Source organism: Ranitomeya imitator, chromosome 2 (genome assembly GCF_032444005.1).
Source record: "Ranitomeya imitator isolate aRanImi1 chromosome 2, aRanImi1.pri, whole genome shotgun sequence".
NCBI classification, from domain to species: Eukaryota; Metazoa; Chordata; class Amphibia; order Anura; family Dendrobatidae; genus Ranitomeya; species Ranitomeya imitator.
Genome location: NC_091283.1, coordinates 415,435,091 through 415,507,179, shown reverse-complemented (window position 1 = coordinate 415,507,179; position 72,089 = coordinate 415,435,091). Strand labels below are relative to the sequence as shown.

Below are 72,089 nucleotides of genomic sequence, written 5' to 3'. Positions count from 1 at the left end.
CTGCCAGTTCTTGGGGTCACCTCCTGACTTCCAACCATCAGACTTAAATCCCTTCTACATGTGCACCAAGACACAGGGGAGAAAATTACATATATTTTTTTAAAATCCATATCCATACCTTTGCCCATGGTGGGCAGTATTTTTAGTGATAATATAGTAAACATATCTAAATGGGAAAAAAGTACAACAAGGACATTTACATATGGGGTTCTGTTTGATGAGGTCTTTTTTTAACCTTTTCCTGTTTCTTAAAGGGTCACCATTGAAGCCTCGAACAATTCAAAAGGAAAAGTTGAGACTGGCCGGAAACTAGAAATAATTGAAACATTTTCAAGCTGCTGACAAAATCCTCCCTAGAACCAGGAATGAGAAGTTCTGGAACATTTCTTTCGTTCTGGAGTCAAGAAGATGGGCGAGAAACAGGTGTTAAGGCGGCATTTAGAGGCAGAGGCCTAAGAAAATGGAATGTCTGAAAATTCCGTTAGTATCCTTCCAAAAGGGCATGCTGAGAAGTTGGCAATTATGCTCTTTAATGGTTGAGGTGATGAGGCATCAAAAACATCTCCTCTGGAGTCTGTGCCAGCTTATGCCATCTCTTCTTAAAGGTGTGTTACCATCTGAGACAAATTCACATACTCTATTTTAGAGATGTATGTGGACTTGGAAACCTTCCAAAAAAAATTCAGAACACCACCACAATCTCCCAAAAAATCTCAAAAGTAGAGTTCCCAGAATAATTTCTTCCATTCAGGAAGCATGGTGGTGGACAAGGAAAAGGCAAGGAGTGTGGACAAGGAGTGACCTGACAAAGGGGCATGTCTTTGTAAAAAAAAACTCTTGGGAAGGGAGACATCCAAAAGTTGGCAATTATGCATTTGATTGGTTGAGGTGGAGGCATCAATATTGTCTCCGCTGAGAGCTTTGTGCCAACTTGACACCTCTCCTGTCAAAAAGAAACAGAATACTCAGGAGAGCAGCAGGACTTAAGAGTAAAAACTGGTCATTTTTGATCTGATGACAGGTCCTCTTTAAAGGGATATTCTATCTATGACACACGTAAAACGTAGGACTTTAATAAGATTCAACCTGATTCTTAGCCTGTGAAAGGGGGTTTTATTTAGGGAAAGCCAGCACTAAAAATAAGCAAGCACACTTCCCCATTCAGGAGGAGGATGTCTTACGTCTCCCTTATTTGCTTTGACAAGGATGGAGAGGTCAGTCGAGGGCTGAATAATTTATATAGGGGCGATATATTTCAGGATGTTTGTGTACCTATGCGTGGAGCTGTGGAGGGATTTGTATCGTAACAGGAAGAGATGATGTCCTGGGTATAAATCTCAGATCCTTCATGTGTTTAGTCGTCTGTTTGCCCTGTGATATTAATAGGTAGCCATAAATATTAAGGGGGCGCATGTGGGCGCAATTGCTAATTTTGGCTGAACTAGTTCACACAACTACAGCCTAGCACTTGTTCCCTACTTAAAATTTTGTAAGGCTGGAAGAGGGGAATCGAGAAATAAACAAGCAGAAAACGTTGTCTAGAGATGGCTTCAGTTTAATAAGCAGTAGCTCCAAATTCATTCATTGGAGTAGGTGTCTTGCAATAACAGGTTTCTCCTATAGTGGCCGCTGCATTTTGCTTTGCAAAAATCTGATTAATAAGGCAAAATGAGATATGGAGATGAGTCTTTTTTACCCCCATTCATTTCCCTGTCAAACTGGAGCTGCATAATATGAGTAATGTGAGACAGGCTGATTGCTGGAAATGGTCTTATCTTTTCTTCACCTAAGTTTGCCTTATTAATTCGAATTTCAGGAAATAAAATTCTTCCAAGAGGATTTGTATTTTAAGGCTAGGTTCACATTGCATTAGTGCAGTCCGTTCAACACATGCGTTAAACGGACTACGTTAACGCAAGTGCCGAAAAAGATTGCGCTATGCGATCGCGCTAGCGCAGATGCTCTATCTGCGCTAGCGGTGACGGACCTGGAAACGCTGCAGCCGGCGTCCGAGGCTCCGTCACAGAGTGACGGCACATCGCTAACGCATGCCGATTATGACATGCGTTGGCAATGCGCCCGATAATAGGAGTTAATGGCAGCATTAGCAGACTGCGCTATACCGCGTTATACTGCGGTGTAACGCTGTCCGTCTAACCGACTGCCATAAGGCAATGTGAACCCAGCCTAACAGTATCTTCATACCTCCTAACTCTTGCAGAAGAGAAAGAGGGACAAATTTTGACTTCAGCCTCAGCCACATCCATTTTTAAAAAAATTGCCGTTTTTTACATGCATTTCTACATTAGCGATGAGCGAATATACTCGTTACTCGAGATTTCTCGAGCACGCTCGAGGGTCATCCGAGTATTTTTTAGTGCTCGGAGATTTAGTTTTTAATGCCGCAGCTGAACGATTTACATCTGTTAGCCAGCATAAGTATGGGGATTCCCTAGCAACCAGGCAACCCCCACATGTACTTATTCTGGCTAACAGATGTAAATCATTCAGCTGCGGCAAGAAAAACTAAATCTCCGAGCACTAAAAAACCGAGCGTGGGTCGAGTATATTGGCTCATCACTACTCTACATAGCAGCCGCTAGAAAAAAAAAATACAAAACGCGCTGTTCAGCAGCATCTTTAGACACACGGGGCAGAGATTTCATGAAATCGCATTCGATTTGCTTAGACATTTAAACACAGCAGAAACTCTGTGCAAAAGAAAAACAGCAGGAAAAAATAACATTTACGCTACATGTAAACATGTCCAAGCAAAGTGGATATGATTTCATGAAATTTTCTGCCCTCGATGTGTCTAAAGACGCTGTTGTATTGGTTCTTCTTTTTCCTCTATGGGCTTCTTTGTGGAGCCTGAAAATAAATCATGTAAAATAGTGAAGAATCAAAGCTTTTCTGTACTATAAAAAAAAAATTAACAGTGCTGCTTTACATCTGCACCATAAAAGCATCAAATATGGAGGGAAACATATAAAAGAAAAGCAATATTCAGAAAAGATTGTTATCGTCTCGTGTGGTGCAGACACCTGAAAAAAAAAAAGCAGTAGAAAAATCACATAATTTATGCTATGTGTGAAAATGGCATCAGTGTTACATTTTTTTTTTTTATGGGTTTAAGGCAGGGGTGGGCAATTAATTTTTCCTCGGGGCCGCATGAGAAATTTGGATGGTTTCAGAGGGCCGGACTAATATAATTAACTCATTTTTACCCAATACTGTAGTATACATATGCTATCTTTTCATAAACAAACAGTATGTTAAACAATGCAGACATTTACATTTCATTTCTGCCCCCATAATGTCCAGATTTCATTTGTGCCCCCATAATGTCCAGATTTCATTTCTGCCCCCATACTGCCCTTATTTGTCACTTGTGCCCCATAGTGACAAATCAGGACAGTATGGGGGCACAAGTGACAAATCAGGACAGTATGGGGGCCATACTGTCCCGATTTGTCACTTGTGCCCCCATACTGTCATTTGTCACTTGTGCCCCCATAGTGACAAATCAGGACAGTATGGGGGCACAAGTGACAAATCAGGACAGTGTGGGGGCCATACTGTCCTGATTTGTCACTTGTGCCCCCATAGTGACAAATCAGGACAGTATGGGGGCACAAGTGACAAATCAGGACAGTATGGGGCCCATGCTGTCCTGATTTGTCACTTGTGTCCCCATACTGTCCTTATTTGTCACTTGTGCCCCCATAGTGACAAATCAGGACAGTATGGATGGGGGCACAAGTGACAAATCAGGACAGTATGGGGCCCATACTGTCCTGATTTGTCACTTATGCCCCCATCATACTGTCCTGACTCCTGATAATTGTGCCCCACACAGCCCATGGTCCGGTTTGTGCTGCCCCCATCCGCATCCCCCCCAGGGCTGGCCGCTGCTCCTTCCCCCTATCATGCATACAGGCAGGCAGCTCCATTACCTGGTCCCCGCGGCCGCGGTATGGAGCACCGGCACCGACCGACCCCACAAGTTGCAGTACACAGCCGCACAAAACACCGGCGTCCGGCGCAGCAGCCTGTGTCACGCTCAGTGACGTCACCTGCTGCTGGCGCTTCCCTGATGCGGAAGTGCCAGCGGCGGTCAGCGCCTCTCACTGTTTCAATGCAGGGCGCGCAGGCGCTGGAGTGCCTGAAGGGAAGGGGAACCTGGCGTAGCGACGCGCAGCAGCCTCACTGTCTCTGGCGGCTGGCCGAGCAGTGCCGGTGCCGTGGGCCGTTTAAAAACGTCAGGCGGGCCGGATGCGGCCCGTGGGCCGCATCTTCCCCAGGTCTGGTTTAAGGGCTTGTTTCCACTTGCGAGATATACGTCCGTGTCTCGCATGTGGAAACGAAGCTCTGGCGTCGGCACTCCAGAGCGGAGCGTGCGGCCGCATAGGAACACATGGAGCCGCATGCTCCGCTCTGGAGTGCCGGCGCCAGAGCTTCGTTTCCACTTGCGAGACACGGACGTATATCTCGCAAGTGGAAACAAGCCCTAATAGAGAAAAAAAAACAATCACGCCATTTTATTAGTGCCATTTACTGATCACCATAAATGATCTTATTGCAGTGTTGTGTGGGTCAGTATGATTGCACAGACGCCAAATATGTCCATGTTATTTGCTGATTTGCGATGTTTATCATTTTGTAAAAAGCGCATTCAAAATGACAAAATTCATTCAAAATTGTTTTTTTAATTATTTTTTAGGAAATTTTAGAGGAAGAAAAAAAATCTGACTTTCAGGGTATGTGTCCACGCTCAGGATTGCATCAGGATTTCGTCAGGATTTTATGCAGGTAAAATCCTAACCAAATCTGCACCTGAGGTCACTGGCAGGTCACCTGCGCTGTCCTTGCGTTTTTTCTGCAATGTAAGGACATGCTGCATTCTTAAAAGACGTGCCGCATGTGCGTTTTCGCGGGTATGCCGTATGCGTCTTTTAATGCATAGTGGCGACGGGATTTCATGAAATCCCCTCCACTATGCTGTAACATCTGGACGCTGCATTTTTGACGCTGCGGCTCAACGCAGCGTCAAAAATGCAGCGTTTCCTGAACGTGGAAACATACCCTCATTCTCCCTGTAGAATACAGGTACATAGAAATGCACTGCTAAGTTCAATGTATCTCTATGTACCAGTGTAATTTACCTGTGGGTTCGTAGCTTGTGGCTGTGTGCTTTAGCTGCTGTCTGCAATGGTACACGTTGTGGGTTTGATTCCTGAGATCAGATAACAAGAAAAGAAGAGAATTGTTTAATGTGAGTGTGTGCAGAGAGATGCCTGGCAGTTGCCTATTAGGCCTACCACATTGGTATCGTTGTCACAATATCTTATGTGTGACATGTAAGGACCCGTGTTTTGATAGGCCGACCTGAATTTTATGATGGTTAATATCATCATTTTGGGCACATAGAATATCATCATCATCAGCAGCACATGTCCTGTTAATTATGCAGGAAGGTGCCTGCTGAGAACGAAGCTTTTAATGCTGGCATGAAGTATTTTGCTTGTTTGTCGGATGGTTGCTGGCATGATTACACAAGCTGAATCGGTGAATGAACATTCTATAAATGCCAGTCCATGATTATAAGGGCCTATAAATCATCCTTAAAAGGGTCATCCGATACCTATCATGCCTTTTATAAATATACATCTTTAAGTACTGTAGATGTGCAGCTGCTATTCCTCGTATTGGTTTTACAAGGGCTTATTAAGTAGGAAGTTGTATCAGTGCAGTTTAGCACAAGTTAATTTAGAAGATAACCAGATAAAACAGAACAAATCCAGTGTACTTCTGTTACCAGGTGTAGTCCTGCTGTGGAAAGTTGCCTATACTATACACCTCTGCTACACAACAGCATAGCGATTTGTGATGACAACATCATCTATAAGAGAAACAATATCTCAAATACAGATATCATATTATGATACCACACAGCAGGCCCAGAAAAAGTGCCCGGAACCAAGATGAATGGTATCGTATGGAGCTCCTAAGCTATCAAAACAACAAGGAAATTGGAGCAAACAACCAAAGTATATAAAAATATATTAAATTTTATTGAATTCCATCACTAAAAATTACATATTCAAACAATATAACACACAGAGCAAAAATAAAGGGTTAATGGTGCACCTTGAGTGATGGCACCCCCTGGACAGGAACACAAAGCCACTATTCCATGTATGAGTAAAGGTACCTTCACACATAACGATATTGTTAACGATATTGTTGCTATTTGTGACGTAGCAACGATATCGTTAATGAAATCGTTATGTGTGACAGCGACCAACGATCAGGCCCCTGCTGGGAGATCGTTGGTCGCTGAATAAAGTCCAGAACTTTATTTCGTCGCTGGACTCCTCCTGACATCGCTGGATCGGCATGTGTCACACCGATCCAGCGATGTCTTCACTGGTAACCAGGGTAAACATCGGGTAACTAAGCGCAGGGCCGCGCTTAGTAACCCGATGTTTACCCTGGTTACCATGCTAAAAGTAAAAAAAAACAAACACTACATACTTACCTACCGCTGTCTGTCCTCCAGCGCTGTGCTCTGCACTCCTCCTGTACTGGCTGTGAGCCGGAAAGCAGAGCGGTGACGTCACCGCTCTGCTTTCCGGCTCACAGACAGTACAGGAGGAGAGCAGAGAAGCAGAGCGCAGCGCTGGAGGACAGACAGCGGTAGGTAAGTATGTAGTGTTTGTTTTTTTTTACTTTTAGCATGGTAACCAGGGTAAACATCGGGTTACTAAGCGCGGCCCTGCGCTTAGTAACCCGATGTTTACCCTGGTTACCTGCATCGTTGGTCGCTGGAGAGCGGTCTGTGTGACAGCTCTCCAGCGACCAAACAGCGACGCTGCAGCGATCCGGATCGTTGTCGGTATCGCTGCAGCGTCGCTTAATGTGAAGGGGCCTTAACACATTGAAACAAAAGCCATAAAATGCCCAGTGTATTCAGTAACAAAGGCTGGCTAATACAGTCTCCTAAGTCACGGGTACATAGATCCCTCCATATTAAACAGCACAGTGGCTATAAAGTAGAATATACCCGAGACCATACGTGGACCTTACCCATGCTCCCGTCCATAGGGATACACACGCGCCCCTACGCGCGTTTCACAACAGCTTCCTCAGGGGGCGAAGTGATAGTCCAAGTTCCCCACTTCCTTCCTTAAATAGCCACCTGGTGATCACCATGCGCCACCACCAGGTGGTGTGTATCCCTATGGACGGGAGCATGGGTAAGGTCCACGTATGGTCTCGGGTATATTCTACTTTATAGCCACTGTGCTGTTTAATATGGAGGGATCTATGTACCCGTGACTTAGGAGACTGTATTAGCCAGCCTTTGTTACTGAATACACTGGGCATTTTATGGCTTTTGTTTCAATGTGTTACTCATACATGGAATAGTGGCTTTGTGTTCCTGTCCAGGGGGTGCCATCACTCAAGGTGCACCATTAACCCTTTATTTTTGCTCTGTGTGTTATATTGTTTGAATATGTAATTTTTAGTGATGGAATTCAATAAAATTTAATATATTTTATATACTTTGGTTGTTTGCTCCAATTTCCTTGTTGTTTTGATCATCTATAAGAGGCAGTATTATAGTATATTCTTGTACATAGAAGAAGTATTAGTTATATTCTTATATATAGGATCAGTATTATGGTAGTTACATATTTGTACATATGAGGCAGTATTATAGTAGTTATATTCTTATATATAGGATCAGTATTATGGTAGTTACATACTTGTACATATGAGGCAGTATTATAGTAGTTATTATTGTACATAGGGGCAGTATTATAGTAGTTATATTCTTGTACATAGGAGCAGTATTATAGTAGTTATATTCTTATATTCTTGTACATAGGGGCAGTATTATAGTGGATACATTCTTGTACATAGGTGGCAGTATTATAGTAGTTATATTCTTGTACATAGGGGGCAGTATTCTAGTAGTTATATTTTTGTACATAGTGAAAGTATCATAGTAGTTATATTCTTGTACATAGGGGCTGTATTATAGTAGCATAATTTTCTCCACCAGAGAGGGAAAGCCAGTGTCTGAGGGCAGATATTAATAGCCTCGAGAGGAACCATGTTATTGCCCCCCCAGCTAAAAACATCTGCCCCCAGCCACCCCCTGTTTCGGCACTTAGCCTTTCTCTTCCCACTGCCCTGTAGCATTGGTGCAGCGCCCCAGAGATCTGGTCGTTGCAGTAACGTCGCTCTGCCACTAAGGGGAGTGATGGTACTTCTGACTGCACTAAAGGAGTTCTTTGACCAGTTATCACCAGCACACATTACACTTCACACTCCGGCCACTAGGGGGAGTAAAAGGCTTATTTATTGGGCCACTCCTCACATTGGTAAAACTAGGGGTTGGACAGGAAGTTAGGCAGAACGAAGCCTGGGAGAGCTCCAGAGAGGACCTGTCAGAACTGGGAAATCTGGCAGGTACCTAGCGAAAGGACAGATTGTTACGGAACCGCGCCTGCACTACCTTGCGGCGGTATCCTTAGAAAGAGACACAAAGCGAAGGATATTGTGGAACAGTGTGAAACAAGATCAGCACAAAGGAGATCCAGTAGGAGTCGTGCCCCGAGAACGGCAACATCTTACTGAGGCGCATAGCCGGTGGCCGGAGCACCGAAGAAGTAACAGTCTCCACGCATTACTTCAAACAGCGGCAGGACAGTTAATTACAGGTTGGCTGTCTACCATACAACACCTAAGAAGGACATAGGAGGCAATCCTGGGAGAGGGGCGACAGTAGAGTTCCAGAATAACTCCAGGCCTACCTGTCATAAAGGTGCGTCCTAGCCATAACATACCTGGGGGACGGAGAAGAGAAAGATCTAGAAAGAACGAGAACAGAAGTTGTGAGGACTATCCTGAATGCTCAGCAGGGAAGCACTACAACACACAAGCGCTAGTGGGTAGACACTGATTTCCACCTGCAAAGACAGACAGCCCTGTTGACAGTGCCCTGGATTGAGGATCCTGAAACCTTCAGTAAAAAGGTAAAAAAAACCTGAACCCTGTGTCCTCGTTATTCCTCGCACTACGCACCATCACCCTTTATTAGACGCCCCTTAGCAGGGTCACGGACCGGGTCCAGCCACCGTGACAACCTCAGAACCGAACCAGAGAGGCCCGGTACCGAGAACTCGTGGCCCTGTGTCTGGGGGGCGCTCCATTGGCATATGGGGTAATAAGGGGTTAATGTCACCTTGCTATTGTGAGGTGACATTAAGCCTGGTTAATAATGGAGAGGTGTCAATAAGACCCCTATCCATTATTAATCCAATAGTATGAAAGGGTTTAAAATACACACACACATTAAGAATAAAGTCTTTTAATGAAACACACAGGTTTAACATCTTTATTGTACTCTCAATCCAAGCGAAGCCCTTGTTCTCCTGTAAAAAATTCCAAAATATAAAAGCAACAATATCCCATACCTGTCCGCCGTACAGTCAAGTCCCCCGCAGTAAACCATATATGAGGGCATTTACATTTTGCAACCAGGAGCGCTGCTAATGCGGCCACTCCCTGCTGTAAACGACTGGGGAATGAATGAAATGCAGGGAACGGAGCTTCGGTGACTAGCAGTGCCGTCATCGAAGAGCTGCGCCCCCTCATATGATCTCTTGAGCGTGGAAAAATCAGCTGGCTGGCAAGCTATGATTTCTCTCGCATGTATACTACGGCCGAGAAAACAACGGATGATAGGAGCTGCCCCATATATTAATATTGGTCCGAGTGCTATGCAATTTTTTTTATCGCATACCAGTCATCCATATTACGGTCTAGTGTATAGACTATTATAGTAGTTATATTCTTGAACAGAGGGGGCAGTATTATAGTAGTTATATGCTTGTACATAGGAGAAGTATTATACCAGTTATATTCTTGTACATAGGAGCAGTATTATAGTCGTTATATTCTTGTACATATGGGGAAGTATTATAGTAGTTATATTTTTGTACATAGGGGCAGTATTATAGTAGTTATATTTTTGTACATAGCGAAAGTATCATAATAGTTATTTTCTTATACATAGGGGCAGTATTATAGTAGCTATATCTTGTACATGGGGGTATTATTATTGTAGCTATATTCTTGTACATAGGGACAGTATTATTGTAGTTATATTCTTGTACAAAGGGGCAGTATTATAGTAGCTATATTCTTGTACATAGGGGGCAGTAATATAGCAGTTATATTCTTGTACATAGGGGACAGTATTATAGTAGTTATTTTCTTGCACATAGGGACAGTATTATAGTAGTTATATTATTGTACATAGGGGCAGTATTATAGTAGTTATTTTCTTGTACATAGGGGACAGTATTATAGTAGTTATATTCTTGCACATAGGGGCAGTAATATAGTAGTTATATTCTTGTACATAGGGGGCAGTAATATAGCAGTTATATTCTTGTACATAGGGGCAGTATTACAGTAATTATATGCTAGTACATAGGGGGCAGTATTATAGTAGTTATATTCTTGTACATAGGGGTAGTAATATAATAGTTACATTCCTGTACAAAGGGAGAAGTACTAAAGTAGTTATATTGTATACATTAGCTCTGGGGCCTTTGGTAAATAATTAATATTAATAATCGGATGAGAAACCTTTCCTGAGATCTATTATGAATAGGACTTTGGACAAAATTTATAATGTACAAATGTCATATTACTGGAGACTGCACAGGCATGTTCAGTGTATTTCAAGGTTTATTGCTCTTTGACATATCTTCAATTGGACCTTAAAATTAAGCTCTATAATTCCAACATCAAATAACGCAGTGTTTATTACATGTTGGACTACTTGATATCAGCTAAGGCCGGTTTCACACGTCAGTGGCTCCGGTACGTGAGGTGTCAGTTTCCTCATGTACCGGAAACACTGACTCACATAGACACATTAAAATCAATGTGTCTCTGCACATGTCAGCGTGTTTTCACGGACCGTGTGTCCATTTGAAAAACACGGAGACATGTCAGTGTTCGTGGGAGCGCACGGATCACACGGACCCATTAAAGTCAATGGGTCCGTGTAAAACACGTACCGCACACGGATGCTGTCCGTGTGCAATGCAGGAGACAGCGCTACAGTAAGCGCTGTCCCCCCAGCTTGTGGTACTGAAGCCCCATTCATTTCTTCTCTCCAGCAGCGTTCGCTGGAGCGAAGGAATTAAAAATCATTTATTTATTTATTTATTTTTTTAAATAAAGTTCCCAGTAATCTCCCCCCTCCCTCCCCCTGTGCGCCCGCCCGCTGGCATTAAAATACTTGCCCAGCTCCCTCAATGCTTCCTCTCAGCGTCGCAGCTCTTCCTGTATGAGCGGTCACGTGGTGCCGCACATTACAGTGATGAATATGAGGCTCCACCTCCCATAGGGGTGGAGCCGCATATTCATCACTGTAATAAGCGGCACCACGTGACCGCTCATACAGGACAAGCAGCGACTCTGCGAGGAAGCATTGAGAGAGCTGGGTAAGTATTTTAATGCCGGCGGGCGCAGAGGGGGAGGGAGGGGGGAGATTACCGGGAACTTTATTTTAACAAATATATATTTTTTTTTTAAATTCCTTCGCTCCAGCGAACGCTGCTGGGAAGAAGGATTGAATTCTGGATTCAGAACCCAAAGCAGGGGACAGCGCTTACTGTAGCGCTGTCTCCTGCACGGTGCCGCATGTGTGCCACACTGATGTGCCACGTGAGCACACGGACATGGATAACTCCGGTACCGATTTTTCCGGTACCGGAATTATCTGGACGTGTGGGACAGGCCTAATAGAGAGTTCTGGATTCTATAGATTGGTCAGCATGATCACACCAATGTTTATGATGCTGAGTTGTTTCTTGTTCCCATGACTAGGGAACCTACTGTGATTATGCCACAGTCATGGCCAAAAGTGTTAGCACCCTTGAAATTGTTCCAGAAAATTAAGTATTATTCCCAGAAAATGATTGAAGTTGCACGTTTTGTTATACACGTTTATTTCCTTTGTGTACAATGGAATGACACAAAAAAAACAGAAAAAAAGGCAAATTGAACATAATTTCACACAATACCCCCAAAGTCGGCTGAACAAAATTGTTGGCACCCTTAACTTAATATTTGGTTGCACACCCTTAGGAATAAATAACTGCAATCAATCGCTTCCTATAACCATCAACAAGATTCTAACACCTGTCATTTGGAATTTTGGACCACTGTTCTTTTGCAAACTGCTCCAGGTGTCTCATATATGAAGAGTGCCTTCTCCCAACAGCAATTTTAAGATCTCTCCACAGGTGTTTCATTGGGATTTAGATCTGGACTCATTGCTGGCCACTTCAGAACTCTACAGTGCTTTGTTTCCATCCATTTCTGGGTGTTTCTTGAAGTATGTTTACAACCTGCAGTAACCACCGATCGACCAAACCGCTGCATGACCAGCTCTATCCTCACCTACTGTATTCTCACCCATCCCTTGTAGATTGTGAGCCTTCGCGGGCAGGGTCCTCACTCCTCCTGTACCAGTTATTGTTTAAGATTATTGTACTTGTTTTTATTATGTATACCCCTCCTCACATGTAAAGCGCCATTGAATAAATGGCGCTATAACAATAAATAATAATAGTATGTTTGGGGTCATTGTTCTGCCGGAGGACCCATGACCTAGGACGCAAACCCAGCTTTCTGACACTAGGCACTACATTGCCAACCCAAAATCCTTTGGTAATATTCAGATTTTATGATGCCTGGTACACAGTCAAGGCACCCAGTGCCAAAGGCAGCAAGACAACGCCAAAACATATTTGAACCTACACCATATTTGACTGTAGGTACTTTGTTCCTTTGTTTTTAAACCTCATTCCATTTTTGGTAAACAGTACAGTGATGTGCTTTACCAAAAAACTCTATCTTTGTCTCATTGTCCACAAGACACTTTCCTAAAAGGATTTTTGCTTACTCTCGTACATTTTTGCAAACTGCAGTCTAGCTTTTTTTATATATCTGTGTCAACAGTGGGTTCTCCTGCCATTGCATTTAATTTCATTCTAATGTCAACATATATTTCATGCTGACACTGTTGCACCCTGAGTCTGCAGGACAGCTTGAATTTATTTGGACCCTGATTGGGGCTTCTTAGCCACCATCTGGACTATCCTGCGTTGCAACCTTTCATCAAATTTCTCTGTTGTCAATGGAGATTAGCTACAGTGCCATGGGTTGAAAACTTCTTGATTATGTTGCACATCGTGGACATAGGAACATCAAGATCTCTGGAGATGGACTTGTATCCTTGTTGATATTGTTCGACAATTTTGGTTCTCAAGTTCTCAGACAGTTCTTTCTCTTCACCTCTTTCCGTTCTCCATGCATAGTGTGGCTAACACAAACATACAATGCAATTACTGAGACAACTTCTCCCTTTTTTATCTGGTTTCAAATGTGATTTTCATGTTGCCCATGACTATTACTTGCCACAAGCGAGTTGGAATAAGCAGCACATGCTTGAAACAAAGTTGTTTACCCACAATTTCGGAACGGTGCTAACGATTTTGTCTGGCCCATTTTGGGGGTTTTGTGCAAAATTATGTCCAGTTTGCCTTTTTTTCCTCCGTTTTTATGTACTGTTCCAATACATACAAAGAAATAAACATGACATTACACAAGTGTAATTGCAATACATTTCTGGGATAAATACTTCATTTTCTGGAACAGTTTCAAGGGTGCCAACACTTTCGGCCATTACTTTATCAGTGATGGCACCAGTTGCTCATTCCATTATCCCTCCTTATGTCTTACTTCACTTTCCAGACTTCTTTCGTGCTGCACCTATACTTAGGAATGCTTTCTTTCTTTGATACTTTGACACGCTTAATAACTAATCTGTTCTCTGAAGCTAATGTCCCATAATGGTATCACAGCTACACCCACAATTGTAAACACCGTATGTCAAGAAAAACTTTCACCCTCTACAAAGATTTGGTGTGGTCCTCTAACCACAAACTAAACCATAACAAGCTTTTGCGTCAATGCGCCCTGGCAGAATGCCAATTACATAGATTGGCTGATATTTTTCCTGCTTGTAAAGTTCCAGTAAACTCACGTTAACCATATGTCAGTGCCTAAATGGTGGGATTCGCACTAGTTGTGCCTATACAGCTGTTCAAGAACCATAGTGTTACCCAAAGAATAGTGTCAACAACCATTTATCTACCAGCTGTCCCAAATTTTCCAACACAGTCTCCCAATCCAGCCCATAAGTTTTCTTCATCATGAGTAGTAAACCTCAGGCGTGCATCTCTAGCCTATAAATGCCTGCCACCAAGAAATGAAATGTGCATTGTACAAGGTATATCCCTCCCATTATTGTGGGCCATGACTCCAATCTGAGACACTACATCACAAGTTGTTCAAAATTGCCCTAAAGTACACCCCAAAGAAAAGCAGACTAGACCCCATAAACACAGACCCCTAATTACAGACACATACTTTGACTCGTAAACTAATACAAACCATAGACCAGACCAGATGAGACCATTTTAACAAAAATAGACTACAGATCAGACTCCCTAAGTAGAGACGCACACCATTCCCCCTATGCAAATACAGACCCCCTAAACAAATACAGATTCCACAGCAGACTCCTAATTAAAGACTACAGACCAGACCCCTTAAATAATGCAGACACCAGACCAGTCAGCCCTTATAGCAATTATATACCAGTCTGTCAAATTACAGACCCAGACTAGACCCCCTAAAAGAGGGGTGGGGAACCATTTTTCTACCCTGCACCATTTGGATATTTATACCATCATTTGGGGGTTCTATAAAATTATCAACTTGAAAATTATTCTGCTAGTTTTGGTCAAACATTTAATTAACGTACCCCTAATGTGATTGCTTCAACTGCTTCTCTTTGGTGCGGCTGTGATGTTAGGCATATGGATGAAGTTGCTACTCGTAACTGCTTGTCCAGATTTGCATTGGTCTGGAGCACAGGCGACATTGTACTGATGAGTTTTGTAAAAAAAACTCACAGCAATAAGTCTTAAGGTACCTTCACACATAACGATATTGTTAACGATATCGTTGCATTTTGTGACGTAGCAACGATATCGTTAATGAAATCGTTATGTGTGACAGCAACCAACGATCAGGCCCCTGCTGGGAGATCGTTGGTCGCTGAACAAAGTCCAGAACTTTATTTCGTCGCTGGATCTCCATAGGGGTGGAGCCGCATATTCATTACTGTAAATGAGCGGCCCCACGTGACCGCTCATACAGTACAAGGTGCGGCCAGGACAGGACGCTGCGAGGGATCCGGAAGCTAGGTGAGTATTTTAATCACAGCGAGGGGTAGTGGGGGGGTGATGACCTGGATCTGCATTTTACACACTAATATTCATATCTTCTCTACAGCAAACGCTGCTGCAGGGAAGATATGAATGGGGCTTCAGCACGATGCCGGGGACAGCGCTAAACTTTAGCGCTGTCTCCGGCACGGTGCGTGTGGTGCCCAGTGGGCACACAGGCGGCACACGTGTGCCGCCCGTGTGCCACACTGATGTGCCACAGAAACGCACCGGCACACGGACACAGATAATTCCAGGACCGATTTTTCCAGTACCGGAATTATCTGGACGTGTGAGACTGCCCATAGGCTACTTTCACACTTGCGTCGGTACGGGTCCGTCGCTATGTGTCGGGCCAACGTACGTTGTGAAATTTGTGCACGACGTGGGCAGTGGATGCAGTTTTTCAACGCATCCGCTGCCCATTCTGAAGTCCGGGGAGGAGGGGGCGGAGTTTTGGCCGTGCATGCGCGGTAGAAAATGGTGGACGCGACGGACAAAAAAAACCTTCACTTGAACGTTTTTTCGTGCCGACGGTCCGCCAAAACACGACGGATCCGTTGCACGACGGACGCGACGTGTGGCCATCCGTCGCTAATACAAGTCTATGGGCAAACAACGCATCCTGCGGGCTTATTTGCAGGATCCGGTTTTTGCCAAAAACGACGGATTGCGACATTCAAAAAAATGCTAGTGTGAAAGTAGCTTAAGGCCTCTTTCACACTTCAGTCTTTTTCTTTCCGTCCAAATCCATCGTTTTGTGAAAGAAACGGATCCAGCAAATATTGCTGTTGGATCCGTTTTTTTCTTATAGACTTGTATTAGCGACGGATGGCCTTCCGTTTCATCTGTCGTGAATTCTGTGTCAGTCAGGCGGAGACAACGCACATACTGTAGAAACTTTTTTTGTGTACGTCGTAAAATAGTGCAGCGGCTATAGCGGCCTCCCTGGGGCAGTGCGCTTCCTCCATCGTAAACGCTGTTCGTACAACTGTAGGCTCTTAATAACCCATAAAGCTAAATTACTCACTGAAACACAACTGTTTCCTTTGAAGTGCAGCCTCATCTCTCCTGGGCAATTCCTCCTCCTTGTGTAGACACGTTTCTTCTATCATCCGGTTGCACTTACTTTAATTCTTAGGTATTTAATAAGGTGAACTCTAGTTGGGAGCCAATTAATGTATTAGGGACTTGCATCTCAAGCAATTTACCAAATGGATGTTTTATGGGTTATTATACCTCCTTCCTAGGAAGAAGTGATTCCAAACTTAACCTAAAGTTTTATAAAGAAGATTGAACTCGCCAATGATTGTACTATGGGTGCCGGCAGCAGTTCACGGGGTCAGTGGCCTGGGGTAGGTAACATTTTAGGGGATCTGATGGGGAGTATATATTTCTTTAGAGGGTTTGTGGTCTTTATCTGTTTTGGGGTCTAGTCCATACTTACCAACTCTCCCAACGCGCCCAGCCGGGAGACATCCTGGACTTCCGGAACAGTCAGACCATGCCAAACCTTCCTGAAACTTGTGATTCTTGGTGGATTTTTTCATCCAGTGAGGCAGAAAACCACACATCTATAGACTGTGAGCAAGGCTGGGTCATGTGGCTTGGAAAGTTGCACTATAGAGCCATAATAGGGCACTTGGATGGTCTGTAAGCACCCGTTGCACCATCTAGAAGCTTCATATCCTACTCACATAGGGGTATTGCTCATTACAAGAGACAGCTGATACACGGCAACGAATATTTACTGCCATCAATCAGAGATCAAAAAAATGGTCCTATAAAAACAGTAACCCCAAAATATACTAATCTGAAAAATAAAATTCACCAACATGGACTGATGACTTCATCATTCTCTAAATGACGACTGATTGCGAGCCAGTATCCCATTACATGGAGGGTTGAAAAATTTATGGCGGAGGCTAGGGAAGAACAAATAATTTGCTTCAATGAAAAAACACACAGAAGCATATTTGCAAAATGGAAAATTGCCCCATGTCGTCCCAATCTGACGTCTGAACGGAAAATTCCTCTTCTCATGTTTGTCAAACATTGTTTTTCATCAAATAAAGTAATAAATTTGACCAGGTATTTGCATCTCGGCTTTGGGAAAATGGCCGCCGCGATCTCTAATGCGCACGCGCGGCATCCCGCGGCCATTTTCCTGAAGCCCCGTGCAGCAGAGCACTCGATCTGCGCACGCGCGGCCCCAGGAAGATGGCCGCCCCCACCGATGCAAGGGATTACAGCGCAGATCGCGCGCTGTGTCTTCACCACTACGCCACCAACGTAAAGCTGAGGAAGAACCAGCGATGTCACCACGCCCTCCCGACCTGACCAGCCTGATTGACAGGCGAAAACGGCGACTTTGGTAAGTTATTTCTCAGCATACATGGGGAATCGGGGTACACTACATACACTATAGGAACACACAGCGCAGGCCCTATTTAACAGTATTTATAGCTCAATCTCAAAAAACGGGGTGACAGGTTCCCTTTAAGGCTTTTAGGAAGTCGTTGATTTCTAGTGTTGCAACCCTATTGATCATTTACCATTCCTTCTCTATAATCAATATAAGGGTGCTGTTACCCCTCTAAGCTTTGGGGCCCATGATAATGACTCACCCTATTGCTACATTACTGCTACATGTGATGTGACTAAACTCCTAGCATTGTACTCTAATGACATGTCCTGGAAGGAGATTAGGAGAATAAAAGGAATAATAGAAGTTTACAGAATAGCAAATTCTGCGGCTTATGTCTAACAATAACGGCTTATGTCTAACAATAACGTATTCCCTCTGCTGACCAATATAATGTTGCACAAGGGCTATAAACCCCCCATATTGAATAACCTTAGGTCACAATTATTACCTATTGTATTGTGCAAGTGCCATAAAGATCTAGGAGGAATGGATTTATAGAAGGTTGGAGTCCACAATGGCTATATATTATGTTGACACAAGATACTACATTGTGTCCCTTAAAGAAAACCTGTCACTTGCCATAAATACATTTTTTTACATGGTGTAAATGCCGCTGTTCTCCTGAATCCGGCATTGTTTTTTTTTCTTTTCCGGTCCTCTCCAGTCCTGGGATATGGCCCTATCTTCTCTTTATTTAAACCAAGCCTTTTAAGTCAAGTGGGTGTGTTCAACTCTTCTTTGGGAGTGTCTTGAGAGCCACACCCTCTTGTCTAACAAGAATAGATTTATTTAAAAGGTATAGAGGACCATATCTCAGGAACGGAGACGCATGGGAACAAAAGAAAAACCATCGCTGGATTCAGTAGAACAGCTGCATTTCCACGAGGTAACAGAAAAGAACATATTTATAGTAAGTGACAGTGAAATTTTTTAAAAAGCCATTTTATGTTCTTTTCTTAGAAATACCATTTTTGAAATATTAATACAGTCCCAAAGTATGAAGCTGAAAAAGTAAGATGCCCTGATGACAATCCGCCATCAATGTTCACACATATTCAAGTCATTTAGGATGTAGATATTGACAGACACTTAACTTTCAGAGATTTGCACCATGCCCCCTTAACCTACCATGTGCCTCCTATAGTACTGGCAGAGGGTAGGGCCGGTGTGACTGCTCCCAGCTCTGCACCCATTCCAACCATAATTGCAACTGTCACAGAACATTCAGAAAAAGAGGAGACCTCTCAAAGGAGATGGCATACAGTGGGGCAAAAAAGTATTTAGTCAGTCAGCAATAGTGCAAGTTCCACCACTTAAAAAGATGAGAGGCGTCTGTAATTTACATCATAGGTAGACCTCAACTATGGGAGACAAACTGAGAAAAAAAAAATCCAGAAAATCATATTGTCTGTTTTTTTAACAATTTATTTGCATAATATGGTGGAAAATAAGTATTTGGTCAGAAACAAAATTTCATCTCAATACTTTGTAATATATCCTTTGTTGGCAATGACAGAGGTCAAACGTTTTCTGTAAGTCTTCACAAGGTTGCCACACACTGTTGTTGGTATGTTGGCCCATTCCTCCATGCAGATCTCCTCTAGAGCAGTGATGTTTTTGGCTTTTCGCTTGGCAACACGGACTTTCAACTCCCTCCAAAGGTTTTCTATAGGGTTGAGATCTGGAGACTGGCTAGGCCACTCCAGGACCTTGAAATGCTTCTTACGAAGCCACTCCTTCGTTGCCCTGGCGGTGTGCTTTGGATCATTGTCATGTTGAAAGACCCAGCCACGTTTCATCTTCAATGCCCTTGCTGATGGAAGGAGGTTTGCACTCAAAATCTCACGATACATGGCCTCATTCATTCTTTCATGTACCCGGATCAGTCGTCCTGGCCCCTTTGCAGAGAAACAGCCCCAAAGCATGATGTTTCCACCACCATGCTTTACAGTAGGTATGGTGTTTGATGGATGCAACTCAGTATTCTTTTTCCTCCAAACACGACAAGTTGTGTTTCTACCAAACAGTTCCAGTTTGGTTTCATCAGACCATAGGAAATTCTCCCAAAACTCCTCTGGATCATCCAAATGCCCTCTAGCAAACTTCAGACGGGCCCGGACATGTACTGGCTTAAGCAGTGGGACACGTCTGGCACTGCAGGATCTGAGTCCATGGTGGCGTAGTGTGTTACTTATGGTAGGCCTTGTTACATTGGTCCCAGCTCTCTGAAGTTCATTCACTAGGTCCCCCCGCGTGGTTCTGGGATTTTTGCTCACCGTTCTTGTGATCATTCTGACCCCACGGGGTGGGATTTTGCGTGGAGCCCCAGATCGAGGGAGATTATCAGTGGTCTTGTATGTCTTCCATTTTCTAATTATTGCTCCCACTGTTGATTTCTTCACTCCAAGCTGGTTGGCTATTGCAGATTCAGTCTTCCCAGCCTGGTTCAGGGCTACAATTTTGTTTCTGGTGTCCTTTGACAGCTCTTTGGTCTTCACCATAATGGAGTTTGGAGCCAGACTGTTTGAGGGTGTGCACAGGTGTCTTTTTATACTGATAAGTTTAAACAGATGCCATTACTACAGGTAATGAGTGGAGGAAAGAGGAGACTCTTAAAGAAGAAGTTACAGGTCTGTGAGAGCCAGAAATCTTGATTGTTTGTTTCTGACCAAATACTTATTTTCCACCATAATATGCAAATAAATTGGTAAAAAAACAGACAATGTGATTTTCTGGATTTTTTTTTCTCAGTTTGTCTCCCATAGTTGAGGTCTACCTATGATGTAAATTACAGACGCCTCTCATCTTTTTAAGTGGTGGAACGTGCACTATTGCTGACTGACTAAATACTTTTTTGCCCCACTGTATATCCTGGGGAGTTGCAAAAATGTATTGTGCATGACATGGGGACCACTCCCAAAAGTGGGCATTGTAGGGTGGACCAGGGCATTCCTGGCAGGGGCTGATGTTCCCGGAATGGGGATTGCGACAGGACTTAAAATATCCCCAGAAATGTTGGCAAATTTGCATTCAGCGAGCAGGAAAAAGGCATAGATACGTAAGGCCTACATAAAGGGGCCTGACTATTGGATAGCCTCCTCCAGGTTGGCTATTGTATGGCCTCCTCCTGGTAGACCATCACTCAAAGTTGGCGAACGTGCTCATCACAACACCTCTGGATCATTTTTACTAACATTTACAACCCAACATCTAGGACATTTAAGACTGGTGCCAAGGACCATCTGGAAACCACACAACATATGCCCACTTTGGGTGTGGTTTTGTTAAACCCCAAACCCCTTTTAGGGGACGATCCCAACAAAATAGGGACCATTAGAAGTATGTAGGTATACCCCCACCAACATGACGATACCACATCTGACAAACCACAAGGGCTCGTTTTCAGAATCTCAGTGGTGCAGTCTTAGGCTTTAGGCCAGTAACATCAGAAAAGAAAAAAAACAGTATTAAAAACATAGTTTTCATTGTACAATAAACGGTATAATGAAACCCCCAAGATAAACATCTAAAAAAAAAAAAAAATTCAACCACAAAATATTTTTATTTAAATTTATTCACAAATAATTACAATATAACAAAAATTAATTTAAATATTCACTTTTTTATTTTTTAATTAATCGGAAACATAACCTCAGCTATGAAGCCAAGAGAAGTCAGAGTTTTTTTTCTTGGGTGATTTTAGTATAATATTATTGAAGGAAATGCGGTGACTGAAGATCACGTGATTGCCCCCATAGCGAAAACACTCACACCAACATCCATTCACTTATCACTTTCATACGCAAAAAAAAGTGTAAAAATAACACTCTATACAGAACGTAAGGCAAGTAAAATATACATAAAAAGATTTTTTTAAAACTTTTTTCCCGTATCTACTCCAGAAATACGCAGTGAAATAAACGGACTTTCAGTTGTTTTCAAGGCACCGGTATATATTCAGTAGCAGTACGGCAGCAGACATTATTGCCACAGGGCTGAGAAGAGTACTAGGCCTCATGAACCAAAAGAACCGATGAGGTAAAAAGTCTTCTTGTTGTCCATAGCAACCAATCAATGACCGCCATTTTCCAGTGCAGTTAAGAAAATGAAAGTTAACTTTGGTTGCTATGAGCAACAAGACCTCTAGCAGTCCTGATATATGGGGCCTGTTGAAATGGTGGTCTCCAACCTAGGCCCTATAGCTGTTGCGAGGCTACAACTCTCAGCATCTCAGCAGAAGCTTAACAATGGGGTCTCCAGCGCAGGTTTCTATCTACTGGGTCCTCTTAGTCTCTGGGCGGCACCACACAAACGGTACCGAAGCCGACCAGCGGCAGCCAGACTTGAAGACCACCTGGGAGTCAGAAGCGGTAAGGGTGTGTGGACATTGTGGGGACAACATACTGTGTGAGGGGCTGTGGGGGCATCATACTGTGTGATGCCCCCACAGCCTCACATACTGTATGCAGGGGCATCATACTGTGTGTGGGGCAGTAGGGGCATCATACTGTGTGTGGGGCAGTGTGGGGGCAGCATACTGTATGTGGGGGCAGCATACTGTGTATGGAGGTCTGTGAGGGCATCATACTATTCTGGGACAGCATGCCATATGGGAGTCACTGTGGGGGTTCATGAAAGAGGTACCATACTGTGGGGGAACAATAATGGACCTTGATAGGAGAATATTTCTGTGTGGCCATACATAAAGGAATGGGTGTGTATAGTATGTGTCCTTAGTTAATAACTTTCAAATTTGGGAAGTAAGGAACACCTAATATGTGTATGTTTTTCGCTACCACTATGTAATAAAATGTATTTTATATAAATGAAACATATTTTATGGGTGGATTTTCTTACTATGTTTTGCAGATGTTTTACACATGTTTATTTTTTTACAGAACTGGTCTCCAAATAGACCATAAAAGATCTCTGGGGAACATATTTCTTTTATTGTTGATGGTTTCCCACTGTAACTGGGGCATCCATAGGAGCCCCAGTTACAGGGGTAAACTGCCCTCTGCTATGTCAGGTGTCACTGGTAGCGCGGATCTGGGTCTGCTAGGATCATGGACCTCCAGGTCCTAGAGATGCATCAGAAATGTCAATGCTTCTGTTCGCTACATAGCGCTTGCTGGGAGAAATGTAACTGGGGACAGAACGTGCTCCCGCTAGATTGCAGGAGCTAAAACCCTGCAACATAAATCACTATAAATTTACAGCACTTGGTTGTTATGTAGTTAATTTCGAGGCCTGGGTTCTGGATTCCTTTGAGGGCATTGTCTGCACATTGTATTCCTAGAAGCATTAGTGACCTCACTGTTAATCTCTAGGGGCACGTGTGGCTGCAGCCTATCTCTCTGTGGGCACGTGTGGCTGCAGCCTATCTCTCTGTGGGCACGTGTGGCTGCAGTCTATATCTCTGGGCACACGTGTGGCAGTACCCTATATCTCTGTGGGCACATGTGGCTGCAGCCTATATGAATGTGGGCACATGTGGTAGTAGCCTATATCTATATGGGCACAGTGGTGGCACCCTATATCTCTGTGGGCACATGTGGTAGTAGCCTATATCTATATGGGTACAGTGGTGGCACCCTATATCTCTGGGTGCACATGTGGAGGCACCCTATAATCTCTGGGTGCACATGGAGCGGCATCCTATATCTCTGGGTACACATGTGGCATCACCCTATATCTCTGTGGGCACATTTGGTGGCAAGGCATGTCTCTTGGGCACAGAAGTCTGATGATGCTCAATCGGCAGACCATGCTGGGAATTGTAGTTTTACAACAACTGGAGAGCCACAAGATGGAGAGCACTGCATTATACTATCCACTTAGAGTACCTGTAGAAGCAGCCATTTTGCCAGCATGAGCACTGAGTCTATCAATACACTAGGAGACTAGTGACATCATTGTGACCTGAGCACAAAATGGCCGCCTCCATGATGAACCTTCCGTAGGACTGTGCAAACAAAGCATTGAACTGCACGTGGTTACCTTATGTAACACCACGTTCACCTGTAATTGATGAGTTTGACCTTTCAATGAACTTTAGCCCCCTTTCCCATACATTAATTTCCAAAATGATGCTTTCCACCCACGATAGTGTCAGTGGTGTGACAAGTCTCCTCTTTAGTCACTATACTGGATGGTACATGAAGGCGGGGATGGGATTCCAGCTCGGGAGGCTGCAGAAATTGCACTTCACCACTGACTGTAGGGGGAAGAATTTGCCTAAAATAGAAGTTAAAAAAAATTACAATCAGTCTTAAGTGAGAATCGCAAGACATTTTAAACTCCACCCCCTTCTACTTGAGAATGCCCCTCCTCCAAACATTCTAGAGACACCCCTATGGTGCAAAGTTCACACAGTGACCCCACCAGCAGAATAGTGAGTGCAGCTCTGGAGTAAAATACAGGATGTAACTCGGGATAATTAATGTAATGTATGTACACAGTGACTGCACCAGCAGAATAGTGAGTGCACCTCTGGAGTATAATACAGGAGGTAACTCAGGATCAGTACTGTAATGTATGTACACAGTGACTGCACAAGCAGAATAGTGAGTGCAGCTCTGGAGTATAATACAGGATGTAACTCGGGATAAGTAATGTAATGTATGTACACAGTGACTGCACCAGCAGAATAGTGAGTGCAGCTCTGAAGTATAATAGAGGATGCAACTCAGGATCAGTAATGTAATGTATGTACACAGTGACTGCACCAGCAGAATAGTGAGTGCAGCTCTGGAGTATAATAAGGATGTAACTCAGGATCAGTACAGGATAAGTAATGTATGTACACAGTGACTGCACCAGCAGAATAGTGAGTGCAGCTCTGGAGTAAAATACAGGATGTAACTCGGGATAATTAATGTAATGTATGTACACAGTGACTGCACCAGCAGAATAGTGAGTGCAGCTCTGGAGTATAATACAGGAGGTAACTCAGGATCAGTACAGGATCAGTAATGTAATGTATGTACACAGTGACTGCACAAGCAGAATAGTGAGTGCAGCTCTGGAGTATAATACAGGATGTAACTCGGGATAAGTAATGTAATGTATGTACACAGTGACTGCACCAGCAGAATAGTGAGTGCAGCTCTGAAGTATAATAGAGGATGCAACTCAGGATCAGTAATGTAATGTATGTACACAGTGACTGCACCAGCAGAATAGTGAGTGCAGCTCTGGAGTATAATAAGGATGTAACTCAGGATCAGTACAGGATAAGTAATGTATGTACACAGTGACTGCACCAGCAGAATAGTGAGTGCAGCTCTGGGGTATAATACAGGATGTAACTCAGGATCAGTACAGGATAAGTAATGTATGTACACAGTGACTGCACCAGCAGAATAGTGAGTGCAGCTCTGGAGTATAATACAGGATGTAACTCAGGATCAGTACAGGATCAGTAATGTAATGTATGTACACAGTGACTGCACAAGCAGAATAGTGAGTGCAGCTCTGGAGTATAATACAGGATGTAACTCAGGATCAGTAATGTAATGTATGTACACAGTGACTGCGCCAGCAGAATAGTCAGTGCAGCTCTGGAGTATAATACAGGATGTAACTCAGGATCAGTACAGGATAAGTAATGTAATGTATGTACACAGTGACTGCCCCAGCAGAATAGTGAGTGCAGCTCTGGAGTATAATACAGGATGTAACTCAGGATCAGTACAGGATAAGTAATGTAATGTATGTACACAGTGACTACACCAACAGAATAGTGAGTGCAGCTCTGGAGTATAATACAGGATGTAACTCAGGATCAGTAATGTAATATATGTACACAGTGACTGTGCCAGCAGAATAGTCAGTGCAGCTCTGGAGTATAATAAGGATGTAACCCAGGATCAGTGCAGGATCAGTAATGTAATGTATGTACACAGTGACTGCACCAGCAGAATAGTGAGTGCAGCTCTGGAGTATAATACAGGAGGTAACTCAGGATCAGTACAGGATAAGTAATGTAATGTATGAACACAGTGACTGCACCAGCAGAAGAGTGAGTGTAGCTCTGGAGTATAATACAGGATGTAACTCAGGATCAGTACAGGATAAGTAATGTAATGTATGTACACAGTGACTGCACCAGCAGAATAGTGAGTGCAGCTCTGGAGTATAATACAGGATGTAACTCAGGATCAGTACAGGATAAGTAATGTAATGTATGTACACAGTGACTGCACCAGCAGAATAGTGAGTGCAGCTCTGGAGTATAATACAGGATGTAACTCAGGATCAGTAATGTAATGTATGTACACAGTGACTGCGCCAGCAGAATAGTCAGTGCAGCTCTGGAGTATAATACAGGATGTAACTCAGGATCAGTACAGGATAAGTAATGTAATGTATGTACACAGTGACTTCCCCAGCAGAATAGTGAGTGCAGCTCTGGAGTATAATACAGGATGTAACTCAGGATCAGTAATGTAATATATGTACACAGTGACTGTGCCAGCAGAATAGTCAGTGCAGCTCTGGAGTATAATAAGGATGTAACCCAGGATCAGTGCAGGATCAGTAATGTAATGTATGTACACAGTGACTGCACCAGCAGAATAGTGAGTGCAGCTCTGGAGTATAATACAGGATGTAACTCAGGATCAGTACAGGATAAGTAATGCAATGTATGTACACAGTGACTGCACCAGCAGAATAGTGAGTGCAGCTCTGGAGTATAATACAGGAGGTAACTCAGGATCAGTACAGGATAAGTAATGCAATGTATGTACACAGTGACTCCACCAGCAGAATAGTGAGTGCAGCTCTGGAGTGTAATACAGGATGTAATTTAGGATTGTTAGGACATATGTAAGGTATGTAGAAAGTCACTGGAATGGGTAGTTACCTGTCCATTATTTGCAGTGTGCCGGTTCTGTGCAGCGTATGCATCTTCGGCCCTCAGTGTGGAGTTTCCGCTGGCAGCAGGATGAGTGTTGGCAGTAGCTCTGGGAATGATTACATCATATGGAAGTTCTGTCTGTGGCAGAAAGAAAGAAGTAAAGCATGAGTCGTGTGATGGAGGCTTATCAGTTAATTACCTGAAAAATGGAAATTAAATGGCGCCATAAGATAGGGCCAGGAGGTGCACTGGCTCTCTATTATCCTACTTGGCTTGCAATATTTGCGAGATACAGATACATTTGAGTTGAATATTCATATTCTAACATGAACTTTGGGAAATACTTTCAGCTGTAAAAAAGAGGGAGCTATTGCAAGAATTTCTTACTATGCTACTCTTTTTTTTTTTTTTTAAAAGGTGGTAATTTCCCCCTTTACTTGAGGCATATAAACAAAGCAATACATGCTTGGAGAGGTCTGCAGTGGGCAGGGTATACTTGATGAAGGCAGCGCACACAACCCCTGCTTATGTACCACTTTCTTGGAAACCAGCCAACGAGAAGTCCAGAACGACTCGGGTTACAGCCCCTTTAATTGCGTAGTATGACTTTAAGAATCGGTGTCTGTTTTGGATGAGTACCCGGGATACTATGAATAGCTCCAGTGTAGCTGCTATCTGGGTGAAGGAGCTCCTGGGCAGCCGCAGGCTCACACTTGGCACTTACCGGATTTTTATTCATTAGTGCCATCTCCGTGGGCTGGTATACGCTGCTCCTGATCTGTCCATTGTACCCGCTGTATGGAGACACGGGCCGCTTGGCTGGCAACAGAAAAACACAGATAGGAGTTCAGCCTTGGTAAAAAAGCATATTCCAGTTAAATACTAGGACTTATAAGGAAAAAATATACGATTTTCTAGATTTGCTACTCTACTTGTGGCCCTATGACAACACTTCCTGTTTCTGTACTGTTGTAGTTCTACATTTTCATGACAGTAGTGAAGATTACATCCCGATTCAGCCTTCTTTTTTTTTTTTAGTACTGGTGAACTATAGGAAAAAAATGGTGTCCCTCTGGCAACCATGAGAGGCCAGGATGCTAGGGAAATCAAATGTAGTTTTATACAGATTTTAGTAATGTATTGTTTTACTAGTGCTCTAAAATGTGGAATTCTTATTCCTGGTCCAAGTTATGAGAAAAGCTTCTGTCTTTGTATCCCAACTACATCAGTTCTTGTTCGCTGTTCAGTGTTGTGATAGGGACAGTATACAGGTTAAAAAAATGGATTAAGGAATCTGACTGGTAGGTAAGATGGGCAGGATAATAAATATATTACTAATATTGCCCTAGATTACAGGCAGTTTTGTATTGTAAGTGTTGTCATTGGGACGCAAGCATAAACGTTTATCAAAAATACAATTTTTGACATAGCTTCCGTTAAAGACAGGTGCCAGATGTATAGCACAGCCGTCACCCACCATGTATGGAATGGTCTCAGCTCACTCCATATATAAGCACCCGATGTTTCCGTCACATGTCAGGAGGGGTTTGTCCTAACTTTATACAGGATAGGTGGTAACTTGAGGATCCTACAACTGAGACTCCCCCCCCCCCCCCCCCCAGAGATATCTGAGGGTCCTACAACGGAGGCCCCCGGTGATCCTAAGAACAGGACTCAGAAGTGCCCTCTCTGAATGGAGAGATGACCACTCAAGTGAGCCACCGCTCCATTCATTGTATATGTGACTGCAGGAGATAGATAATCGTTAGCTAGCTAATCATTGTACTTGGTTATCTCCAGAAGTCTCAGACTATTAATGGAGGCCATAGCTCTTTTAAAACAGGCCCTTGAGTGTCCCCTTGTTGGAGTAGATGGGGGTTCCAGTAGTACTTTTACACATACAGGATGACTGGACACACTGGTCCCCACAGTGGTGGAGGCTCCTTAGGTCCACAAGGTGGTAGAAGAATTTTAGGACCACAAAAGTCGTGGAGGCCCTTTAGATCCAACACGGTGGTGGAGGCACTTAAAAAGGGTTGTCGGGTGGAAATAAGGTAACACATGGCTGGAAGATACATGATAACTTACTGATTGGCGGGGGGGGGGGGTTTGACCACTGGGACCCATACGAACCTATGCTCCATTCAATCGCAGCATTTGGTAGCCCCATAGGGAATAGAGTGGAGTCGTACATACGCACTGCCACTCCATTCTAATGGGGATAAAAGTTGCCCGCTCTGCAGATCATTATGGGTCCCAGCAGTCTGGCCCCCACTTTCAACATGTTATCACCTATCCTGTGGATAGATGATAACTTGTTTTCACCAGACAACACCTTTAAGGTCCATGAGGTGAAGAGGATCCTTTACATCTACAAAGTGGTAAAGGTCCTTTAAGTCCACAAAATGGTGTAGGCCTTTTACAACCATAGGGTGGTAGAAGTACTTAAGTTTCACGAGTTGAGGAATCGGGTAAAGGTCCTTTAGGCCCACAAGATAGTGGAGACTTTCTAGGTCCACATGTTGAAGTAGGTCATTTAGGTTCACCACAGGGTAGAGGCTGGTTCCCTACTATTCTCTCTGGGTGCCCAGTAAAAAATGTTATGGAATGCAAATGGAGCATATGAGAAGATATGGAGAACCATTTAGCTCCCTCACAGACCTAGGAGGAGTGGTGTAACTAATCCTCTCGACCTCACATGACCTCTGAGGTGTAGATGAAATGTATACTATGGGAAATCAACCATTGGTGCTTACCGGACTGTGGTTCATCCATAGAGAATGCTTTATTTTCCACATACATGCTCTGGGAAGTTTGCTCCTTAAGGATAGTTTCGTAACCAACCCCTCTTGACGGGTAAACGTCTTCTTCAAAGGTCTGCTCTAAACTTGGCTTGGTCAACTGCGAGATCTCAGGGATGATATAGAGGAACAGAAAGGCCCATGCGTTTGATACCAGAGCAATGGCCAAGGTTGGATCATCCCAATAGATCGGGTTTCCGACGATAGCATTTCCGTAGACGTACATAACAATCCACACAATCCAAATGCAAGCAGATAGGAAAAGCGTGAGTATAATGAAGACCGCGTGCTTCTTCCAGTGACCATATCGTCCACACAAGGCTGGCCAGGCGGTTGCAAATCCAGCAACAATGAGGAACATGACATATATCAATGCCATGACAAAGTCCTGGTTTTCAATGGCGCATGGTTGTCCCACAGTACTGCTGGTCCGTACGATGGTGATAATCAGCCACTCCGTGTTGATAATCACCTCTACTAGTGATAGGGCAACAGCTATGCCAAAAATCCACCAACCATTTGGCCCAGTGTTTTTCCTGACTAAGTAGTTGAGATTCCCTGCATGAACCCACAAGCAGGAGAAGCAGATAGCAAAGAAGAGACCAAAGAGGAACCTTCGAGATGCACAAGTTGAAAAGTCTTTCTTGACCACCATGTCGAACACAAGACAAAAAAGTCCAATTGTGCCAAGAAGGAAAAACACTTGAGTTCCCACCATGCTCTTCTTCCTCTTGTCCTGAATGAATGGGGTGCTAGCTACTAAGACAACGGAAAGGATGAAGGAAGACACAATGCCCGCACTTGTTATGGCTTGTAGAACAATACCCCATGCTACTGACAGGTCACATAAGTTATAGTAGAGCGAGTTCAATCCTTCTCCACAGCCCGTAGGTACGGTTGTTTGAGCCTTGGCCGTATTAAAGAAGAAGGACAAAAGCCATGTAGATGCCAAGATGGTCCGGAAACTGAAGAGGAAGGCCATTTTCTAAAAAGAAACAAAAAGTGAAAAGAAGAAATAAATCTCAAAATACATACATATTTTGTTAGAAAATGTTCCAAAAACAGTGCCACACCTGACTATAGGTTGTGACTGGTATTGCAGTTTACCACTATTTATTTCTATGTAGATGAAGTGCAATACTAGATAGAACCTGTAGTCAGATGTGGCGCTGTTTTGGAAATAAAGTAGTCATATCTTTTCAATTATTGACAACCCATTTGATTATTTAGACTGGAGTTTCACCTTCAAAGACTATTTCTAGAAAATGTCGAAAATAGCGATTCTGTAAAACGATGGTGTACTCAGGACCACTCCCTCTATCTAATGGGAACCTGACAGTATATGGGTCATGCCCTGGTTGTGGGGACACAATAACAAAAGCTACTGCTGGCAGCTATAAAATTTTATGGGGTGACTTATTGCATCACTAACACCTGTAAACCCTAGTGCATCTTAGAACAGAATGCTGAGCATAGTAGTCCCCCATGAGACAGCAATCACAAAATTCAGTGGAGCTGACGGTAACAGATGACTTATGTTTCCATCAAGATAACAAACTGTTCACACTACATCCACCATATCACAAGCCGATGATTGCCAACATATTGTTCTCCATCTGGCAGTCACGCTTCGCTCATGTAAAAAAAGTAACCCTTTAAGAGCTTTTCAATGGTTGTCTTCAGGGTACGACAAGACATATCTGTGGCCGAGGCAGCCTGCAACACATGACTGCACATTACTGAGGTTGGTCAACAAAGCTGTAACTAAGAACATACACAGTAACCAGCAAGTTAGTAAAGAAGTACACAAAGCGTGGATATCAATGGGTTCAATTGAGCCAACAGCTCCTGCAGAATGGAGACCAGGTGCTTTGCCTGATAAGGAGAGCCTGATAAGGAAATTTTTAAAAGATTTGTTTAAGGTGGACAATTCCTTTAAGTCATGCTAGTAATATAGGTGGGGCAGTAACACCATTTGGATAGTTTGATTTGTTATTTGAATTTTCCACCCTTTAGATTAAAACTACCCAAAGCCCGTGGTACATAAATAAGCACCCAATACTCACTTAGAGATGTGAAACCCACTTATTAAGGAGGGTGATGTTTTGCACGTTCACTATCATAATGGTTTCTCAGGGTGTCCTCTGGGGGTCTATGGGTCTCCATTAAGTTCCTTGCACTCCTGCAACATGTCAAAATCTGTAAGCCTGAGTGCTGAAGGATTCTTTGGCATCAGGCTATAGGGTTTTCTGCCTCAAAGGGTTGGAGAAATAGTTATCCTGAAGGTCATCAAAGGTCTTACAAAATTTCAAACATTATCATTGCAAGTTTATGCCCCACATAGGACCGACCAGGAAATGTCCACTTTATTTTGGGACTTGTTTATAGAAACTATACCCTCTTTCGAGCTTTGGACTGGTCAACCCAAAATTCGGCAAGTGCCAGCCACTTGTTTCTGACTCGCCGATGCTCCTTCCTCTTCTTCCCTGGTATTGAACTCCATCTACATTTGAGTATTTTCTTAGTAGAGCTTCCCTTTTAGACTCCTATACAATCGCCAAAACAATAATTATGGGAATTTTGTGGAGAGAGTTGCTGAGTGTTTTCCTGCGTATTTCAGGAAGCAGCAATAGGGGTCATGTAATGCAAGAGGTCGTCTGCGGAATGTGCAAGGAAGCACCACTCCGGAGAAAGGGAAAAGAGAAGACGTAACAGCTTCCCGGAATAAAGGAGCATGGGAAATTCAAGGCATTGTCACCTCCAACAAATTCTGTGCGAGGAACTGTGAGCCATACACAGACTTTATTCTGTGCCAGCTATAAACACACAGCCACGATGACATCACACACCACCCACAATTATGTCATATGGGTGGTCACTATTGTGTTTGGGCATCTGCATATCTAGCTTTGCGCTTACAGGCCCCATTTATCACAGAATTCAATTCGTTTGCTACTACTTTCTGGCTAAATTTTTTTTGTGGCATTCCCCTTTAAGCCCCGCCCCAATTTGACATATTTTTATTATTTATGCTATTTACAAACACCTAATCATTTTGTTATACAATCTTGTTACATTACAAGTAGAATGAAAGCACAAAAATAAAAATATTAGCATAAATCAAGCAGATGCCTCCTGGAAGAGTATGACATCAGGGCAAAATTTAAAGGAAAAGTGGCTCCTGAGAACCCATTATGTATCAGACGTTCAGGTAGCGGCAGCTAGGCAAACGTCTAACGATCAGGCATTTGTCAAAGTCGTGGTTACTGCAACCTATTACCCAGGAGGCAGATTTTAACACAGGTGATACTTTTAGATGATCACAACTCCACCCATCTTCTATTTGCACCTGCCTCAATTGTCTAATGCCCCATAGAACTGCGCCGCCGGTGGCATAGCTGCCATTCTGGCCTTGCCCTGTGCTCTAACCATATGTGCAAAGATTCAGAATGAGACAAAACAGTACGCAATAAGGTTTTATTTCCTTTTTAAGTCTACATACAGTGTATTGTTTGATATGACCTGTCACTTTTCATAAAAATGTTAATTTTGTATGCGGTGTAAATGTCTCTGTTCTCCTGAATCCGGCGATGTTTTTCTTTTGTTCCTACTCCTCTCAGTTCCTGAGATATGAACTCCTCTAATCTAGTGGGGTTTTATTTTCATAGCCAAGTGGGTATGGTGATCAACTGTTTATGGGCGTCATCTTGAGGACCACACCTAGTTGGCTTCAATCTCTACCTAGATTTACATAAAAGGAAGAAAGGGTCATATCTCAGGAATGCAGAGGAGCAGGAACAAACCAAAAACATCACCGGATTCAGTAGATCAAGGGCATTTATGACTGGTTAAAAAAACATATTTATGGCAAGTGACAGGTTCTCCTTAAAGGGGAAATGCAGCTTTAAAAAAAGGGAAGGGCAACTTTACAGCCTTGGCCATAGAGTAATTTTTCATACATATATTCCAAACTATGCCCCAGTGTTTGTGAACACTTCTCCACCAACATCCAAACAGTACGGTTCATCAGATTAATTTTTTTTTATGAAGAGACTGTGAATTAAACCTTTGTGATCATTGAATTTGTTCTGATGGGGTATGAGACTGACATTGGCAAATGGAAAGTACATTAGAAGCTGATGTCCTGTGGACACCGTGATTGAGCTCTAGCGCTTGTACCCAGTAGATACCAGCTGCCATCTCACCAGTCACATCAAAAACTGGCTTTAGCTAGCACTTAGTGGTCGCCCATTGCTTACTGCTAGTCTTGACCCAGAGACTACATGTATGTAACCAGGTTCTGAGATTACTGGGAGGCTGCACTACTGAGAGATGTTGCCTTCTGGCTTCACACATTTCCAGTGTGGTTATAGAGACTGGATGGATCCAAATCCACATCTACATGCATGTTCACCCATATTTGATAACAATTCTAACACCCAGCTTTTGTAAATGTCAATCGATTAAAACCAGGTTAGATGTAGATATTGATGTATATGGTGACTCCATGAAGAAGTCGGAGTCACCATATACACCAATATCTACATCTAATCTTTATGTTTGGTGCACTGTTCACAAAAGATGTAGATATTGATGTGGTTGGTGACCCAATGAGTCTAGAAAACTGGGATAACACCTTCTAAATAAGTTTTAATGGACGCTAATATGGTGGTCACCAAGGCTTTCTTGGAAACATATCAATCCTCATACATGTCAGTTGCACTATTCAAGACACGTTAGATATTGAGAGAGATGGGGACTATGAGAAATCTAGAAAACTGGGGTAACAACCCTTGGCAAGAGTTATAATTCTAATAGTGGCCACCCAAGCTTTTCAAGAGTATAAATGTTTGTGGCTTCATTGAAGTCTGGCAGGATGTAACTATTGGTGGAGTTGGTGAATACTTGAGAAGTGTAGAATTTCCTGGTGACAACGACTACATGAGTTTTATTGACAGCTGTACTTATTGTCTTCCCTAGAAATAGATCAATATTCCCACATATACTCAAATGTGGCAATATTCAAGCCAGGTAGGATGTAGATATTGACGGTAATGGTGAATCTTTAAAGGGACACTGTCACCTGAATTTGGAGGGAACAATCTTCAGCCATGGAGGCGGGGTTTTTGGGTTTTTGATTCACCCTTTCCTTACCCGCTGGCTGCATGCTGGCTGCAATATTGGATTGAAGTTCATTCTCTGTCCTCCGTAGTACACGCCTGCACAGTCTGCAATCTTGCCTTGTGCAGGCGTGTACTACGGAGGACAGAGAATGAACTTCAATCCAATATTGCAGCCAGCATGCAGCCAGCGGGTAAGGAAAGGGTGAATCAAAAACCCCGCCTCCATGGCTGAAGATTGTTCCCTCCAAATTCAGGTGACAGTGTCCCTTTAAGAAGTCAAAGAAAAAAATGAATTAACAACCTTCATAAAAGTTGTAATGGCTGCTACACTGATTGACACCAACTTTACCATCAATGTTCATGTGTATACGACTATATTTAAGACAGGGAGAATGTACCGGTAGATATTGACGTAGATGGTGAATCCTTGAGAAGTCTGGATAATTGGGGGAACAACCACTACAAGTGTTGTAATATCAGCTTTACTAATTTGCAGATTTCACAGAAATAGAGCAATGTTTTATAAATAAATAAATGTATATAGGACTATGAAAGACCGGGATGATGTAGATGGTGAATCATTGAGTCTAGATAAATGGGGGAACAACCACAAAAGTTGTAATAGTAATTTTACCAATTTGCATCCAGATTTTACGGAAACAGATCAATGTTTTACATATAAAAAAAATGTATATAGTACTGTTGATACCGTATGGAGTTGTTTGTTTTCATGTAACTAAACAATTCTATGTCAGGAGTTACTATGCCGTATGGTGTGTTCGTTTGAACCTGTTGATATGTTTGTTTTAATTGTGTATTGTATTATAAAACAATACAAATTTTGAATAAGAAAAAAAAATGTATATAGGACTATGAAAGACAGGGAAGATGTAGATATTCATGGAGATGGCGATTCCTGCATAAATACCACTACAAGTGGCTGCTATGCAGAAAGGTACCAAACTTTCCTAAAATTCAAGTCAGATAGAATGTAAACAGTGACCTTTAAAAGGAAGCCATAAAAGATCAGCTGGAACCAGTCATAACTGAGGTGCTTCCATTAAGTGGGAAAAACAAACAGGTTTAACTTGCTGACAACCAGTAATTAGTATTGGTGCAAACCATAGAAACCAGGAAGGATGTGACAGTAAAGTAAAGTCCCTGTGCGCCATCGTTTATCTAATTAGTGCACAAAGGAAGATTTACATACAATTGTGAGGATGATACTGCTCTGATCATCACCTTTTATCCATATTAAATCCCCCAGGGGTCCAATTTACACCAATCATTCTATTCCACATCCCCTGCAATGGAGAGAAGAGCCCCCAGATACATCAGATCATCTAAAGATCCAACAACATCAATCAATGGCTTCCACCATCTAAGGGCCTTCACCACCCTCCTCAAGATGTGTCGCAGCAGCTACAAGTGTCTGATACGGAAAAACAAAGAGAGAATACAGATTCACAGGTATCAGACTACACAGGTTTTGTTTTTGTAGTCTGTAACCATGGAAACACAAATCTACACAGGAGTTGCAACACAAAAATGGCAGTTGATTTTTTAAGTGCTTTTTTTGTTTGGGAATCATTGGAACAATAATAATAATAATAATAATAATAATAATTTTTATTTATATAGCGCCAACATATTCTGCAGCACTTTACAATTAGCGGTGACATGTACAGACAATAAATTTAGTACAAGTTAAGACAATTAAACAGTGACATTAGGGGTGAGGTCCCTGCTCGCAAGCTTACAATCTACAAGGAAATGGGGGGGACACAATAGGTTAAAAGTGCTTGTTATTCAGGTCTGGCAATTATAATAAATAGGGATTTTCATATAAAGCTGCATGATCCGGTCATCAGCCCGTGTGTTTAAGTGCAATAGTCAAGTATCAAGTGCAGTTATCGTGTGCATGGAGGGTGTGGAGTCAGATGAATAGTAGGGTGCAGATTCAGAGTAATATTTGGAAGGAGGGAACAGGACAAAGTTAGTTTACTGAGTAGTTGATGTGGTAGGCTTGTTTGAAGAGATGGGTTTTTAAAGCGCGCTTGAATAGGTCGGGGCTAGGTATCAGTCTGATCGTCTGGGGAAGTGCATTCCAGAGAGCTGGCGCAGCACGAGAGAAGTCTTGGAGATGGAGATGCGAGGTTCGGATTACGGGGGATGTTAGTCTTAGGTCATTTGTAGAACGGAGGGCACGTGTAGGGCGATAGACGGAGATGAATGAGGAGATATAAGGCGGTGCAGAACTGTGGAGAGCTTTGTGGGTGAGAGAGATGAGTTTATACTAGACCCTGTAGCGAATCGGTAGCCAGTGTAATGACTGGAACAATAAAAATAACATTGGCACAGATGGAAAAATAATGTTTTTTTAATCTGCCATCTGATAACATTTTATGTTTAGGATCGAATAAACTTTGTAAAGGCGATCTGATAATCCAGAATGTTTGATAGACTGGCAAGGTCTCACAACGCTGGCTAACACCCACGTATGAAGTCACTCAAGCACAAACCAACTTGCATACGTACAGCTGGTGCCCGGGGCCATGTTCAGACTAGTAGGACGCGCACAGGTCGATGGGGTGGGGACTGTTGACTATAAACAACATAACCAAAAACATAACCAAGGATCAAGTGAATTTAGAGGTTGCTGGGGGTTTTTTTAACCTAGAAAGTCAAATATGGATTAAAAAAAAATTCTTTTTTTTTTTTTTTGCGGAACGTAAATATAATCTGAAAAGAAAAAAAAATGACCACATTTGGTATCGCTGCGTGCACCACTGTCCAAACTAACGAAATATCATTGGATTTATTCCATACAGTGGGTGTCAACACCGAATAAAGGACATTACATGGCAGAATCACTGGTTTTTGGTCAGTTCACCTCCCAAAAAAAGAGATCAGTTTGGACTCTGTAATAATGATGATAAAAACTGCAGCAAAAAAAAAACACGCATAAAAAAATGAAAAAAAAAAAGTTATAGGTCTTGGAAGACGAGGAGGAAAAATCAAAAGCATAGTGGGACTTTTTCATCCCAGGGTCCGTATAGACCAGGAGTCGCCCTGTTTGTAATACACATGTATCAGTGGGACTAGAGGGGCTCCTCCGCCCGCCCGCCCTCCTCCTAGGTGTAGGTCCTGCCTTATTCTTGCTCCACATTCGGGCTAAATACGTATTCCACCTCTGTGGAAAATTCTCCACTGGTAGCGGACCTCGCGTGCTTGTATAGGGGTCTGCTGGGAATATGGGATGTGCACCAAACACTATAGCTCTGTGCTTCCCAAAACATTACAGTTACATACCAAACCTACCTACTTAACCCCTTCCCAGCCACACAGCCAACTATACTGCCCTCTTATCCCATTTATTAATACGGTATATTACCGGCTTAACCCCTTCCCCTCCACACATCCGATTATGTTGCCTGCTTACCCCCCATGAGTATACTGCCTGCTTAACCCTTTCCCTGCCACACATCCGACTACATTGCCTGTTTATCCCCACATATGAATATACTGCCTGCTTAACCCCTTCCCCTCCACACATCCGACTATATTACCTGCTTATCCCCGTATACGAATATACGGCCTGCTTAACTCCTTCCCCGCCACACAATACTGCCTGCCCAAATGATTCCCTCTAAGTGCACCTCTGCCGCCTGCTTTACCCTCTTTTCTACAAATCCCTTTTATTCATTACTGAAAATAATTTTTATTTTTTTTTATCCGTCACCCCTAAAACAAAAAAAATAAAAAACGTATATTCAACTCTGAGTCAAAACACAATGTTTAGGGTGAAGGGGCAAAAAAAAAAAAAAAAATAGTATAATTAAAAAACGTTCCGCACCCTGGTAATCCGCCATCTGTTACACTCTGGCATCATGTGCAAGACCTCCGCTGGCGGTCAGTGAATGGGAACACTATGGTTTACATCCAGACATCACATAAGGGAGATTAGTATACAGAAAAGAGGATTGCGGAGGCCGGAGACACTATAAAAGGTGCCTGTTTTCAACAATTTTCTAACACGCTGTCAGCAAGCAGAAGTTTTGAAAGAAACAACCAATTGTATAAAGCAGCAGAACTTCTTATTACAGATCCAGCAAACTCTACCTAAATCTGCGTACACAAATCGCAGGTGGGGGAGCTTTTTATTTTTTATTTTTTGCAGCTTTCGAGGCAGAAAAAAAAAACACGTAATTTTTAAAATGATTTCTGCCATTGTTGAAGGTGAAGCCGACGTCCACCATTACTTTGGGGGGGACAGGCAAAAATAAACCTTTTCCTGAACAATTACAAATGCGATGCATACATAACCCTTTCTTTTCCAATGCATACCCAGTAATGCATGCTTTCCCCTCCTTTATAAGGGTCCTGCATGCGGGCAAAAACAGGTATGATTAACCTATTGGTTCCCACTGGATGAGACTTGCATAATATGTATGTAGAGTCATTGCTTTTGCAATAATGCTTGCCTAGCCTATTCTTCATAATGGTCCAGCAAGCAGAGTTACAATGCACCACAGGCAAAAAAAAAATGCTCATTTCCCTCAGTCCATAGTAATCCATAGGAGAGGGGTAATGATAGCAGACATTGCCCTTACCTGTCACTCTTGGGGGAGATCTCCTGCAGGTGTGGAGCAGAGCACAAGGAGGACTTTCTTCCAGAGTCAGGAGGGAGCAGAGCAGTCCTCTGCTGGGCACACACAGGGCTTCTGCTGCCTGCAGCTGCAGGACTGCTGTCTAATCTGCCAGTTCCTCTCACTTCTCCACTCCTCCTTCTCCTGAGGTTGCACAAGCTTCCTGACATCAGAGTGACATCATGATGACTCCCCTCAGGACCTTCCAGGTACACAGCCTCTCCTTCCTCCCTACCATTAACCCCACATAGTGGAAGGCCAGCAGCACACACCCATGACAAGTTTCAGAAGGTTTTAACCCTTTGCTCTAACTTTTCTTCTATAAAGGTTACAAAGATAGTATTTGTTAGCTGTTTCCTTATTAGAACATTTTAACAATTTTGGGGGCTTAGAGACCCTGAATAAGTATTTGAATATGAAAACATTTATTATACATTATAGGCAACCCCTTTAAATACCTTTAAGACATAGAAGTAGGCTATATTATAACTTAAGTATAACCTCTGGGACCCCACTAATTCCTATATTGAAGGGGACCAAGAGCTATTGTAGTAACCACTACTCACTGTGGCCCCTCTGTTCTAGGGATTGATCGGGTCCCAGATTTGCAATATATTACTAAGATGTCAACCTACACTGGTATCAATTTTTTCCCCCATGACAAACATGCAAGGCATGACAACTAGATACTTCAATTCTCCAGAAAGAATCCCAGGAGTCCACTCCTCACCAGAGGGCTCTTGGCTCCATTTTAGGAATAGTTGGGGGTCATAGACGTTCTGTAGTCTCTTTCCACTGATGGGTTGGGGTCCTATCAGTCAAGACACCACATGGTCCATGACCTCATTCTAATCACAGCTGGTATTCCCAGCTGTTGGGTCACCAGTTGGTCTGCAGCCCCTTTCTAGCAATGGGTTGGAATCCCAGCAGTCAGGACATCACATGATCCATGACCCCAATTTAGTCAGAGGTGGCGGTCCCACCAGTCAGGACACTAGATGATCTGCAGTCCCTCTCTAGTGATGGGTTGAAGTCCCAGCAGTAAGGGCATTAGATGATTCATGACTCCATTCTAGCCAGAGATGGTGGTACCAGCTGTGAGGACAACAGAGGATCTGTGCTATCTTTCTAGGGATAGTTGGGAATCTCAGAAGTTAGGACACTAGAGGAAACGTAGCCCATTTTTTGGCATAGTTGGGAGTTCCAGCAGTTGAGACACTAGAGGATCCATTATTATTATTTATTATTATAGCGCCATTTATTCCATGGCGCTTTACATGTGAGGAGGGGTATACATTAAAAAAAACAGGTACAATAATCTTGACCAATACAAGTCACAACTGGTACAGGAGGAGAGAGGACCCTGCCCGCGAGGGCTTACAATCTACAAGGGATGGGTGAGGATACAGTAGGTGAGGATAGAGCTGGTCGTGCAGTGGTTTGGTCGATCGGTGGTTACTGCAGGTTGTAGGCTTGCCGGAAGAGGTAGGTCTTCAGGCTCTTTTTGAAGGTTTCGATGGTAGGTGAGCGTCTGATATGTTGTGGTAGAGAGTTCCAAAGTAGGGGTGATGCGCGAGAGAAATTTTGTATGCGATTGTGGGAAGAGTAGATAAGAGGGGAGTAGAGAAGGAGATCTTGTGAGGATCGGAGGTTGCATGCAGGAAAGTACCGGGAGACGAGGTCACAGATGTATGGAGACCAGTTGTGGATGGCTTTGTATGTCATGGTTAGGCTTTTGTACTGGAGTCTCTGGGCAATGGGGAGCTAGTGAAGAGATTGACAGAGGGGAGAGGCCGGGGAATAGCGGGGGAACAGGTGGATTAGTCAGGCAGCTGAGTTTAGAATAGTTTGGAGGGGTGCGAGAGTGTTAGAGGGGAGGCCACAGAGCAGGAGGTTACAGTAGTCGAGGCGGAAGATGATGAGGGCATGGACTAGGGTTTTTGCAGATTCTTGGTTTAGGAATGTACGGATCCGTGAAATATTTTTGAGTTGAAGGCGGCAGGAAGTGGAAAGGGCTTGGATATGCGGTTTGAAGGAGAGATCAGTGTCAAGGATTACCCCGAGACAGCGAGCTTGTGGGACTGGGGAGAGTGGGCTGCCGTTTACTGTAATGGATAGGTTCGTTGGGAGGGGGGGGGGGGCACGTGAGATGGGGGAAAGACAATGAATTCTGTTTTGTCCATGTTAGGTTTTAGAAATCTAGCGGAGAAGAAGGATGAAATAGCGGATAGACATTGAGGGATTCTGGTTAGTAGGGTGGTGATATCTGGTCCAGAGATGTAGATCTGTGTGTCATCAGCATAGAGATGATACTGAAAACCGTGAGATTCTATGAGCTGTCCCAGGCCAAAAGTGTAAATGGAGAAGAGCAGGGGCCCTAGAACTGAACCTTGCGGGACTCCGACAGATAGGGGGCGAGGTGAGGAGGTGGTGTGTGAATGAGAGACGCTGAATGTCCGGTCTGTTAGGTATGACGAGATCCAGGATAGGGCCAAGTCTGTGATGCCAAGGGATGAGAGGATCTCTAGTAATAGGGAATGGACCACTGTGTCAAAGGCAGAGGACAGGTCCAGAAGGAGGAGGATAGAGTACTGTCGCTTGCTCTTGGTGGTTAATAGGCCATTGGTGACCTTATTAGGGCAGTTTCAGTGGAGTGGTGTGACCGGAAGCCTGATTGTAAGCGGTCGAAAAGGGAGGGAGCAGGAAGATAGATGGGAGGACAGTTCAAGATGGACATGTTGTTCAAGTAGTTTTGAGGCATAGGGGAGAAGTGATATAGGGCGATAGCTAGATACAGAGGATGGGTCAAGAGAGGGCTTTTTGAGGATAAGTGTGATTGAGGCATATTTAAAGCTTGAGGGGAAAACACCAGTTGTTAGTGATAGATTGAAGAGATGGGTTAGAGTTGGGATGAAGACTATGGCGAGGTTTGGGATGAAGTGGGAAGGGATCGGGTCAAGTGCACAGGTGGAGAGATGCGATCTTGAGAATAGAGTGGAGAGTCGATCTTCTGTAATGGTGAAGTTGGTTTTGGAGGTGGAGGGCTGGGTAGTTGGGAGGAAGGGCTCTGGGGGTTATCCATGACAATTACTTAATTGTCCCAGCTGTCAGGCCACCAGATGGTCCACGACCCTATTCTAGTCAGAGCTGGGCATACCAACAGTTGTGATACCAGAAGGTCTTTAGCTCCTTTCTAATGATGGGTTGGGATCACAGTAGTAAGAACAACATATTTGTGGTGCTTCTCTAAGGATAGGTGGGAGTCACGGTAGTCGAGACGACAGAAGAATCATGTCCCTATTCCAGAGCTAGATTAAGGTTGCAGCTGTTTGTGCATCAGGATTCGTCACCTCATTCTAGTGATAGGTGGGGGTCCTAGCAGTTGGGCCACAGGAGAATCTGTTGCCTTATTCTAGAGATAGGTGAGGGTCCCAGCAGATTGCGCATCAGAGACTCCGCGACCCTATTTTATGGATGGATGGGGGTCCTAGCAGTCAGTGCATCAGAGATTCCATGGTCCTATTTTATTATTATTTATTTATATAGCACCATTAATTCCATGGTGCTGTACATGAGAAAGGGGTTACATACAGGGTTATAGATATCGTTTACAGTAAACAGGTTTACAATGACAGACTGGTACAGACGGGAGAGGACCCTGTCCTTGCAGACTTACATTCTATTTTAAGGATAGATGTTGGTCCTGCAGTCCAGACACCAGAGGGTTCCTTGACTCATTTTAGCAATAACCTGGGGTTCCAGCAGTTGGGACAGTAGACCGTGGCTTCATTCTAAAGAAGGTAGGGGGTGCCTATAGTCAGACCCCACAACACACGGTCAGTGGCCTTAATCTAGTTATAGGTGGGGACCCCAGCCGTTGAGATTACAGGGGGCTCATGTCCTCATTCTATGCATTCTTTGGACAAAGCTAAATTCTGGACTTGAGGGTGCGGTGACAACCTGTCTGAGGAATTTTGAAGGTTGTGTATCTGTTTCATGGAGGCAGGCAGTGGTAATACAATACATAGTAAATAGCGGGAAGGTCCAGGAACCAAATTTTCCATTGCAAATTTTTTTTATGACAATTTCTATGATAAGACACATAATACGGGGTTAATCACAGATGCTGAGGCAAAGCAGTGGAAGCCAGACTTTGCATTTGGTGTTGTTGTTATAATAGCACCTGTTCATGATTTGGTTATAATGTTTATTGTACCAAGTCCGACCTCTGATATAATTGTATACATAGGGATATATAACGAGGAAGATCATCGGCGCCACATAGCCGCTGCTCAGCTATCCCCTCTGGTGGTCACTCTGCAACCAATACGTTAGGGAGTGTTGCTGGACACTGAGGACCCAATTCAACATTGTGTTTCTCCATTTTTCTGGAGGAATTTGCTCCCCTTAATGGCTTTAGTGCTCGTGCCTTATTCTGTATATGTTTTGCTCCACTTTACAAGTTGTCTTTATTTTTTTTTTTATTTTTTTTTTCTTCATTTTTCCTTGACAACTGTGCGCATTCAGATATTCCTGACAGATTCATGAAATGCTACTTTTACCAAATGTCACTTTTTTTTTTGTTTAGCGCATCCCTGCCTGGAATAAGGTTTCAGCAGGAGTTTTTGAATTTGGCTCAGCCGTTTTTTAAAGAATTTTCAAATAATGGTGCTAACAAGTCGCAAAAACTGGTTAAAGATAAAATAAAAGCCTTTTTTTATCTTGCGCCAAATTCATGTCTTGCGTGAGCCATTTTTAAGAATTTGGTGCTAAAACAACGTCAGCACATACAACAAGACAAATAAAGAAAAGTGACTTCAATAAATGATGTTGAATCGAGCCCTAAGGGCTCATTTCCACTTGCGAGAGAAAAAACGGTCCGTAATCTGGACCGAAAAAAAGGGATGAAAAGTATGCGATTGTCATGCGAGTTCAATGTGATTTTTTTAATCGTACCATCCGTTTTACATCTGTATGACATCCGTATGCAATCCGTTTTTTTTCTCTGCAACTAATAATAATAATAATAATTTTATTTATATAGCGCCAACATATTCCGCAGCGCTTTACAAATTATAGAGGGGACTTGTACAGACAATAGACATTACAGCATAACAGAAATACAGTTCAAAACAGATACCAGGAGGAGTGAGGGCCCTGCTCGCAAGCTTACAAACTATGGGGAAAAGGGGAGACACGAGAGGTGGATGGTAACAATTGCTTTAGTTATTCGGACCAGCTATAGTGTAAGGCTCAGGTGTTCATGTAAAGCTGCATGAACCAGTTAACTGCCTAAGTATGTAGCAGTACAGACACAGAGGGCTAATACTGCATAAAGTGTATGAGAACATGATGCGAGGAACCTTTTTTTTTTTTTTTTTTTTATTATAAATAGGCCACACAGGGATCGTTAGGTTAATGCATTGAGGCGGTAGGCCAGTCTGAACAAATGAGTTTTTAGGGCACGCTATTTTTATAGTCATTTACAGGACTATTTACAGTGTTCTATGCCACAGAATGGTAAGGTATCTGTAAAAAATGGATGGAATACGGATGGTCCGTATTCCATGCGTTTTTTTTTCTTGCACCCATTGACTTGCATTGGCGAGTCTCGTCCGAGAATCGCAGCAATACGCAGCATGCTGCGATTTTTTTTCTCAGTCCGATTTCGGCTGAGAAAAAAATCGCAAATGAAAAGACACCTATTGAATAACATTGGTCCGAGTGCAATCCGATTTTTTATCGGATTGCACTCGTCCGTTTTCCTCGCAAGTGGAAATGAGCCCTAAGGGCTTGTTTCCATTTGCAAGAAACACGTCCATGTCTCGCATGTGAAAACTAAGCTCTGGCACCGGCATTTGGGAGCGGAGCGTGCGGCTCCATGTGTTGCTATGCGGCCGCACGCTCCGCTCTGGAGTGCCGGTGCCAGAGCTTGGTTTTCACATGCGAGACACGGACGTGTTTCTAGCAAATGGAAACAAGCCCTAAGTGTGAGATCAGGGGTGAAACCTGTGAGTGATAGGGCAATGACTGTGCTCCTTCCTAGTAATAATTAAACGTTTCAGTCCAAAATGAAAGTTTTCTCAAGCTCGAGAAAGATTTCATAACGTGGGACTGAAACATCATGTTGTAACAAGGGTGAATAAAATCCCCAAAAATTGAAAAAGTGTATTTTCAGCGAACCAGTCTTGTGTTAGGGTATGTGTCCACGTTCAGGATTACATCAGGATTTGGTCAGGATTTTATGCAGGTAAAATCCTGACCAAATCTGCACCTGAGGTCACTGGCAGGTCACCTGCGCTGCCCTTGCGTTGTTTCTGCAATGTAAGGACATGCTGCGTTCTTAAAAGACGCGCCGCATGTCCGTTTTCGCGGGTCTGCCGCATGTGTCTTTTAATGCATAGTGGAGACAGGATTTCATGAAATCCCCTCCACTATGCTGTAACATCTGAACGCTGCGTTTTTGACGCTGCGGCTCAACGCAGCGTCAAAAACGCAGCGTTTCCTGAACGTGGAAACATACCCTTAGAGATACAGTACAGTACAGAGCAAAAGTTTGGACACACCTTCTCATTTAAAGATTTTTCTGTATTTTCATGACTATGGAAATTGAAAATTCACACTGAAGGCATCAATACTATGAATTAACACATGTGGAATTATATACTTAACAAAAAAGTGTGAAACAACTGAAAATATTTCTTATATTCTAGGTTCTTCAAAGTAGCCACCTTTTGCTTTGATGACTGCTTTGCACATTCTTGGCATTCTCTTGATGAGCTTCAAGAGGTAGTCACCGGGAATGGTCTTCCAACAATCTTGAAGGAGTTCCCAGAGATGCTTAGCACTTGTTGGCCCTTTTGCCTTCACTCTGCGGTGCAGCTCACCCCAAACCATCTCGATTGGGTTCAGGTCTGGTGACTGTGGAGGCCAGGTCATCTGGCATAGCACCCCATCACTCTCCTTCTTGGTCAAATAGCCTTTACACAGCCTGGAGGTGTGTTTGGGGTCATTGTCCTGTTGAAAAATAAATGATGGTCCAACTAAACGCAAACCGGATGGAATAGCATGCCGCTGCAAGATGCTGTGGTAGCCATGGTGGTTCAGTATGCCTTCAATTTTGAATAAATCCCCAACAGTGTCACCAGCAAAGCACCCCCACACCATCACACCTCCTCCTCCATGCTTCACGGTGGGAACCAGGCATGTAGAGTCCATCCGTTCACCTTTTCTGCATCGCATAAAGAGACTGTGGTTGGAACCAAAGATCTCAAATTTGTACTCATCAGACCAAAGCACAGATTTCCACTGGTCTAATGTCCATTCCTTGTGTTCTTTAGCCCATACAAGTCTCTTCTGCTTGTTGCCTGTCCTTAGCAGTGGTTTCCTAGCAGCTATTTTACCATGAAAGCCTGCTGCACAAAGTCTCCTCTTAACAGTTGTTGTAGAGATGTGTCTGCTACTAGAACTCTGGTGGCATTGACCTGGTCTCTAATCTGAGCTGATGAAGCCACCGCTGTGGCGACACGCGTAGGGTATATGCTCTCTCTTTTAGTGCCTGTCTCTATTTAGATTGGCTTATTATACCCAATCTGCCTGTGGGGGAAATGGCAAGCTGGCATGCCTTGCACATAGGGAGCGGCTTCACTTAGAATGCAATATTATTGCTCCATGCACAATCTGGTCTACTTTGATCATTTGAGTTTTTAGGGCTATTTTGCCTGGTCCTTTCTTGTCACTTAGTGTGACTTATACTTGCTAGTGACCGATAGTCATATGCTATATCCAGAAGCATTTATGATAGGGTTTTTTTGTGCATTTATTTGTGTATTATGCTAGCTTATTTACAGGTTATTCTGGTGTGCTTAGAACTGGTATATTGCATGCATTATACCTTTGTGCATTTCTAGTTCACTATATGTGACTCCTAGGGCATGTATTGTTTATTTAATATAACCCGCTCTGTTACTACACACTTGTAGTTTGTACATATGCTGTCCATATAGGAGTCTGCAATATCTTTGCATGCATGTACGGTAATTTCCCCCCCCCCCCCTATTCTGTATGGTATGTAGGCACTTGCCTTATTTTAGGCATTGTTATTATCTGTTTTTAGATGTTTTTAAAGTTTTCCTTTTGTCCTGTATGTCACCTTAATAAAAGCTTATGGCCTTTGCTGTTTCTTTTTTCTTGTATATGTGTATATTCTAAGGTCTAAGGTCAGGGCTGGATCCCAGTGTTTTACATTATGTGGTGCCCCCATACTTTAGTTTCTCAATATTGGATTGAAGTTCATTCTCTGTCCTCCGTAGTACATGCCTGCACAAGGCAATCTTGCCTTCCGCAGGAGTGTCCTATGGAGGACAGAGAATTAACTTCAATCCAATATTGCAGCCAGCATGCAGCCAGCGGGTATGGAAAGGGTGAATCAAAAACCCCAAAACCCCGCCTCCATGGCTGAAGATTGTTCCCTCCAAATTCAGGTGACAGTGTCCCTTTAAGGAAGTACCCAACATCAATCTGTCAGGTATAGTTAAGTGGTCTCTGCAAAAACATGAAAGCATTATGTTTTGTTTTAATATGTGCACATTCTGCCAATTTTGTGATCTAATCATATAGTATATGATTAAAGGCTAAGTTATAACTACTTTCTCTCAGTGCTGGAGAACACCCCCTTTTGGACCATTGATTGCTAAATAAAATACCCCTTCCACTTTAGTTTTCAAGATTCCCACACCTTTGTTACAGTACTATTTATTACTAGATGGTGGCCCGATTCTAACGCATCGGGTATTCTAGAATATGCATGTCCACGTAGTATATTGCCCAGTCACGTAGTATATTGCCCAGCTACGTAGTATATTGCCCAGCCACGTAGTATATTGCCTAGTCACGTAGTATATTGCCCAGCCACGTAGTATATTCCCCAGTCAAGTAGTATATTGCACAGCGACATAGTATACAGCACAAACACGTAGTATATTGCACAGCCCACGTAGTATATTGCCCAGTCACGTAGTAGATTGGCCAGCGACGTAGTATATTGCACAGCCATGTAGTATACAGCACAGACATGTAGTATATTGCCCAGTCCCATAGTATATTGCCCAGCTACATAGTATACAGCACAGAGCCATGTAGTATGCAGCACAGAGCCACGTAGTATATTGCCCAGCCACGTAGTATATAACAGTGGCCACGTAATATATAGCACAACCTATGCAGTATATAGCACAGTATATAGCACAGCCCACGGAGTATATCACACAGCCCACCGTTGTCCGCTGTCCCAGGATGCATTGTGAAATTACCCAGATGAAGTATTCTGGGTAATTTCGCAATGCATCTATGGGAATGGAAGATGGCGGAGGCCGCGTGCGGCTCAGTGGACAACGGAGGGTGAGTATAGCAGGTTTTTTGTTTTTTTATACCGCATAGGCAGCATCAATAGTAAAAGGTTGGGGACACACAGGGTTAATACCGGCGGTAACGGAGTGCGTTATCCGTGGCATAACGCGGTCCGTTACCGCTGGCATTAACCCTGTGTTAACCCTGTGTTAGCGGTGGCCGGAGGGGAGTATGCGGGCGCCGGGCAGTGACTGCGGGGAGTAAGGAGCGGCCATTTTCTTCCGGACTGTACCCGTCGTTGATTGGTCGTGGCTGTTTTGCCGCGACCAATCAGCGACTTGGATTTCCTTGACAGACAGAGGCCGCGACCAATGAATATCCATGACAGACAGAAGGACAGACAGAAAGACGGAAGTGACCCTTAGACAATTATATAGTAGATTTCCTGGATTGGATAGATAAATAGTTAGATAGAGCGCATTATTATTATTATTATTATTTATTATTATAGCGCCATTTATTCCATGGCGCTTTACATGTGAGGAGGGGTATACATAATAAAACAGTACAATAATCTTGAACAATACAAGTCACAACTGGTACAGGAGGAGAGAGGACCCTGCCCGCGAGGGCTCACAATCTACAAGGGATGAGTGAGGATACAGTAGGTGAGGGTAGAGCTGGCCGTGCAGCGGTTTGGTCAATCGGTGGTTACTGCAGGTTTTAGGCTTGTCGGAAGAGGTGGGTCTTCAGGTTCTTTTTGAAGGTTTCGATGGTAGGCGAGAGTCTGTTGTGTTGTGGTAGAGAATTCCAGAGTAGGGGGGATGCACGAGAGAAATCTTGTATGCGATTGTGGGAAGAGGAGATAATAGGGGAGTAGAGAAGGAGATCTTGTGAGGATCGGAGGTTGCGTGCAGGAAAGTACCGGGAGACGAGGTCACAGATGTATGGATGTATGCATTGAAAAATTATTCATTCCCGGTGAACTTTTCCCAATTGTTTCACGTTACAACCACAAACAAATATACAGGTGCTTCTCACAAAAAGAGAGTATCATCAAAAAGTTAATTTATTTCAGTTCTTCAATACAAAAAGTTAAACTCATTATATAGAGTCATTACAGAGTGATCTATTTGAAGTGTTTATCTCTTTTAATATTGATGATTATGGCTTACAGCCAATGAAAACCCAAAAGTAATTATCTCAGTAAATTAGAATAATTAGTAAAACATCCCTGCAAAGACAACTAAGCATTTAAGAAGGTTCCTTAGTCTGTTTCAGTAGGCTCCGCAATCATGGGAAGACTGCTGACTTGACAGATGTCCAGAAGGCTCCACAAGGAGGGTAAGCGACAAAAGGTCATTGCTAAAGAAGCTGGCTGTTCACAGAAGGCTGTATCCAAGCATATTAATGTAAAGTTGAATGGAAGGAAAAAGTGTGGTAGAAAAAGGTGCACAAGCAACCATGATAACCGCAGCCTTGAGGCCTTAAGAAAAGGCCTTAAGAAAAGGCCATTCAAAAATGAACGGGAGATTCACAATGACTGTTGCTGGAGTCATTGCTTCAAGAGCCACAACACACAGACATATCCAGGATATGGGCTACAAGTGTTGCATTCTTCGTGTCAAGCCACTCATGACCAATAGACAACGCCAGTAGCGTCTTACCGGGGCCAAGGAGAAAAAGAACTGGACTGTTGGTCACTGGTCCAAGGTGTTGTTTTCAGACTCTGGAGTAAGAGTGGAGAGGCCACAATCCAAGCTGCTTGAGGTCTAGTGTGAGGTTTCCACAATCAGTGATGGTTTGGGGAGCCATGTCAAGAGAAAGATGAGAGACACCAGATCCAACAATGCAGATGAGCTGAAGGCTGCTCTCAAAGCAACCTGGGCTTCCACAACACCTCAGCAGTGCCACAGGCTGATCGCCTCCATGCCACGCCGCATTGATGCAGTAATTGATGCAAAAGGAGCCCCGACCAAGTACTGAGTACATTTATTGAACATACATTTCAGTAGGTCAACATTTCGGATTTTAAAATCATTTTTCAAGCTGGTGTTATAAAGTATTCAAATTTACTGAGATAATGACTTTTGGGTTTTCATTGGCCGTAAGCCATAATCATCAACATTAACAGAAATAAATACTTGAAATATATCACTCTGTCATGACTCTATATAATATATGAGTTTCACTTTTTGTATTGAAGAACTGAAATAAATTCACTTTTTGATGATATTCTAGTTTTGTGAGACGCACCTATATTTTATGTGAATTACCAACAAAAAGTAGCAAGTATTTGTGAAATGTAAAGGAAATTATTTTATAAATATTTAAAAAATGTAAATCTGAAAACTATGACAAGCGTTTGTATTTAGCCCCTGAGTCTGTGCTTTGTAGGACCACCTTTCGCTGCAATTACTGCAGCAAGTCTTTTGGAGTCTGTCTCTACCAGCTTTGCACATCTAGAAGTGACATTTTTGCCCACTGGGCCATTCGCACACATGATTATGCTGTGATCGAAAATATCCATTGTAGCTCTGGCAGCATGTTTAGGGTCGTTGTCCTGCTGGAAGGTGAACCTACATCCCAGTCTCAATTTTTTACAGCCTCTTTTTTATTATTACTATTATTTATTCATTTATTTATATAGCACTATTGATTCCATGGGTAACATATAAATTACAGATATCACTTACAGTAAGCAAACTAACAATGACAGACTGATACAGAGGGGAGAGGACCCTGACCTTACGGGCTTATATTCTACAGGATGGTGGGGAAGGAGACAGTAGGTTGGGGGGTTGCAGCAGCTCCGGTGATGGTGAGGCGATAGGTCCGGTAGTGGTGAGGAGGCAGCGGGGTCATTGCAGGCTGTAAGCTTTCTTGAAGACGTGAGTTTTCAGGTTCTGTCTGAAGGATCCGAATGTGGTTGATAGTCGGATGTGTTGGGGCAAAGAATTCCAGAGGATGGGTGATATTCAGGAGAAGTCTTGGAGGCAATTAGGTGAGGAGCGAATAAGTGTGGAGGAGAGAAGGAGGTCTTGGGAGGACCGGAAATTACATGAGGGAAGATATCGGGAGATTAGTTCAGAGATATATGGAGGAGAGAGGTTATGGATGGCTTTGTAGGTCAGTATTAGTAATTTGAACTAATTATAATAATAATAACTAATAATAAATAATAAAGATTTGAACTGGATACATTGAGGGAATGGGAGCCAGTGAAGAGATTTGCAGAGGGGAGAAGCGGAGGAGTAGCGAGGAGAGAGATGAATTAGTCGGGTAGCAGAGTTAAGGATGGACTGGAGAGGTGCAAGGGTGTTAGCAGGGAAGCAGAAAAGGATGTTGCAGTAGTTGAGGCGGGAGATGATGAGGGCATGCACAAGCATTTTAGTAGATTGAATGTTGAGGAAAGGACAGATTCTGGAAATATTTTTGAGCCAGAGGCGACAGGAGGTGGAAAGAGATTGGATGTGTGGTTTGAAGGACAGGGCAGAGTCAAGGGTTACTCCAAGGCAGCAAACTTCCAGTACGGGGGAAAACGTGATGTCATTTATTGTGATAGATAAATCAGGTAAGGAAGATCTTTGAAATGGAGGAAAGATGATGAGTTTGGATTTGTCCACATTGAGTTTGAGTAAGCAAGAGGAGAAGAAGGAGGATATGGCCGATAGACACTCCAGGATTCTGGGTCAGAGAGGTATATCTGAGTGTCATCAGCATAAAGGTGGTACTGGAATCCATGGGATTTTATGAGTTTTCTCAAGCCAAGTGTATATATTGAGAAGAGTAGGGGTCTTAGAACAGAACGTTGGGGGACTCCAGTAGAGAGAGGGTGGGATGAGGAGGTAGTGTGGGAGTGGGAGACATTGAATGTGCGGTTGGAAAGGTATGAGGAGATCCAGGATAGGGCGAGGTCTTTGATGCCAAACGAAGAGGGGATCTGTAGTAAGAGGCAGTGGTCAACTGTGTCGAAGGCAGAGGGCAGGTCATGAAGGAGGAGTATAGAGTATTGTCCGTTTGCTTTGACTGTAAGTAGGTCTTTAGTAATTTTGGTTTTCTCCAGGAGTGCCCTGTATTTAGCTCCATCCATCTTTCCATAAACTGACCAACCTCCCTGTCTCTGCTGAAGAAAAGTATCCCCACAGCATGATGCTGACACCACCATGTGTGACAGTGGGGATGGCGTTTTCGGGGTGATGTCCAGTGTTAGTTTCCACAACACATAATGTTTTGTCTCGTATTTAGCCCAAAATGACCAGATTGCTTTCTTCCACATGCTCGCCGTGTCCCCTACGTGGTTTATGCAAAATGGAAATGGGACTTCTTATGGTTTGCTTTTAAAAATTACTTTCTTATTTCCACTCTTTCATAAAGGTCAGATTTGTGGAGTACACAACTAATAGTTGGGCATCACGGTAGCTCAGTGGTTAGGACTGTTGTTTTGCAGCACTGGGTTCCCATCAAGGACAACATCTGTAAGGAGTTTGTATGTTCTCCCCGTGTTTGCATGGGTTTCCTCCGGGTTCTCTGGTTTCCTTACACACTCCAAGACATACTGATAGGGAATTTAGATTGAGCCCCATTGGGGACAGCAGTAATAATGTATGTAAAGCACTGTGAAATCTAATAGTGCTATAAAAGCAATGCATAATAAATAAATAATAATTAGATAATAGTTGTCCTGTGAACATATTCTCCCACCTGAGCTGTGGATCTCTGCAGCTCCTCCAGAGTGACCATGGGTCTCTTGGCTGCTTTTCTAATTAGTGTTTTCCTTGCTTGGAATGTCAGTTTAGGTGGACGGCCATGTCTTGGAAGGTTTTCAATTGTGCCATACTTCTTAAATTTTTGAATGATGAATTGAACAGTGCTCCATGAGATGTTCAGAGCTTGGGCTATTTTTTTATAACCCAACCCTGCTTTATTCTTCTTTTTAAAGCTATCCCTGACCTGTCTGGTGTGTTCCTTGGTTTTCATGATGCTGTTTGCTCCGTAATGTTCTCACACAAACCTCTGATGCCTTCACAGAACAGATGTAGTTATGCTGAGAATAAATTACGCACAGGTTGACTCAATTTATTAATTATGACTTCTGGAGGAATGGTCACGCAAGATTTTATTTAGGGGCATCAGACTACAGGGGGCTAAATACAAATGTACATCACAATTTTCAGATTTATATTTTTTTAAAAATGGAGTAAACCATGTTTGGACCGCCTGCTAGGACCGTGGGGTACTCGGTAACAGGCCAGTTCTTAAAGGGGACGTGTCACGGCACCAGTGACCCAGTCCGTGGCCCTGGGCGTCCAATGAAAGGGGAATAAAGTTTATGGGATTAAATGTTCGTGACGCCACCAATGGTATTCGGCAAATGTGAGAATTTAGCCGATGCCGCTTGAAGAGACCGCTGGGGCTTATGGTGATGCAGCAGAGTTGGTACAGCTCTCCACAGGCAGAGCTTTAATCACAGGGCATTTAGGTTGTAAATGATGGTGATGCTGATGGTGGATGTGGTGCAGGATGGATGGCGCAGTAAATAAATGTGAGGATACAGCGTGGTGCAGTTTCCAATGCTTTACTCACAGTTCTTAGTTGCCCCAGCCGGGGTGCTGTGTCCTCCAGGTTTGTGGCCCAGCCAGCTCTCAAGCAATTTGGGTGCACTTTCCAGAACCCTCTTTCATATGTCTTTTCCTGGCCTTCTCTCTGCGCTGGCTTCGCCTCTCCTGCCCTGCGCCTGCCACACAGTGTCCCAAACCAGCAGCCGCGGATCTTGTCGGGCGGTGTGCGCTGAATCCCCCTGGATCTTATATGGCTGCCTTTTCAGCGAATGTGTGCAGATGTCGCTGTGGCATATACAGATACCACAGCCTCCAGTTAGCTAGCTGAGTCCTTAGTTTCTCCACTAGAATGGGGCTGGTCCCCTAATTGCGACCTGGTCCCACCACCAACCAGGCCAGGGGATACGGGCCCAACGTATGGATCTCTCACTATCCGTGCCCCTAGGACCCCTTCGTCCTTCTGGGAGCTTCTTTCTTTAGCTTCACTTTCCTTCAGCACCCTCTCTCTGGGATTGCCTTTCTGTCTGACAGGAGCTGCAGACCCTCACGTCTGCTCAGCTCCACTTCTCTCACAATCTGCCTGCACTAATCTTCCTAACAAGCTCCTCCTCTACTCTATCTACCCCACCCACTCCTCCAACACCCTTTCCTATCCAGCCTGAGATGAGACCTTCCTCCCTTAGGCTACTTTCACACTAGCGTCGGAATCTCCCCGTCGCAATGCGTCGGGCAGAGATTCCGACGCTAACGTTTGACGCACTGCACAACGGGTGCAGCGGATGCATTTCTCCGGCGCATCCGCTGCCCCATTGTGAGGTGGAGGCGGAGTTCCGTCCGCGCATGCGCCGTCGGAAAAAGCGGTCCGTCAGGAGCAAAAAATGTTACATTTAACGTTTTTTGCTCCCGGCGGTCCGCCACAACATGGCGCAACCGTCGCACGACGGTTGCGACGTGTGGCAAAGCATCGCAATGCGTCACTAATGTTAATCTATGGGGCAAAAACGCATCCGGCAAACAACTTTGCAGGATGCGTTTTTTGCCATAAACGACGCATTGCGACGTCTGGCAAAAAACGCCAGTGTGAAAGTAGCCTTAGGGTACGTCCAGGTGCCCTGACTGAATTGTCTAGTATTGGATGCAGGTGTAAGGTTCTGTGCTGTGCCCCTCCTTACCTGAGAGTGGAATACCACACCTCTGGATGAGGTGCAGTACTCTGTGGCGACTGGACCCTCAGGGGTGCCACATATTTCTTTTACACTTCACAATTACTTGCTACTTTGTGTTGGTATATCCCATATAATCCTAATAAAAATACATTTAAGTTTGTGGGTGTAACGTGAAAAGAAAGTGTAAAACTTCATGGGGTATGAATAGTTTTTCAAGGCACTGTAGATAGATATGAGGCTTGAGAAAACCTTTTTGCTTTCAGAATTGAAATCCAATGGCTACTAAAATCTACTTTTTCTTTTGAAATCATCGTTGGAGTGCTGTCTAATTCCGGGAGCATGGATAAATTGTGAGCTGCTCTGCCTTATAAATATTTGGGGTGCCACATATTCTTTTCTGTTCTATCTTGTACACTTTGCATGAGTCTTTTTCTCCTCACCTTTTTATGGATCTCTTCTTTTCTGGAGACGCTTTCTGTATCTGTTCAGATTTTTACTAGTTTCCTCTGAGGTGAGGAGGGCAGTTTATGAGGTGGATTAGGGAGTGGGGGCTGTGCCTCGGGGGGGGGGGGGGGGGGGGGGGGCTTCCGAGTAACCGCAGAGCGTGCATCTTCCTTGGGAAAATAATTCTGTTTGACTGCAACGTAAAGTGTATGGATTGTGTGGAATGCTCCTTTCTTCATGCCCCCAGGTCCTCTCTACAGGTGGTGGCTGGTCAGAAGGGGCGTTGAATAACCGTCAAGCTCCTCTCCGAGGACTCATGTCCTAACCCAGTTTTACCGCAGCCTACAATGTCTGCTCTGATTATATACAGGAATATGAGATGATCCCTACATATTAATTGAAGACTAATATTCTGACTGTCCATCAAGATTGTAGTCCCTGAAACATAAAAGATGGTTCCTGCACCCTGGTGCACCCTGCCCATCTATGTATGACATAGTCAGTCTAGACCCGTGATGGGCACTTAATTTTCCCATGGGGCCACATGAGAAACTCTGTCTGTTGTGGAGGGCCAAACAAATAGGCTGAAATTAATTCTGCTCAATATTAATTATAATTACTTACAATTAATATTAATGTAAATAATTATATCACTTATTATTTAGCAGAATTAAGTATGCTGACATCCCCTATATACCTTATGATCCTGAACACAGCTCCCTAAATACTGTATGAGCCCACACACAGCCCCCTACATATAACATGAGCCCCACATTGCCCCCACATATAATAATATTTTTTCTATGGCACCAACATAGACTCCTATATACAGCATGAGCCCCCACATAGCCTCTTATATCCAGCGTTAGCCCCATATTATTATTATTATACATCTTTATAGCGCCATTTATTCCATGGCGCTTTACATGTGAAAAAGGGGGGCAGATATAGACAAATACATTGAACATGAGCAAAAAACAAGACACACAGGTACATAAAGAGGGAGGACCCTGCCCGCGAGGGCTCACAGTCTGCAGATAGCCTCCTATACACAGTATGAGCCCTCACATAGACTCCGATATACAGCATGAGCCCCACATAGCCCCCTTTATTCAGCCTGAGACCCCCACATAGCCTCTGTTATGATAGTATAGCAACTCACTCTGGAAAATAGGTAACACACTAAAAACTGCAACTGACCCTGTCGGTTCCCATACAGGCTAGAGATCCTGACCCAGCAGTCACTATTGGTTCCTATGTAAGCGGAGATAGCCTTAAAGGGAACCTGTCACCCCGAAAATCGCGGGTGAGGTAAGCCCACCGGCATCAGGGGCTTATCTGCAGCATTCTGTAATGCTGTAGATAAGCCCCCGATGTTACCTGAAAAAGGAGAAAAAGACGTTATATTATACTCACCCAGGGGCGGTCCCGCTGCTGGTCAGGTCAGATGGGCGTCTCTGGTCCGCTGCGGCGCCTCCCATCTTCATTACAAGACGTCCTCTTCTGATCTTCAGCCACGGCTCCGGCGCAGGCGTACTTTGCTCTGCCCTGTTGAGGGCAGACAAAGTACTGCAGTGCGCAGGCGCCGGGCCTCTGACCTTTCCGGCGCCTGCGCACTGCAGTACTATCCTCTGCCCTCAACAGGGCAGAGCAAAGTACGCCTGCGCCGGAGCCGTGGCTGAAGATCAGAAGAGGACGTCTTGTAATGAAGATGGGAGGCGCCGCAGCGGACCAGAGACGCCCATCTGACCTGACCAGCAGCGGGACCGCCCCTGGGTGAGTATAATATAACGTCTTTTTCTCCTTTTTCAGGTAACATCGGGGGCTTATCTACAGCATTACAGAATGCTGCAGATAAGCCCCTGATGCCGGTGGGCTTACCTCACCCGCGATTTTCGGGGTGACAGGTTCCCTTTAACCACAGACTACACCATGACAATTTGGACCTGTGCTGCCTGAAAGGCTGTTGAGTGCTTCACGTTCCTTCTAAAGAACTGGAAAGAAGAGCAGAGTGTAAAATACCTACAGAAGGAAAATTGTGCTGAAATAGAGATTCCAGATAGAGTAAAATAAACCACAAAATACATAATAAAGGATTAAATACAAACTGTTAGAGAATATGCTGCCTACTCCTAAAAAGAAACAGAAGATAGGTGCATGGTAAAGGAACATAAAAAGCACAGAGATAAACCCTAGCCGGTCTTTCACTGACTGGCTTAAACTACAGCAGTATGGCTAGACATCCAAATGAGACTATCACCAGCAGGAAATACCAGCGGGGGAAAGTATATAAAGCCGCACCCAAAAGGGAAGACAAATGAGAAAATGAAAACACCTGTTGTCCTAAAGAGACTGAAGCAAGGATAACAGAAACTAAGCACCCGGAGAAAAATTGTGTCTGCTGTGGCTCAGTGGACAGAGAAGCAAAGCAAAGGCTCAAGGGTTCAAACCCAGACGCATGACAGACTCCCTACAAACAGTGTAACCCTGGATGCAAATGAGGATGTTCTTTGTCTTGAAACATGGGGAGGCTGATAGTGAAGAATTGGGCTATACTTGTGATTGCCTCCAGTGGAAAAATTATTAGTGAAGCAAACTTTTTCTTGTCTTTTTCATTCTCAAAGTCAAATAATCCAGATTTTCATGGCACTGAGCCACTTCTTGGAGCAGCACTCAACGGCAATTAAAATAACAAAATTATCAATATAATGTAGTCCGCTATGTCATCTCCTATGCAGAGCCTAGCAGCTGATTACAACCTTATCTCAGTTACTGCTCTCTGCATAGGCAGCAACAGTATTGAATCATGTGCACTGCATCTGGCTCTTCCACAGCTCTTCTTCTCTTCCTTTCACTTATAATTTTGTAAAATAAAAAACAGAGAATAACCCCTGTAAAAACAAACAAACTAACATTATAACAAATCTTACATTTCTACATACTTTTTCTAACCCTAACTATGGCTATGCTACGGTTCGTGTTAGATTTAGAGCTAGGGTTAGAATTAGTGCTAGGCTAATAAATTATTTACACCGAAAAATGTAATAAAATATTAAAGTAAAAATAAAATGTAATGTATAACTTTTTATTTTTAAAATTTATGCTGAATTTCAGCAAAAAGCAGAATAAACTAAAGTCGCAAAATTTTGGCACAATTATATGTTGGTTACCCCTTGCAAAGAATTTTTTGTTTGTCAGAAATTTTCTGCATACATCTTAGGCTAGTTTCACACTAGCGTTTTGAGGAGCTGCGGAGGGCTGCGGACTTCCTCTGTGAAGCCCCGCCCTCGGCTGCCAGCTCTGCCTATTTCTGCATGCGGCCTGCGTACCTATCTTTAACATTAGGTACGTAGGTCGGCGGCTGTATGCGGATGCTTCCGCATGCGTCATTTTGACGATGCGGAGAAAAAAATATTGCTACAAGCTGCGTCCTACGCTGGTCGCCGCATCGTCAAAACAACGCATGCGGAAGCATCCGCATACAGCGGCACGACCTGCGTACCTAATGTTAAAGATAGGTACTCAGGCTGCATGCAGACCGCATGCAGAAGTAGGCGGGGCTAGCGGCGGAAGTGCAGCAGAGGGCGGGGCTTCAAGGAGGAAGTCCGCAGCCCTCCGCAGCTCCTCAAAACGCTAATGTGAAACCGGCCTTAGTGGTACGTGCAACTTTTTACTCTGCAAAAAAAGAAAAAAAAGTAAAAGACAAAAAAAGAGCATCTTTGATTTTCTGCAAAATTCATCAAAGCGCGTGCGCTATTTTCAAGACCATCAATGAATACTAAAAGAGTGAAAAAAATCACACAAAAAAGAAACACAAATGATGATTTGGGGCCAAAATATATAGGAACGTAGCTGAACTTTAGGAATTCTAGATCTGCAGTCAGAAAAGTCCTGTGGCTGTCTGATAATACAAGAATATCCGACAATCTCTGAAAATAGCTACGGTACATTCTTCTTGTAGACTTGAAATTTTGACAGCAGGTTGGGCATTAAATTGGCATGTTATCCATTAACTAGTTAATAACTCCAGAGTGAGTGTGGTTAATTAAAGTAGTGCCCCAGGGCAGGATAAAATATTTATAGAACAGCCTGGTAACCACTCCAGAGCCGCACCTCACCCCATGACTCTCGCTCGCTCTCCCTCTTTAAATATTGACCTATCGTTCCTTACCTGACTGATTTGTTTACAACAGTCTGATTCATAGAGAATGGAACCGCCATATTGGAACGGAAACTTCCTGGAATGGAGCTCTCCAGCCCCACCTTGATGCCACAACTTCTGGGGGTAAACTTAAAGGCCACATAGCAAAGGTTATAGCACAAAAGGGATAATGTGTTACGTAGTTCTTTGTGACTAAGGGGTATGGGTCATGGGACAAAAATATCTAGAAAAAAAAATAGCAAAACAAAAACCAGCTTAAAGGGGTTGTCCACTACTAGGACAACCCCTTATTAAACTAAATGTTTGGCCCAGATTAAATAATAAAGCCTATACTCAGATGCGTAGCTAGCGTTTTGGTCCAGGGGGGGGCGAAGCTTCTGAGTGGGCCCCTAACCAGGTAACCTTGACTACAACTCGGTGACGCGCCCTAATACGGGAGGAGAACCTCAGCAGATGACCGCACTGTTACTGAAGATCATCTCCATATCAAGACCAACATGGATATTACTGCCATATGGTCAGTCCTACAGAACATATAAGAGATCACAGCAGAGTTACAGATAATGACTTACCGCTGACGTTCTTTCTGGCCCAGACTGACACAACTTCTTCCAGTCAGGAATCGTCTGCAGAGAATACAACAAAGACATATTTCACATCTCACATTCCAGCCCCATCACCATCTGTTCCAAACCTGCACAAACGCGTCATCCTGCTGATACCCCAATACTGAGCCGCTTACTCCACCCTATTACTCCACCTGCTGTGTTGTTCTCTGTCCCCTCTAAATTCTAAAGCAACCCTCTATAATATAGTAATGCCGGGTGCAAGTGCCCTGGAAAACAGTGCCCACATTTTGCCCCCTAGAAAGTAATAATGCCCTGTGTGCCCCTTTGATAGTCACAGTAACCTGAGTTCCCCTATAACAATAAGTGGCCACTTTACATTTAATAATGTCCCGAGTCTCCCCCCTGTACAGCTCCCTCCTCGCTGTATAGTACCCCCCACACAGTATACTGACCCCTTAGTATCCCACAAACCTTTTGATGACTCCAACACTATATGATGGCCCCTTCACTGTAATCCACACACTGTACGATGGCCCCCTCACTGTAATCTCCACACTGTATGATGCCCTCCTAGATAGATTCCATATAGTATAATACACCAGATCATTCTAAATGTAGTATAATGCACTCCCCATAAGCCTCCATATAGTATAATGCACTCCCCATAAGCCTCCATATGGAATAATGCACTCCCCATAGGCTTACTCTATATTGTATAATGCACCCCCATAGGCAGACTCTATAGCACAAGGCAGCCCTCATAGGCAGACTTTATATTGTATAATGCACCCCGCATATGCAGACTCTATAGCAGCACAAGGCAGCCCCATAGGCAAACTCTATATTGTATAATGCACCCCCCATAGGCAGACTCTATAGCACAAGGCAGCACCCATAGGCAGACTCTGTAGTATAAAGCAGCACCCCATAGCCAGACCCTGCAGTATAAAGCACCACCCCTATAGGCAGACCCTGTGGTATAAGGCAGCACCCCTATAGGCAGGCCCTGTAATATAAGGCAGCACCCCATAGGCAGACCCTGTAGTATAAGGCAGCACCCATAGGCAGACTCTATAGCACAAGGCAGCTGTACAATTGCGGTAGCGTAGCTCCAGGTGGGCTCCCCTCAGAGCGTGGGGCCCTGGGCGACCGCCCCCTCAGTAGCTACGCTATTGCTCACCTCCCATACTGGGTCCATTCCAGCGGTGTTGGCTCTTGCGGTCCCGGGGCTGTGATGCAGTGGAATGACATGTGATGCCCAGCGCCCAATCAGCACTGGCTTTACGGTCTCCGGCTTTGGACTATCTGAACATGAAGAGGAAGTCCGAGATGAGCTGCTGCCTGGACTTCCTCTTCATGTTCAGTTTGTCCAAAGGTGGAAACAGTGACGCCAGCGCTAATTTGCGCCGGCGTCATATGTCACAACACTGCATCACAGGCCCAGGAAGAGCAAGTGCCGACACCATGAGTATTGGCTTTATTTTAAGGGGGTGGAAAATTTAGTCCTAGTAGTGGACAACCCCTTAAAAAAACTCTCAAGTTGTATGGGCTAAAATGTAACAACATATGGGTAATTAACCCCTCCATGACCCAGCCTATTTTGACCTTAAAGACCTTGCCGTTTTTTTGCAATTCTGACCAGTGTCCCTTTATGAGGTAATAACTCAGGAACGCTTCAATGGATCCTAGCGGTTCTGAGATTGTTTTTTCGTGACATATTGGGCTTCATGTTAGTGGTAAATTTAGGTCAATAAATTCTGTGTTTATTTGTGATAAAAATGGAAATTTGGCGAAAATTTTGAAAATTTCGCAATTTTCACATTTTGAATTTTTATTCTGTTAAACCAGAGAGGTATGTGACACAAAATAGTTAATAAATAACATTTCCCACACGTCTACTTTACATCAGCACAATTTTGGAAACAAAATTTTTTTTTGCTAGGAAGTTATAAGGGTTAAAATTTGACCAGCGATTTCTCATTTTTACAACGAAATTTACAAAACCATTTTTTTTAGGGACCACCTCACATTTGAAGTCAGTTTGAGGGGTCTATATGGCTGAAAATACCCAAAAGTGACACCATTCTAAAAACTGCACTCCTCAAGGTGCACAAAACCACATTCCAGAAGTTTATTAACCCTTCAGGTGCTTCACAGCAGCAGAAGCAACATGGAAGGAAAAAATGAACATTTAACTTTTTAGTCACAAAAATGATTTTTCAGCAACAATTTTTGTATTTTCCCAATGGTAAAAGGAGAAACTGAACCACGAAAGTTGTTGTCCAATTTGTCCTGAGTACGCTGATACCTCATATGTGGGGGTAAACCACTGTTTGGGCGCACGGCAGGGCTTGGAAGGGAAGGAGCGCCATTTGACTTTTTGAATGAAAAATTGGCTGCACTCTTTAGCGGACACCATGTCAAGTTTGGAGAGCCCCCGTGTGCCTAAAAATTGGAGCTCCCCCACAAGTGACCCCATTTTGGAAAATAGACGCCCCAAGGAACTTATCTAGATGCATAGTGAGCACTTTAAACCCCCAGCTGCTTCACAAATTGATCCGTAAAAATGAAAAAGTACTATTTTTTCACAAAAAAAATTCTTTTAGCCTCAATTTTTTCATTTTCACATGGACAACAGGATAAAATGGATCCTAAAATTTGTTTGGCAATTTCTCCTGAACACACCGATACCTCACATGTGGGGGTAAACCACTGTTTGGGCACATGGTAAGGCTCGGAAGGGAAGGAGCGCCATTTGACTTTTTGAATGAAAAATTATCTCCATCGTTAGCGGACACCATGTCGCGTTTGGAGAGACCCTGTGTGCTTAAACATTGGAGCTCCCCCACAAGTGACCCCATTTTGGAAACTGGACCCCCCAAGGAACTTATCTAGATGCCTAGTGAGCACTTTAAACCCTCAGATGCTTCACAAATTGATCCGTAAAAATGAAAAAGTACTTTTTTTTCACAAAAAATTTCTTTTCACCTCAATTTTTTCATTTTCACATGGGCAATAGGATAAAATGGATCCTAAAATTTGTTGAGCAATTTCTCCCGAGTACGCCGATACCTCATATGTGGGGGTAAACCACTGTTTGGGCACACGGCAGGGCTCAGAAGGGAAGGCGCGCCTTTTGACTTTTTGAATGGAAAATTAGCTCCATTTGTTAGCGGACACCATGTCGCATTTGGAGAGCCCCTGTGTGCCTATGCAATGGAGCTCCCCCACAAGTGACCCCATTTTGGAAACTAGACCCCCAAGGAACTTATCTAGATGCATACTGAGCACTTTAAACCCCCAGGTGCTTCACAGAAGTTTATAATGCAGGGCCATGAAAATAAAAAATAATTTTTCTTTTCTCAAAAATGATTTTTTAGCCTGGAATTTCCTATTTTGCCAATGGTAATAGGAGAAATTGGACCACAAATGTTGTTGTCCAGTTTGTCCTGAGTACGCAGATACCCCATATGTGGGGGTAAACCACTGTTTGGGCGCACGGCAGGGCTCAGAAGGGAAGGCACGCCATTTGGCTTTTTAAATGGAAAATTAGCTCCAATCATTAGCGGACACCATGTCGCGTTTGGAAAGGCCCTGTGTGCCTAAACATTAGAGATCCCCCACAAATGACCCCATTTTGGAAACTAGACCCCCAAAGGAACTAATCTAGATGTGTGGTGAGCACTTTGAACCCTCAAGTGCTTCACAGAAGTTTATAACGCAGAGCCATGAAAAAAAAAAAAAAATTCTTTTCTCAAAAATGATTTTTTAGCCCGCAATTTTTTATTTTCCCAAGGGTTACAGGAGAAATTTGACCCCAAAAGTTGTTGTCCAGTTTCTCCTGAGTACGCTGATACCCAATATGTGGGGGTAAACCACTGTTTAGGCACATGCTGGGGCTCGGAAGTGAAGTAGTGACGTTTTGAAATGCAGACTTTGATGGAATGCTCTGCGGGCGTCACGTTGCGTTTGCAGAGCCCCTGATGTGGCTAAACAGTAGAAACCCCCCACAAGTGACCCCATTTTGGAAACTAGACCCCGAAAGGAACTTATCTAGATGTGAGGTGAGCACTTTGAACCCCCAAGTGCTTCACAGAAGTTCATAACACAGAGCAGTGAAAATAATAAATACGTTTTCTTTCCTGAAAAATAATTTTTTAGCCCAGAATTTTTTATTTTCCCAAGGGTTACAGGAGAAATTGGACCCCAAAAGTTGTTGTCCAGTTTCTCCTGAGTACGCTGATACCCCATGTGTGGGGGTAAACCACTGTTTGGACACACGTGGGGGCTCAGAAGGGAAGTAGTGACTTTTGAAATCCAGACTTTGATGGAATGGTCTGCGGGCGTCACGTTGCGTTTGCAGAGTCCCTGGTGTGCCTAAACAGTAGAAACCCCACACAAGTGACCCCATTTTGGAAACTAGACCCCCAAAGGAACTTATCTAGATATGTGGTGAGCACTTTCAACCCCCAAGTGCTTTACAGAAGTTTATAACACAGAGCCGTGAAAATAATAAATACGTTTTCTTTCCTCAAATATAATTTTTTAGCCCAGAATTTTTTATTTTACCAAGGGTTACAGGAGAAATTGGACCCCAAAGGTTGTTGTCCAGTTTCTCCTGAGTACGCTGATACCCCATGTGTGGGGGTAAACCACTGTTTGGGCACACGTGGGGGCTCAGAAGGGAAGTAGTGACTTTTGAAATCCAGACTTTGATGGAATGGTCTGCGGGCGTCACGTTGCGTTTGCAGAGCCCCTGGTGTGCCTAAACAGTAGAAACCCCCCACAAGTGACCCCATTTTGGAAACTAGACCCCCAAAGGAACTTATCTAGATATGTGGTGAGCACTTTGAACCCCCAAGTGCTTCACAGACGTTTACAACGCAGAGCCGTGAAAATAAAAAATCATTTTTCTTTCCTCAAAAATGATGTTTTAGCAAGCAATTTTTTATTATCTCAAGGGTAACAGGAGAAATTGGACCCCAGTAATTGTTGCGCAGTTTGTCCTGAGTATGCTGGTACCCCATATGTGGGGGTAAACCACTGTTTGGGCACACGTCGGGGCTCGGAAGTGAGAGAGCACCATTTGACTTTTTGAATACAAGATTGGCTGGAATCAATGGTGGCGCCATGTTGCGTTTGGAGACCCCCTGATGTGCCTAAACAGTGGAAACCCCTCAATTCTAACTCCAACACTAACCCCAACACACCCCTAACTCTAATCCCAACTGTAGCCATAACCCTAATCACAACCCTAACCCCAACACACCCGTAACCCCAACACACCCCTAACCACAACCCTAATTCCAACCCAACCCTAGCCCTAAGGCTATGTGCCCACGTTGCGGATTCGTATGAGATTTTTCAGCACCATATTTGAAAAATCCACGGGTAAAAGGCACTGCGTTTTACCTGCGGATTTACCGCGGATTTCCAGTGTTTTTTGTCTGGATTTCACCTGCGGATTCCTATTGAGGAACAGGTGTAAAACGCTGCGGAATCCGCACAAAGAATTGACATGCTGCGGAAAATACAACGCAGCGTTCCCGCGCTGTATTTTCCGCACCATGGGCACAGCGGATTTGGCTTTCCATATGTTTACATGGTACTGTAAACCTGATGGAACTCTGCTGCGGATCCGCAGCGGCCAATCCGCACCGTGTGCACATAGCCTAATTCTAAAGGTGTGTGCACACGGTGCGGAAAACGCTGCGGATCCGCAGCACTTTCCCATGAGTTTACAGTTCAATGCAAACCTATGGGAAACAAAAATCGCTGTACACATGCTGCAGAAAAACTGCACGGAAACGCAGCGGTTTACATTCCGTAGCATGTCACTTCTTTCTGCGGATTCCGCAGTGGTTTTACAACTGCTCAAATAGAAAATCGCTGTTGTAAAACCGCATTGAAATGCGCAGAAAAAATGCGGTAAAGCCGCCATAATTCCGCAGCGGTTTAGCACTGCGGATTTATCAAATCCGCAGCGGAAAAATCCGCAGAGGACCAGAATACGTGTGCACATACCGAAACCCTAACCCTACCCCTAACCCTACCCCTAACCCTACCCCTAACCCTAACCCTACCCCTAACCCTAACCCTACCCCTAACCCTACCCCTAACCCTAACCCTAACCCTAGTTCTTACCCCAACCTTAGTGGAAATTTTTTTTTTTTTTTTTTATTGTCCCTACCTATGGGGGTGACAAAGGGGGGGGGGGGTCATTTACTTTTTTTTTTTATTTTGATCACTGAGATAAGTTATATCTCAGTGATCAAAATTCACTCTGGAACGAATCTGCCGGCCGGCAGATTCGGCGGGCGCACAGCACATGCGCCCGCCATTTTGGAAGATGGCAGCGCCCAGGAAAGAAGACGGACGGTCCCCGGGAGGCCAGGTAAGTATAAGGGGGGGGGAGGAGATCAGGGCACGGGGGGGCGTCGGAGCACGGGGGGTGGATCGGAACACGGGGGGGTGGATTGGAGCACGGAGTGGGGGATCGCTGTGCGGGCGGGTGGATCGGAGCACGGGGGGGATCGCTGTGCTGGGGGGGATCGCTGTGCGGAGGGTGGGATCGGAGTGCGGGGGGTTTGTTTGGAGCACGGGGGGTGTGATTGGAGCACGGGGGGAGCGGGCAGGAGGACGGGGGAGCGGAGCACAGGACCGAGGGGAGCGGACCACAGATCGGGGGGCTGGGGGGCGATCGGAGGGGTGGGGTGGGTGCACATTAGTGTGTCCAGCCATGGCCGATGATATTGCAGCATCGGCCATGGCTGGATTGTAATATTTCACCATTTTTTTAGGTGAAATATTACAAATCGCTCTGATTGGCAGTTTCACTTTCAACAGCCAATCAGAGCGATCGTAGCCACGAGGGGGTGAAGCCACCCCCCCTGGGCTAAACTACCACTCCCCCTGTCCCTGCAGATCGGGTGAAATGGGAGTTAACCCTTTCACCCGATCTGCAGGGACGCGATCTTTCCATGACGCATATGCTGCGTCATGGGTCGGAATGGCACCGACTTTCATGACGCAGCGTATGCGTCAAAGGTCGGGAAGGGGTTAATGTCCTTATCTGTCTATTTATCTATCTGTCTATCTACTTATCTATCTATCTATCTATCTATCTATCTATTATTATTATTTATACAGCACCATTAATTCCATGGTGCTGTACATGATATAGGGGTTACGTAAAGAGTTATAGATATCGTTTACAGTAAACAAATTTACAATGACAGACTGGTACAGTGGGGAGAGGACCCTGTCTTGCGGACTTAAGGTACCTTCACACATAACGATATTGTTAACGATATCGTTGCTTTTTGTGACGTAGCAACGATATCGTTAATAAAATCGTTATGTGTGACAGCGACCAACGATCAGGCCCCTGCTGGGAGATCGTTGGTCGCTGAATAAAGTCCAGAACTTTATTTCGTCGCTGGACTCCTGCTGACATCGCTGGATCGGCGTGTGTGACACCGATCCAGCGATGTCTTCACTGGTAACCAGGGTAAACATCGGGTAACTAAGCGCAGGGCCGCGCTTAGTAACCCGATGTTTACCCTGGTTACCATCCTAAAAGTAAAAAAAAACAAACACTACATACTTACCTACCGCTGTCTGTCCTCCAGCGCTGTGCTCTGCACTCCTCCTGTACTGGCTGTGAGCGTCGGTCAGCCGGAAAGCAGAGCGGTGACGTCACCGCTCTGCTTTCCGGCCGCTGTGCTCACACAGCCAGTACAGGAGGAGAGCAGAGCACAGCGCTGGAGGACAGACAGCGGTAGGTAAGTATGTAGTGTTTGTTTTTTTTTACTTTTAGGATGGTAACCAGGGTAAACATCGGGTTACTAAGCGCGGCCCTGCGCTTAGTTACCCGATGTTTACCCTGGTTACCTGCATCGTTGGTCGCTGGAGAGCTGTCTGTGTGACAGCTCTCCAGCGACCAAACAGCGACGCTGCAGCGATCCGGATCGTTGTCGGTATCGCTGCAGCGTCGCTTAATGTGAAGGGGCCTTTCCATTCTACGGGATAATGGGGAAGAGATAGAAGGTCGGGGGAGCGGCAGCTCTGGTGGGGGTGAGGCAGCAGCTCTGGTGGTGGTGAGGCGGCAGCTCGGGGGGTGGTGAGGCGGCAGCTCGGGTACTCTATTTACAGTACTATGCAAAAGGCAGGTGTGGAAAAATTGCTCTAATGTAAGATTGTTTGTTTTAAAAAATAGAAGTGTTAATAGTTAATTTTTATTAATTAACAAATTGAATAAAAGAAAAATAGAAATCAAATCAATATTTTGTCTGAGCACCCTTTACCTTCTAAACAGGATCAATTCTTAAAATAGATTGCTGAAAAATACAAGCATATATAGAAATTACAGGGCCCCATAGCAAAAGTCCTAATTGGCCATCCCTCTACATGCCCCCACTAATAAAATAAAATTGGCACCTTCCAACTTTTATATTTAGGGAGAGTGACACATATTCTGATTGCCTCTCATCCCACAAAAAATGCAATACAAAGCAATTAAAACTTCTTATAGATAAAAATGTCAGTTCAACACACACACACACATAAAAAAGTTACAGGTCTTGTACAATGGCGACATAGACTATTTTTGTTTTTAAACAGTTATGACTTTTTTAAGCCACTGAAATTGTAGGAACCAAATACAAGTTTGGTATCAATGCTGAAGAATTATTATTATTATTATTATTTATTATTATAGCGCCATTTATTCCATGGCGCTTTACATGTGAGGAGGGGTATACATAATAAAACAAGTACAATAATCTTGAAAAATACAAGTCACAACTGGTACAGGAGGAGAGAGGACCCTGCCCGCGAGGGCTCACAATCTACAAGGGATGGGTGAGGATACAGTAGGTGAGGGTAGAGCTGGCCGTGCAGCGGTTTGGTCAATCGGTGGTTACTGCAGGTTGTAGGCTTGTCGGAATTAGCACTTAATATTATTATTATTATTATATATTTTTTTACCACACAATAAACAATCTAAAATAGTAAAATAGGATTAAGAGAAAATACCCTTTAGGCAATATGTTGAATGCTATTCTGTCCATGATGAAGGTGCAGGAAGGCGTCTGTGATTCTTTTGTCACATTTATGTCCTTTCAGGTTGTCCAGATAAGATATTAGTCAGCTGCCGTGACACATGAACGATTCCTTTATGGCGGGTGGAGGGGGCCAAGGGTGCTACAGGGAACAGCCTGGTCAGTGAGATAATGGAGGACATGGCTGACATACCTGTCCTGAATACAGATATAAATCCTGAGAAAAATATTTACATAGAGACCATATCTTTACCCCATATACCATGCTGGGAACACTGCCATTTTTACATGATAAATATGATAAATAGGTAATTGGATATTAAAAATACGACCTTCATGCTATAACACCTCGCCCTTATTCTTTCTATGTGGTTACCCATAATAATTTGTTTGCTATCTAGAGCCTGATGAAAGATATTTAGTTTCGAGGAACATCATTGAGCACTTTTTTATGCCAAGGAGCCTTGGAATCAAGATCCCACTCAATAGCCCTGAAGGTGTGTTCAGACAGGGCAGATTTTACTTGAAATCTTTGGTGATTTCACTGCAAAACTAGGGTTTGACATGTGATTTAAGGCAGAGTCAGACGTCTGTATAACTCGGGCGAAGATCACAACGTAATGCTCAAACAGGCCCCGGCTGTCCCAAGCCGAGCGAGACAGCTGCATAGAAAAAATACATGCTGTCATGCTCAGGTTGGGAGAGCCGCCGGCCCATCCATGCATAGCGTTATGATCCTCGTCCGAGTTATACGGATTATGACTCTTCTCTTATGCTGAGGATTGAACCCCTATACATTGAAGATGTGAAATCTGTGGTTTTAAAATTGCAGCACCCTAATTTTTGCAAAATTTCCAGTTGACAAAATAAGCCCACCTATGTGCATTCTTTGTGGAACCAGGTGCTGATATACAACAGTGAAATGTGTGCAGAGGCCCAGGGGGCTCAAGAGTTAGAGGGGGCCATTGGAATTGGGCACTATGATGAGCTATTGGACTACAAAAGGGCCGATGTACTGTTCTTGCACTCGGGCCCCCCCTGTATGTGTCCGCCGCTGTGTGGAATCACTGCAACTGAACTTACTTTAACCTTAAGGATGCCCCAAAATATGTCATCACTTCCTAATCGGGGAGGGGTTTTACTACGTGAAACAGAATTGATCCTCAAAATGAATGGGCAGCAGCTTCTACTCTGGTTTTTACTGCACAATGACACATGGATGCATGTGGAGCCACAGCACAGCCCCATCTACATGAATGGACTTTTGCTTCACAGTATAATGGTTGGCCAGAGAAATATTGTAGGAACATCTGTGCCTTCATTTTGTATGTGATAGCCCCCTGGTCAGACCCCACAAATAATAATGGAATATTCTATTTGAATCCCTATTTCTGGGTATACTTGCATAAGCCCTATACTCTTTGAACTCTGTTTTGTGCAGCAGTGTCTTGAAAATTTGGACGGTTGGAGGAGAGGAAGAGAAATTACTAATTGGCATTTATTTCTTTTGAGAAAAAAAGATCTGCCCTTTCCCAGTTATTTGATGGAGGGGGAAAGTCAGGACACCTCCATGCACTTTAGATAGTTGCCTTGCCTAGTCCTTCAGAAATTGTTTGGTTAGGCCAACATTCCTCTACTGTGTACAGGGGCCTGAAAATATTAAAATGTAAAAAAGGTAAAAAAGGAGAGGAGGGAGATGCAGCTGCAGTTTCTCACTTTCATTCTATCAGTGAAAAAACATTGGAGAGAAGGAAGGATAATCAGCTTGCGGAACATAATAGGCTGAAAGCATGCTGCAGTGCAGCTTTGGCATCTTACTATGGAAAGCCCATCTTTTCCTGGAAACCATCAAAAGATACGTAAAACCCCAAATCTGTTGTTTTTTTTTTCTTAGGTCAGTTTCATGAGTTTATGACACACAGATCATGCTTGGATCATAATATTCCGCCTTACTGCCAGATCTTCTGACTTTAACTAACTGTATTATAGGCGAGACCTGTCAGTGGGGCTGGTATTGCGATTCGTACATGTCCCATATTTTACGGACACATGAAACCTCCTAAATAATAGGCGCACTATAAAGAGACTATTAGGGCATCTTTTTGATGCTAGAACACCCTTATTCCTAAGGCCAAGTGCGCATCATTGGACTTATCTACGATTATATAAACCTTTATTGGCCTCCTGGCTTTGCAGGATTATAGACCGCTACTAAAGTTTATGTAAAATTATCTATATATGTTAGGGAATTGTAAATTGTTCAACAAAAATGGCAATTTTTTTTCCAATAATCTACTGTATCTGATTTCTAATGACTGTAGCAGTTTGGGGTTAATTTCCATATTTTGCATTAATTTTGTCGGATTTCAAAATAAATTACAATTTCAGATCAGTGCCCCTTATTTCTACTAAATGGAGTCCATGATAATTCAGTGTTATATCTTTTACATAGCCCTTGGTATATTTATTAGCCAGTCTAAGGGGTAAAAAAAATCAAATTGAGTCAATATGAGTGGAAGTG

General features: G+C 43.7%; 1 protein-coding gene across 1 annotated transcript; it reads right to left on the bottom strand.

The window, feature by feature from the left end:
* Window positions 1–21,376: 21,376 nt before the first annotated feature.
* On the bottom strand, window positions 21,377–39,400 carry GPRC5C (G protein-coupled receptor class C group 5 member C). Its single transcript, XM_069750739.1, has 5 exons — window positions 39,221–39,400; window positions 29,440–30,469; window positions 27,408–27,502; window positions 26,690–26,821; window positions 21,377–24,057 (listed from the first exon to the last, which is right to left on the bottom strand). Exons 2-5 carry the CDS (start codon window positions 30,464–30,466, stop codon window positions 24,028–24,030), a joined length of 1,284 nt encoding a protein of 427 aa, XP_069606840.1. The 5' UTR covers window positions 30,467–30,469; window positions 39,221–39,400; the 3' UTR covers window positions 21,377–24,027.
* Window positions 39,401–72,089: the final 32,689 nt, after the last annotated feature.

Excerpts from the sequence above, each read along its gene's own strand:
- GPRC5C (XM_069750739.1), bottom strand. The coding sequence starts at position 30,466 with ATGGCCTTCCTCTTCAGTTTCCGGACCATCTTGGCATCTACATGGCTT. Across the intron at positions 27,503-29,439 it reads TATGGATGAACCACAGTCCG|CCAAGCGGCCCGTGTCTCCA; the intron begins GTAAGCACCAAT and ends TTCTGTTGCCAG. Across the intron at positions 26,822-27,407 it reads CACTAATGAATAAAAATCCG|ACAGAACTTCCATATGATGT; the intron begins GTAAGTGCCAAG and ends TTTCTGCCACAG.